Source organism: Phascolarctos cinereus, unplaced genomic scaffold (genome assembly GCF_003287225.1).
Source record: "Phascolarctos cinereus isolate Bilbo 61053 unplaced genomic scaffold, phaCin_HiC Scaffold_1;HRSCAF=81, whole genome shotgun sequence".
Taxonomy (NCBI): domain Eukaryota; kingdom Metazoa; phylum Chordata; class Mammalia; order Diprotodontia; family Phascolarctidae; genus Phascolarctos; species Phascolarctos cinereus.
The window spans coordinates 271313716-271385804 of record NW_027555514.1 but is presented as its reverse complement, the minus strand read 5'-3'; the positions used below and the strand labels follow the sequence as shown (position 1 = coordinate 271385804).

The following is a 72089-nucleotide window of genomic DNA, read 5'->3' as shown; positions in this document are numbered from 1 at the left end:
GGGGGGAAGCCTAGACATCATCTTTCAAGAAATTATCAACGAAAACTGCCCTGATATCCTAGAACCAAACCCCCTAGAACTCGGAGGTAAAATAGTCATTGAAAGAATCCACTGATCACCTCCTGGAAGAGTTCCCAAACTGAAAACTCCAAGGAATATTGTAGCCAAATTACAGAATTATCAGGTCAAGGAGAAAATACTACTAGCAGCCAGGAAAAAAAAATTCAAATATCAAGGAACCACAGTCAGGATTACATAGGACTTAGCAGCTTCTGCATTAAAGGATCAGAGGGCTTGGAATATAATATTCTGGAAGGGAAAGAGCTTGGATTACAACCAAGAATCAACTACCCAGCAAAATTGAGCATAATCTTCCAGGGCAAAAGATGGAAATTCAATGAAATAGGGGATTTTCAAACTCTCCTGATGAAAAGACCAGAGCTGAACAGAAAATTGGATCTTCAAGTACAAGACTCAAGAGAAGCATAAAAAGGTAAATAAGGATAGAAAAAAACATGGTATGCAATAAGGTTAAACTGTTTACATCCCTACATTCCCTACATGGGAAGATGAGACTTGTAACTTTTAAGAACTATATTTCTATTGGGACAGTTAGAGGGAGTATACTTAGATGGAGGGTGTGGGTATAAGTTGACTTTGATGTGATGATTAAAAAAAAATAATTAAGGAGTGAAAAAAAGAATTGTACTATGAGAAGAGGAAAGGGGAAAGTAGAATGAGGGTAAATTATATCACATGAAGGGCATGAAAGACCTATTATAGTAGAGGGAAAGAAAGAAGGGAGTGAGCACTGTTTGAACCTTACTCTCATCAGATTTGGTTCAAAGAGGGGATAACATACACAGTCAGAGGGGTAAAGAAATCTATCTTACCCTATGGGGAAGCAGGAGGAGAAGGGGAAAAGAAAAGAGAGGGGTGATAGAAGGGAGGGCAGATTGAGAGAGGTGGTGGCCAGAAGCAAAACAATGGTGAGGAGGAACAGGGTGAAAGGAGAAAGAAAATTATAAATGGGGGAAATAAGATGGAGGGAAATACACAGTTAGTAATCATCACTGTGAATGTGAATGGGGTGAACTCTCCCATAAAACAGAAGCAGATAGCAGAATGGATTTAAAAAATAGCACCCTACCACATGTTTACAAGAAACACATTTGAAGCAGAGAGAGACATAGAGTAAAGGTAAAAGGCTGGGATAGAGTACATTATACTTCAGCTAAAGTAAAAAAAGCAGGGGTAACAATGCTGATCTCAGACAAAGCAAAAGCAAAAATAAATCTAATTAATAGAGACAAGGAAGGAAACTACATCTTGCTAAAACAAAAAAAAGTACCATAGACAATGAAGCAATATCAATCCTAAACACATATGCACTAAGTGGTATAGTATCCAAATTCTTAGAGGAGAAATTAAGTTACAGGAAGAAATAGACAGCAAAACTATGCTAGTACAGGACATCAACCTTCCCCTGTCAGAACTAGATAAATCTAACCACAAAATAAACAAGAAAGAAGTTAAGGAGGTGAATAGAATTTTAGCAAAGTTAGATATGATAGACCTCTGGAGAAAACTGAATGGGGATAGAAAGGAATATACCTTTTCCTCAGTTGTACATGACACCTACACAAAAACTAACCGTGTATTAGTGCATAAAAACCTCACAATCAAATGCAGAAAGGCAGAAATATTAAATACATCCTTTTCAGATCATGATGTAATAAAAATCACATGTAATAAAGGGTCATGGAAAGATAGATTAAAAATGAGTTGGAAACTAAATGATCTAATCCTAAAGAATGCATGGGTCAAACAACAAATCATAGAAACAATCAAAAATTTCATCCAGGAGAATTACAGTAGTGAGACAACATACCAAAATTTGTGGGATGCAGCCAAAGCAGTACTTGGGGGAAATTTTATATCTCTAAATGCTTACATGAATGAAATAGAGAAAAAGCAGATCAATAAATTGGGCATGCAATTTAAAAAGCTGGAAAAAGAACAAATTAAAAATCCCCAATTAAACACCAAATTAGAAATTCTGAAAATCAAAGGAGAGATTAATAAAATTGAAAGTAAGAAAACTGTTGAACTAATAAATAAAACTAAGAGCTGGTTTTATGAAAAAGCCAATAAAATAGATAAACCTTTGGTTAATTTGATTTAAAAAAAAGAAAGAAGTAAACCAAACTACCAATATCAAAAATGAAAAAAGGAATTCACCACCAATAAAGAGGAATTTGAAGTAATAATTAGGAGCTATTTTGAACACCTGTTTGCCAATAAATCTGACAATCTAAGTGAAATGTATGAATATTTACAAAAAATAAAAATTGCCTAGATTAACAGAAGAAGAAATAAAATATTTGAATAACTCCATTTTAGAAAAAGAAATTCATCAAGCCATCAGTGAACTCCCTAAGTGAAAATTTCCAGGGCCAGATGGATTTACAAACATTTAGAGAACAATTAATTCTAATACTACATAAACTATTTGGAAAAATAGGCATAGAAGAAGTCCTACCAAATTCCTTTTATGACACAAATATGGTGGTGATACCTAAGTTAAGAAGGGCCAAAACACAGAAAGAAAACTATAGATCAATTTCCCTAATGAATAGTGATGCAAAATTTTAAATAAAATGTTAGCAAAGAGATTACAGCAATTTATCACCATGATAATACCCTAAGACCAGGTAGGATTTATACCAGGAATGCAGGGCTGGTTCAATATTAGGAAAACTATTAGCATAATTGGCCATATTAATAACAAAACCAACAGAAATCTTATGATTATCTCAATAGATGCAGAAAAAGCTTTTGTTTAAATTTATTTATTTTTAGTTTTCAACATTCACTTCCATAAGATTTTGAGTTTTAAATTGTCTCTCCCTCCTTCCCCTCCTCCCTACCCAAGATGGTGTGCAATCTGATATAGACTATACATATACAATCATATTAAATATATATTTATTATTTTTTTGAGGCAATGGGGGTTTTAAGTAACTTGCCCAGGGTCACACAGCTAGTGTTAAGTGTCTGAGGTCAGATTTGAACTCAGGTCCTCCTGACTCCAGGGCCGGTGCTCTTTCCACTGTGCCACCTAGCTGCCCCCCTATATTAAAGATTTTCACATTAGTCATGTTGTAAAGAAGAATTAGAACTAATGGGAGGAACCACAAGAAAAAACCAAAGAGAAACAAAACCAAGAGAAGAGAGAGAGAGAGAGTGCAAATAGCATGCTTTGATCTGCATTCATACTCCAAAGTTCTTTCTGTGGATGTGGATAATATTTTCCATCATGAGGCTTTTGGAGCTATCTTAGATCCTTGCATTGCTGAGAAGAGCTAAGTGTATCAGAGTTAGTCATTGCACAGTGTTGCTGCTGCTGTGTATGATGTTCTACTGGTTCTGCTCACTTCATTCAGCATTACTTCATTTAAGTCTTTCCAGGTTTTTCTGAAGTCTGCATGCTCATCATTTCTTATAGCACAATAGTATTCCATTACATTCATATACCACAACTTGTTCAGCTATTCCCCAATTGATGGGCATCCTTTCAATTTCCAGTTCTTGGCCACCACAAAAAGAGCTGCTATAAATATTTTTGTACATGTGGGTCCTTTTCCCATTTTTATGATCTCTTTAGGATACAGACCTAGAAGTGCTATTGCTGAACCAAAGGGTATGTACAGTTTTTACAGCACTTTGGACATAGTTCCAAATTGCTCTCCAGAATGGTTGGATCAGTTCACAATCTATTAGTGCTCCAGCTGTCCCACATCTTCTCCAACATTGACCATCTTCCTATTTTGTTATGTTAGTCCATCTGTTAGGTGTGATATGGTACCTCAGAATTGTTTTGATTTGTATTTCTCTAATCAGTAGTGATTTAGAGCATTTTTTCATGTGACTATAGATAAGTTTAATTTCTTCAGAAAAAGCTTTTAACAAAATACAGCACCTATTACTATTAAAAACACTAGAGAACATAGGAATAAATGGAACTTACCTTAAAATAGGTAGCATTTATCTAAAACCATCAGCAAGCATTATCTGTAATGGAGATAAACTTGAAGTCTTCTCAGTAAGATCAAGGGTGAAGCAAAGCTGTCCATCATCACCACTATTATTCAAGATTGTAATAGAAATGCTAGCTATAACAATAAGACAAGAAAAATAAATTGAAGGAAATAGGGTAGGCAATAAGGAAACAAAACTATCACTCTTTATAGATGATATGATGGTGTACTTACAGAACCCTGGAGAATCAACCAAAAAATTACTTGAAATAATTAACAACTTTATCAAAGTTACAGGATATAAAATAAACCCACATAAATCATTGGCATTTCTATATATTACTAAAAATGCCTAGGAGCAAGAGAACAGAAAGAAAAATTCCATTTAAAATAATTGTAGACATTGGGAGTCTACTTGCCAAGACAAACTCAGGAACTATATGAACACAATTAAAAAACAGTTTTGACACAAATAAAGTCAGATCTAATCAGGTGGAAAAATATCATTTGCTTATGGATAAGCCAAGCTAATATAATAAAAATGGCAATTCTATCTAAATTAATTTACTTATTCGGTGCCATATCAAACTACCAAAATTATTTTATAGAGCTAGAAAAAAATAACAAAATTCATGTGGAAGAACAAAAGTTCAAGATTATCAAGGGAATTCATGAAAAGTGATTCAAAGGAAAGTGGCCTGTATCAGATCTAAAACTATATTTGTAAGCAGCGACCATCAAAACTATTTGGTACTGGCTAAGAAATAGAGTGGCGCATGAAGGAATAGGCTGGGTACTCAAGATGCAGTAGTCAATGACCATTGTAATCTACTGTTCGATAACCCCAAATACTGAAGCTTCTGGGATTAGAACTCACTATGTGGCAAAAACTTCTGGGAAAACTAGAAAATAGTATGGCAGAAACTAGGCATAGACTAAACATCTCACACCATATACCAAGATATAGTCAAAATGAGTACATGATTTAGGTATAAAGGGTGATATCATAAGCAAATTACGAGAGCAAGGAATAGTTTTCCTGTCATATATATGGAGAAGGAAAGAATTTATGAACAAACAAGAGACAGAGAACATTATGAAATGCAAAATGGATAATTTTGATTACATTAAGATAGAACGTTTTTGCACAAACAAAACCAATGCAACCAAGATTAGAAGGAAAGCAGAAAGATGGGAAACAAGTTTGACAGCCAGTGTCTCTGATAAAGGCCTCATTTCTCAAATATGTAGAGAACTGAGTCAAATTTATAAGAATACAAGTCATTCCCCAACTGATACGTGGTCAAAGGATATGAACAGGCAGTTTTCAGAGGAAGAAATTAAAGCTATATATAGTCACATGAAAAAATGCTGTAGGGGCAACTAGGTGGAGCAGCAGCCCTGAAGTCAGCAGGACCTGAGTTCAAATCCGACCTCAGATCAAACACTTGACACTTACTAGCTGTGTGACCCTGGGCAAATCACTTAACCCCAATTACCTAAAAAAAAAAAATAATACTCTAAATCACTATTGATTAGAGAAATGCAAATTAAAACAACTCTGAGGTACTACCTCACACCTATCAGATTGGCTAATATGACAGAAAAGGAAAATGATAAATGATGGAGAAGATGTGGGAAAATTGGGACACTAACGCATTGTGTTGGAATTGTGAACTAATCCAGCCATTCTGGAACTATGCCAAAAGGCAATCAAATTGTGCATATCCTTTGATCCAGCAATACCACTACAAGGTCTGTATCCCAAAGAGATCATAGAGAAAAGAAAAGGACCTACATGTACAAAAATCTTTACAGCAGCTCGTTATGTGGTGGCAAAGAACTGGAAATTGAGGGGATGCCCATTGATTAGAGAATTGCTAAATAATTTGTGGTATATGAATGGAAGGGAATACTACTGTACTGTAAGAAATAATGACCAAGCGGATTTCAGAAAAACCTGGAATGACTGACATGAACTGATGCAGAGTGAAGTGAGCAGAACCAGGAGAGCATTGTACACAGTAACAGCCACATTGTGCGATGATCGACTATGATAGACTTAGCTCTTCTCAGCAATACAGCGATCCAAGACAATTTCAAAAGACTCATGATGGATAATGCTATCCATATCTGAAGAAAGAACTATGGAGTCTGAATGCAGATCAATGCATGCTATTCCCCCCCCTTTTTTTTTTCATGGCTTTTCCCTTTTGTTCTGTTTCTTCTTTTACAACATGACTAATGTGGAAATATGTTCACATGATTGCCCATGTATAACCTATATCAGACCACTTGCTGTCTTGGGGAGGGGAGATGGGAGGGAGGAGGGGAGAAAAAATTTGGAACTCAAAATTTCATAAAAAATAAATGTTGGAAACTATCTTTATATGTAATTGGGAAAAAAATAATATATTGTTTAAAAAGAACATAATTGGATTTTCCAAAGTGAAATGAGCCCACCCATTTTGAGGAACACACTCTGTCCCTGCTATCCATTGACAGCAGCATCCTCATGATGTCCTCCATGCTTTATAATTAGGAGATGGAAAATGCACATCTTGTGGATGGGTTCATTAAAAACAAAGCCTCAGATTAGCTGTTTCTTCACTCCCCAGATATGTCAAATTCCTTTTTTTTTTTTTGCCTTTTGGTGAGGCAATCAAGGTTAAGTGACTTGCCCAGGGTCACACAGCTAGTAAGTGTCATGTGTCTGAAGTCGGATTTGAACTCAAGTCCTCCTGACTACAAGGCTGGAGCTTTATTTACTCTGCCACTTAGTTGCCTCTATCAAATAAGTTTTTCTTTTTTTTTTTTTTTCCAGTAAGGCAGTTGGGGTTAAGTGACTTGCCCAGAGTCACACAGCTAGTGAGTGTTGTGTCTCAGACCAGATTTGAACTCAGGACCTCCTGACTCCAGGGCCAATGTTCTATCCACTGCACCACCTATCTTCCCTGACATGTCAAATTCTTGAGGGACCAAAGAAGGCAAATATCATATGATCAATCTCAGACAGACCAAGTTTCCATAGTTTTCTTCACTGGGGGGTTAAGATCTCTCTTCCAGGTTGTACAGCTTTTCAACATTAGGGCCAATTGTTTCTGGAGGAAAAACACAAACCATTTCACTGAATTTGCAAAGGGGTAACACGTCCAGGTTTTTTAAAAATTCCTGTCTTCTCGTCACTGACTCCTTCACTGTCTTTCCTCCCATGGCAACCTGCATTGTTGTTTTCCATTTTGTTCTTTGAGAATGTGTTGGCAGGAACCAAGATGGCAGAGTAAAAGCAGTGACTTGCTTGAGCTCTCCCTGAAACCTCTCCAAATACCTGTAAAAATGGCTCTAAACAAATTCTAGAGCAGCAAAATCCACAAAAAGACAGAGTGAAACAAATTTCCAGCCCAAGACAACCTGAAAGGTCGGCAGGAAAGGTCTGTTGTGCTGGGCTGGGAGAGGAGCACAGCTCAGCATTGGCCATGCAAGCAAAGACCAGGCCTCAGTGAACCTGGAGCAGTCCTCAGTGAACTGAATCTCGGGCAGCTGTGGAGGTTTCCAGACCTCTCAACCCACAAACGCCAAAGACAACTTAAAAGGTCAGTAGGAAAGGTCTGTCAGACCATGGTGAGAGAGGAGCTCTGTCCCAGCCCCAGTGTGGTGGCTGTTTCCAGAGCTGTTGGCCCACAGACAGAGGGGGGGATCGAGTGGCTGATCAGAGGGGGGTTGCAGGGATCTCTTTGCTGGCGCTGAGGCAGGATTCTCTTGCCTTGCCTGTGCTTGGATCTGGGTCACAGTTCTGGGTGGTGGTCCTGGGGTGAGGAAGAGTGCTAACATGGTGGAGCTTGTGGTGGCGGTAAAGAGGGAATCTTCCTCATAGTTCCAAGGCAGAAAAGAGTGCTTGTGGTCACTCATAGAGCAGTGCACAGGCCAGGAAAGGAGTAAATACCTCGCCTTTGATCATATCATCTTGGAAGAATTGAAAATTTACAGATCCCTAAAAGTATCTCTGAAAACAGCTGCACAAAACCCCTAAAGCTTGGGACAGTACATTTTCCACCCTGGAAGCAGACCCCTACCTTAACAAAGAGTTCAAAAGAGAATGTGTGGGCAGAGTCTGCCTCATTGAAAACACGTCAGTATACTTCTCTTTGTCGGGAGGATCTTTCTTGGTATTTAATTTGCTACGCTAAATGTCTTTAGTGTTGAATTAATGTGTTCTAGATTGGCTAGTCAAAGGAGATATATTGGTGAGAGCTTATGAGCCATGGTTTTTAGTGGAACTAACCTACAAGGTTTCTGAAACACAAGGTAGTTTAGTGGAGACCCACAGGTAAGGGGGGTACTGGGTGCTATAATTCAAGGGAGGGTACTATAAGCAGAGAGGTGGGTGTAATAGGAAATAGCTATCATCACATGGTGATAGGATAGGTAACACTATGGCTACAGCATTAGGCCTAGAGTCAGGAAGACTCATTTTCCTGAGTTCAAATCCAGCCTCAGACACTTATTAGCTGTGTGACTCTGGGCAAGTCACTTCACCTTGTTTGCCTCCGTTTCCTCATCTGTAAAATGAGTGAGAAAAGGAAATGACAAACCACTCCAGGATCTTTGCCAAGAAAACCCCAAAGGCGTCACAAAGAGTCAGGTGTGACTGAAAAACAACTGTAAGCAGAGGGGTCGGTGTAATAGGAAATGGCTATCATGTCACAGAGAGAAATGATGAAAAAAATCTGAAAAGCATCAATAAAACTTTAAAAAATGCATTTAACAAAGAACTATCTAAACAGTAATAAGGGAAATGCAAATCAAAACAATTCTGAGGTTTCATTTCATCAACATGAAGCCTTTCCTGAAGCCTGTTCATCTTCCCTAAGCTGTTGTTATTGTGACATTTTCAGTCATGCCTGGCTCTTCATGACCCCATTTGGGGTTTTCTTGAAAGATCTTAGAGCAATTTGCCATTTCCTTCTCCAGCTCATTTTACAGATGAGGAAACTGAGGCCAACAGGGTTAAGTGACTTGCCCAGGGTCACAGAGCTAGCAAGTGTCAGAGGCCAGATTTGAACTCATGAGGATGAGCCTACCTGACTGCGAGCCCAGTGCTTTGTGCACTATGGCGTCACCTAGCTGCCCTCCCCTAAGCTGCCTTGTATTTATTTCATTTCTGCAAATATTTATATATGTATATGCACCCTAGCGGCACATAAGCCCCTTGAGAGCAGGGAGCTTCATTTTTGTCTCTGTACCTACAGCACCAAAGTGTTTGGCACAGAGCTGGTGCTTAATAAATGCTTGTTGTTGGGTTGATTGAGGTAGGGAAACCATAGAAGTCAATACATGGTCCCTGCCTTTAAAGGCGCTCACTGTCCTGGCTACTGTCTTTATTCTGAAGAAGGTAATGAGATGAAGCCAAAGTTATCTGAGCAGCCGATCCCAGGAGTGGCCTCTGCACTTCTGGCCCAGGCGAGATGGGGAGAGCCAGTCTCCAAAGGGGTGGGGGAGCTATATTCTCATCTGCTTTGCCACTGTACCCTAAGAGCCACAAGACAGTCCATTGGACTTGCAACTGAAACCTGCTATATCTTGCCTTCCCAATTAGAATGTAAACTCCTTGAGGGCAGGGGAGTCTTGCTTTTCTATTTGAATCCACAGTGCTGTGCATGTAGCATGGTGTCTGATACCTAGTAGGGTTGAATATCGATTAAATGATTGGTCAATTGAATGATTGGATGGATGGATGCTGGCCTCTCTCCTCAAAGAAAGGGGGAAGAAGAAGAGATTGGAAACTCCAAGAACAGCTAAGAGCAAACATATCCCTGGGACCCTCTGTGTGTCAATCTGGAGAATGTTCACAAAGAGCAGAGAAGGGAACCAGAAAACATACCTGGAAAGAGCCTGGCGTGAGTGTGAGGAGGAGGTGGAGTGGAGAAAGGAGCAGGCAGAGAAGGCGGAGGAAGGGCGATGTGTGCCATGGAGCACTCCCGTTGGCATCCCCAGCTTGGGTCTAGGAAAGAGAAGGGCTTTATGCATGCCCACACAGCTGGCTTACTCCTTCAGGGCCCCTCGGGCATCCTTTTGATGTATCATCACATGACAGCATTTCACACATTTTGGGCGGGGTCCAGCTAGAACACCAGGCCCAAGATGAACAATGCCTCTTTTGAAGGCTCAGAAATGACCAGACGCCTCTTGACAGAACGGTTCTGTTTTCTGATCTGACAACGGTTTCCCTTCCCATGAGGGGCAGAAAACATCCCAGACATGGAGAGAATTTCACCAGCAAGACCACCTAACTTTGAGGCTAGCTAGACCCTCACTGGAGGCAGCTGGATGGCTTAGTGGGTAGAGCGCTGGGCCTGGAGTCAGGAAGACTTGAGTTCAAAACCAGCCTCAGAGGCTTCCTAGCTGTGTGACCCTGGGCAAGTCGCTTACCCTATGTGTGCCTTAATCCACTAAAGAAGGAAATGGTGAATCACTTCATGAAGCCCCCCATGGACAGCAATGGTATGCTACGGTCCACGGAGCTACCAAGAGTCAGATTACAACTGAACTACTACAGGCCCTCGCTAAGGCTCCGCCATCTTTCATAGGATCGTGGGTCTTAAAGTGGAAGAGATGTCAGAGGCCATCTAGACCAACCTCTTATCTTACAGAAAAGGAAACTGAGACCGGGGAGATGAAATGACTTATCTAAGGTCACACAGGTAGTGCAAGCATCAGAAGTGGGATATGAACCAAGGTTCTATGACTCTACAGTCAGGGTATTTTCCACTACCTCACCATGCTGTGCATCTCTCCATCCTTGCTGCAGCTATCATCCTCTCATTCATTCGGTTTCTCCCATTCCCACCAGCTCCTTCCCGTGGGATTACACACATGCTCCTTAATCCTCAAAGAAGTTTCTCTTCCAGCCTTCCACCCCATGCAGTTTTCAACACATCTCTCTCCTTCCCTTAATGATCAAACTTCTTGAAAAATGGTCTACACCTGATGCCATAACTATCTTACTACCTCACTCCTCCTCTCTTGAAATCTGGTCTCCACTTGGCTGAAACCACTATCATAACAATCGCTGGCTACCGGATCCAACCAATTTTCTTCTTTGAGGCCTTATCCTCCTTGACCTGGCGACATACTTTCCTCTGATCAGTTGGAAGGCCATCGCAACAGCTCAGACCAGAGATGATGGGCGCCTAAACTACAGTGAAGCTTGTGCAAGAAGAGACAAGGGAATGTCAGTCAGAGCTACTGGTGAGAAGTCTGCAAGATCTGACGGCTCCGTGTGGATGTAGGGTGAGGAAGCAAGCATGGAGAGCAATATTGAGGCTTCAGGCCTGGGGGACTGAAGGATGGTGGCACTCTCGATGCTATGATAGGGAAGTTCAGAAGGGGGGAAGGGTAACGAGTTCTGGTTTGGGACAATGTTGGGTTTTGTTTTGTTTTGTTTTGTTATGAGGCAATGGGGTTAAGTGACTTGCCCAGGGTCACACAGCAGACAATGTTGGTTTCGACATGCCTATAGGACATCCGGTCCAAAATATCCAGCAGGCAGTTGGTGGTTTAGAACTAGAGCTGAGGGGAGAAACTCGGGCTGGAGACAAAAATGTGAGGATCATCTACATGGAGATGATTGAACCTGAGGGGGCTGATAAGAACACCAAGTGAGAGAGTATAGAGAGAAAAGAGAAGAGGACCCAGGAAGGAAGGAAGGAAGGAAGAGAAAGAAAGGGAGGGAAGGAGGGATGAGAGGGAGGGAGGAAAAGGAGGCTAAGGAAGGCAAAGGAAAGGAAAAGAGGGTGGGAGGAAGGAGGAAGAAAGGCATAAAAGAAGAGAGGAAGGAAGGAAGGAAAGGAGGAAGGGAGGGAGGAAAGCAAAGCAAAGGAAAGGAAGGCAAAGGAAAGGAAAAGAGGGAGGAAAGAGGAAGGAAGAAGGAAGAAGGAGACAAAGGAAGAGAGGAATGAAGGGAGGAAGAAAAGAAGGGAGTGAGAAAGAGAGAGAGGAAGGAAAAGAGGAAGAAAGGGAGGAATGAATGAAAGGAGGGAGGAGGGGAGGGAGGAAGGAAAGGAGGAAAGAAGGAAGAAAGAAAAGGAGGGAGGAAGAGAGGGAGTTAGGAAAGAAAGGAAGGGGGAAGGAAGGAAGAAGGGAGAAAGAAAGGAAGAAAAAGAGGGAAGGAAAGAAGAAAGGGAGGGAAGGAGGAAGAATAAAAGGAGGAAGAAAGGGAGAGAGGGAGGAAAGGAGGAAGGAAGGCCCAGAAGCAGAAGATGGGTCAAAGAAAAGCAAATCGGCTAGTTAGGCTCAAACATAGAGTACATGAAGTGGGGGTGGGCCAGCAAAGATAGGCTGGGACCAGCCCTTTAAGACAAATACAGCACTTTTCTCACAACAGCCCTCTGAAATAAGTAAAGAAGATGCTATTGGCCCCATTTTACAGATGAGGAAACTAAGGCTCAAAATGGTTAAGTCACTTGCTTGTGGTCACACAGCTGGAAATACTAGAGAATGAATTTGGACCTGAATCTCCTGACCCCAAGTCAAGCACTCCTTCCTCTACAAAATGCTGGCCAATAAACAAGGGTACTTTTCCTATTACGAAAAATAATCCTCCCAGGAAACTCAATAAGAAGCTAGGCAGCTGATCTGTGGTCAGCTCAGCAGAGGTGATGGAGGGAGAGCCTTTCCTCCAGCCAAATGACAATCCACAGAACGGCCTGGTCTTTTTGTGACGTCCAGGACGAGGGGGAAAAGAACCCAGGAAGAGCTGATAGCCCCAGGATGGGAGGGCTTCCCAGTGGTAGCATGTGTTTTGAATCCACAATTCTTGTAACAGAAGCAGTTTGGAGTCAGAGCTGGGAGGTACTGGTGACTGCAGCGAGACAGCTGTTTTCCATGGTCCTTATGGGAGGGGTAATAGGCTATTAACTTCAGCTGGAGAGATTTAGGTTAGACATCAGGAGAACTTCCCAGCTCCAAAGCTTGTAAAACACATTGGATGCTGAAGCAGGCGGGGGACCTTAGAGGCTATCTGATCCGACCCCTTCACTTCATAGATGAGGAAACTGAGGCCCAGGAAAAGAGGCAGGGAAGGGAAGGAGAAGGGGAAATGGAATAAGCATTTATATGGTATTTACTACATGCCGAGCACTGTGCTTTCTACAAATACTACCTCATTTGATCCTCACCAACCCAGGGAGGTTGGTGCTATTATTATTTCCATTTTACAGTTGAGAAAACTGAGGTAAACTGGGTTAAGTGACTTGCCCAGGGTCACACAGCTATCACATGCACTATGGTGCCACCCAGCTGCCCTCTGAGATGACCTCTCATCTATACTGTATATATCTTGCATGTTGTCCTGCCCATTAGAATGTGAGCTCCTTGAGGGCAGGACTTTGTGCTTTTTTTTGTATCCCCAGGGCTTAGAGTGGAACTGGCACACAGTAGGCACTTAATGCTTCTTGACTGACTATCTAATTTTCTCCAACATGAGTGAGAGGAGTGGCTGGTGGAAGGAAAGCTGGTTTTAGGGAGCTGGCACCCAGGTAGTTTAGCTCCTCAAAGGATGAGAGAATCACAAGGAGGGTAGATTCTAATTCCAGCTCAGCCACTTGCTACTCATGGGGTCTTAAACAATTCACTTCACCTATCTGAGCCTCAGTTTCCTCACCTGTAAAATGAGAGGGGTGGAACTAGGTGATCTCAATGCTTCCTTCTGGCTCCTATAGACTTGGACCACTATCGGAAGTCAAAAGGAAGTACATTATGAGAGGCTGAGAAACTACAGCCTATTTTAGCACAGCAGGTGCTTAATAAATGCTTATTGATTGATTGATAGCACTGAACACGAAGTTAGGAGACCTGGGTTCAGATTCCAACTCTGTTCCCTACCTGTGTGACCACGATCAAGTCACTTCCCCAGTCTGGGCCTCAGTGTCCTCATCTGCAAAAAATGAGGGGCAGGTTCCCCTAGATGACCTGTCAGGTCCCTTCCAGCTCTGATGTCCTTTGGTTACCTGAGTTAAAGGGAGATCTCAGTAGCAGGGGAGGGATATGGACCCTGGCATCCACGGGGGTTTCTGTGCCAGTTGCCTAGACTAGGACCTATCCCCCAGGAAGGGAAGGAGAAAAATGCAGGGGAAATGCCTTCTTTCTTCAGGAAGGGGCTGAGTGAGTCTGCAGGGCACAGCTCTGGGAAGGGAGAGAGAGGACAAGAAAGTGGGAGGAGAGCTGTGTCTCAGTAGATTTCCATTCAGTTGTAAAAGAAATCCTCGGGACCTCTGTTACTAAGCGTTGAGCGGGCCCTTCTGACTTAGCCAGGAACAGTGACCAGGCTGCTGAACCCCAGCACAGTCCTTCAGTGCCCCCTAATGCACATTTCTGGAGAATGTTCATTATTATTTGAACAACAAATTCGTGTGACATAACAGAAAAGCTATTTACCAGTTCCAAGCTAGGCAGAGTAAGGTCTTTTCCTTGTTCTACCCCAAACGAAATGGTGAAAGACAGCAAAGTATGTCATTTGGGGAGGATCCGGAGCTGTGATTTCACACAATCACAGCCTTAGGTCAGGAAGGGACCTCAGGGGCCATAGCGTCTAACTCTCTCCTTTTACAGATGGAGAAACCAAGTCCCAGGGAAGATAAGTCACGCAGGTAGTGAGCATCAAAGGTGGAACTGGAACCCAGGTCCTCTCTCTCCAATGTCAGTGCTCTTTCCGCCATATCCCAGGGCCATGGGTGTAGGGAGCTCCCGGTGTGAAAACTGTCCTCCATTGATTCAACTCAGCCAATCATCGCGGAGTACCGTAGGGTGTTCAACAATTAAGGGACTGGGGCTGAAAGGAACTTCAGAAGCTGTGTAGTCCACACACAGTGGACTAGGAGTGGACAAGGAGAAGGGAGAGACGGTCAAAGAGATAGTGTCTGAGGCAGAATTTGAACTCGGGTCTTCCTGACTCCAGGTTCAGCACTCTACCTCTGCATTGCTCAGGGACCGGAAATGGCACCTTCTCTGTGAAGTCTTTCATTATTTCCTTCCTCCCCCACCGCTGCCAGTGCCTCACCCTATAAATTCCTCTGTCCATTGTACACTTTATTACCTCCCAGGGTAAATTATAAGCTCAAGCATAGGAATTGCTTCACCGTTTGTTTTTGCAGCTACAGTGCCTAGCACAATGCCTGGCACATAGCAGGCTTCTTGATGGATGGATGGATTGATTGACAGGAGGCAGTACAGCAGATTAGATAGGACACTGATACAGGCTGAGAACTCAAGATTGAATCTAAGCTCTGGGAAGGGGGAGGAAGCGCCTACGATGTGCCGGGCGCTGTGCTAAATAAACACTTTACAACCTGTGTGACCTTAGGTAAGTCCCTCACCTGGGCCTCAGAGAACTTGGGACCAAATCTCAGCTCTGCTATTTACTTGTATGACCTTGGGTAAGTCACTTCTCTTTGGGCCTCAGTGGTTTGGACTCGATGACCTCAGATGTCCTGTCTGGCTCTAAATCTGTGATCCTATTCCCCTCTCCTCAATCCCCTAACTCTTCCCCTCTCCCTTTTTCTCTTAGTAGGTGACCTTACTTCATACTTTAATGAAAAGAGTGAGGCCATCTTTTCTGAGCTCTTGGGGCTCAGGGTGAGAGCACCCAGAAAGTGGGGAAGAGAAGGAGGTTATTTTCCTGATAGCAATTGGGCAGCTGCATTAATAAATGCTTGCTGATTGAGTAGTGTGGGTGCCCAGGTCAAGGTTAGGTTATAACTGTCCTGGAGACAGTAGGAACTGTAACAGCTTCACAGGGGGGCAGAGCGGGTATTAGTACAGAAGGAAATGGGAGGGTGAAGAAGTGTGGTTGGGTTGAAAACAATCCCTGCGAACAGCCATCACATCTTTCAACCCTTTATCAGTGGACCACAACCTCCTGCCATTATGCCATGGCCCCCACTTTGGAGACCAGTGATCTAAGGTATCGTTAAAGTGGGGCCACTCTTTCAAATTGAGTAGCTTCAAAAATCCCTTACGGAGCTAGGAATTTTACCTTAATAATGCTATTCTAACCTTCTGCACTAAGGGGATCGAAAAACTCAATTCATTAGGGAGTTTGTTGTTGCCTTCTCCCCAAATTATCATCCTCCACCCCACTTGACTCTCCATTCCATTCCATGAAGATGTGATGTCACCATCATGAAGTGCATTGCACTTGGCCCAGCATGATCTGATTTGGTCATGAAGCCACTCACAATGACTGTCTCCACCATGTCAAGATGGGATTAATCCATCTGGAGGCACACAACCTTGGATTTTGTTGCCTTGATCCAGGAGTCAGAAGAACCACCCCAGTATCTTCTTACTCCTCTTCAGTCTCATGACCTAAGAACCTTGCTAACTTGCTATTCAATCCTGGCCAACCACCTCTAACTCCCTCTCTCTGCACCATGTCAACAACTCACTAATTATTTAATCAACCTCCAGACCTGTCCAGGTTTCCTTTTCTTGGCCAGAGAAGCCCGGGTTTTCTTGGCTAGTTCAAGGTGGCTCTTACCTGGAATCAAGTCTCCAAATGCAGTGAAGTGGAAGGATAAACCTTTGCAATAAAGCCTTTTGAGGGAACATTAAAAGAAAAAGGTGGCATTGACAAGTATTAATAGGAAATGACAGACTGGGCTAAGCTTTAAATTAATTCTAATACACAAGCTAAAGGTTACGTTAACATCTGTCAAAGCTTTGGCCAGCTCTAAACATATCATTCTTCATCCTAAATCAGATACCTCCTTTGGTATCAGTTACCTTCTAGGCAGGGCTGACCTTAAGCAATGGAATTGTTGAATTAATGCTCTTGGTTTCCCAAGCTCCCACTGGTCTATTGTCCCTACTCCTCTCCTTGCCTATTTCCTAGCGCCTAATCCCAAACCAGGCCTGTCCCACCATACTCCCCTGATCTTTCCCCCCATACTTTTCCTTATTAAAACTTAGCTGCCCTGAGACTCACTCCTTGGTGCTGCCATGGAGATGAAAAATACTGAGAGAGTTCAGAAGGAAATGGGTGGTAAAGTAGATGGTGTTGGATATGGGAGTTAGTAAGACCTGAGTTTGAAACTTGCCTTAGGGGCAGTTAGATGGCTCAGTGGATAGAGCTCTGACCTTGAAGTCAGGAGGACCTGAGTTCAAATGTGACCTCAGACACTTGACATTTACTAGCTGTGTGACCCTGAGCAAGTCACTTAACCCCAATTGCCTCACTAAAAATAAAAAAAAGAAACTTGCCTTAGACAGTTACTAGTTGTGTGACCTAGGCTTTAGTTTTCTGATCTGTAAAATGGGGATAATAATAGCTTCTATCTCAAGGGTAGTTAAGCAATTCAAATGAGATCACATATATAAAGTACTTGGCAAACTGAAAGCATTATATAAATAGGATCTATTATCAGAAGTAAGCAGCAAATTCCTTGTTGTAAGGCAAGGTCTTAACCCTCTTGCGTTCCATGAATTTGGATGAAAAAACATTTTGATAACTGTATTTCCATATGATGTTTTCCTTTCCAGTCTTAGCTATTTCATTCTGTGCATTTAAGACATCATTCTGAGAGCACCCACAGGCCTCCCCAGATCACCTAAAGGGTCTATCACACACACACACACACACACACACACACACACACACATAAATAATAATGATAATTCCTGTTGTGTAGCCATGTCTGACTGTTTGTGACACCATTTGGGGTTTTCTTGGCAGAGACCCTGGAGTGGTTTGCCATTTCCTTCTCCGGCTCATTTGACAGATGAGGAAACTAAGGCAAACAGAGTGAAGTGACTCAGCCAGGGTCACACAGCTAGTATGTGTCTGAGGTCAGATTTGAACCCAGAAAGGTAAGTCTTCCTGTTTCTGAGCTTACTTAGCTGCCCAGAAGGTGGTATAGTTAATGTAAAAACGTAAGGCATCAATAAACTTGATTTTTTTTAAAAAAGCAAATAGTGTCTAGCAACAGAAGGAGAACCAAAAGAGAACAACCAGAATCTAAGACTGCTCTCTCGTTGGTAGTGCGGGGACCAGCAGCCATCCCACGTCGTTTTCTCCGGAGTGCTATGGTTCACTAGGCACTGAGTTCTCTGTTACTGCACCAAGCTCTTCAACTGAAAGTTAGATGAACACGTGTCAAGTTAGAAGGGATTCACGTTTCCTGTCTGGACCGGACCAGGTGACTTCAGGGATCCCAGTCAAATCCGATTCTGGGGTTTCCACATTCTCATTTTATAGCTAAGAACACTCAGTCCCAGATGGGCTGTTTGGGTCCTGGATTCAAGTTATGCTCCCCCGCCTTCTGCTGTAACGACAGTGTTACGTGTCTTCACTTACTTTCCCTTACTCTTTTTTAAGGTGTCACTATTCCCTCCTGCTCTCTCTCCCTCACCTCTCACCCCTCCTCTCATTTGTTACCCTTTTCCCTTTGGGGTTTTACTTATTCCTTCCTCTTTCTCTCCTGATTTAACTGTTTTATAATTCTTCCCTGCCACTTATTTCCTCAATTAGATTCTCCCTCATCTCCCCTTCAACTAATCCTGTTCATTAGTTTTCTTTAAATTTCATTTTTTGTACCCCATTCCAAAAAAGGGTCTCTCTCATTTTCTTCATTATCCATCTTCTCTTTCTGTCCACGCTAGACCCTCATTCTCTGATTCATGACCCCTCTGATGACTGGCTCTCTCTCTTTTCTCTGCATTCCTCATACAATGAAAGCTTCCAAGGTGCATCCATTCTAGGCTCTCCCCTCTACATGGTTTCTGCCACCGTCTCATACAGGTTCCTTGGGTTCCCCTTTTTCCGCTGTGGCTCAATCCCAATACAGTTCCAGTTATTGTAGGACACTGCCCCATGGTAGGGCCCCTTTTCCACCACATCTCTGATAATGGAACCCAACACTGATCTATACCCTCCGCTGGTTATCTTTTTTTCCCCCATATTTGCCTCAAAGACTCCTCCCTGGGTCCACAATCTTCCAACTCCCCTGGGTACCAGTTGCCCCAAGGGGTCCCAACTCCTCCACTCCCAATGCAGGATGGGTATAGTTTTCAGGCAGCAAATCTTCCAGGCCACACCTGGTATAAGGTCAACTCATAATTGGTTTGCTTGAATAAGCTTTACTGTAGTGTACATGGAAATAGAGATTAGCAGGCCTTAGATAGTAGCCCTGAGCATTCAAGGGCTCTTTCTCATTGTGTGATTGCCCTCCTCAGGCCTGAAACCCAAGAAGGTGCCAGCCAGGGCTGACATACTGCTCTATACAGATGGGACTTCTTTAATAGCTGAGGGTCCTGCCCTCTTAAGGGAAATGTACTCAAATAAAGTCTCTAGCAAAGGATTATGTGCAAGGGGATTTGTCCCAAGGTCAACTTGGCCTACCTAGGTGACATTTATCTTTAAGACATAAGCCTGTCTGGGTCAAAGCCCACCCAACTACTTCCTGGTCAACTCCATGCCAAGCCAACCATACATATCCTCCCTTCACTAACTCCCTTTTTTCTAATTTATCTCCAAGAAGAATAATCAAATCAACATGACCATTCCCAGAAAAGACAAGGTGTCCTATGACCACTTCCTTGACCACCATTTCCCTGCACATACCAGCTTCCCCATTAGAATGCAGACTCCTTGAAGGCAGGTGGGTTTTTTTTATATTTATATTCCCACCATTTAGCACAGTGCCTGTCACACAGGCACTAAATAAGTGACTTTCCATACATTCATTCATTCAAGAGCAGCTTTGCCCATCCTGGGCCCAAGCACCCACAATATCTCCAGGGTTGAGATGACAAGTGTGCCTCAAGAAACAGTAACGAAGAATTCTAGGACTGACCTACTCCATAACAGTGTTAAAGGGACTTTCCTAAGGTCACATAGCTAGGCAGTGATAGAATGGAAATCCAGCTGTCCTGACTCCCAGACTAGGGGTATGTCAATACAACAGTGGTTTGGTGGATAGAGCCCAAGACTTGGGAATCAGGAAGACGTGGGTTTGAATTCCACCCCAGACTTACTAGGTATATGTCCCTGGACGAGTCATCTCTTTGGCCCTCAGTTTCCTCATAGGTAAAATAAGGAGGCTGGACTCATTATCCTCTGAGGTCATTTCCAACTTTAAATCTGTAATCAATCCTACAATCCTAATCCATATTTCTTTTGACTACACTGCCTCTTAACTCTCTCCAGGGAGATGATACCTATTTTATATTCCTCACAAGGCGTTATGAAGATTAAATGAGAATGCAGACACCACCACTTTGAAACAACATAAAAATATTATCTAAACATATTTATTTACTATGGACCAGTTTTCTCATCTGTGAAATGAGGGGGTTGGATAAGATGGCCCCTGAGGTCTTTTCAGCTCCAGAATTATGAGCCTGCGACTAAAGCATTTTTTATTATCTGAATCACGACTCCAGATGCTCATCTAAAAAGAGGTGGACTCAAGGTGAGGAATGAGTCATACGTTTTTAGAAAAGGTCACTTAAAAACAAATGCTTCACTTGGCTCAACTACTTTCATACAAGGGAAGGTCCTATTGAGGGGTGGCCTGGGAAGGGGAATCACTGGGATGTGGCCAAGATGTGAAAAAAAAAATTGATTACGCATTTTTTAATTGACAGGTTCTCAGAATATACATTTTGTCTCTCATGAAATTAATTTTAAAATTTCAGTTCTCTAAAAATAAGCTCATAAGGACAGGTCGATGTATATGGACTTAGGAAATGTGTTGGTTTTACTTCATGACCCCAGGGACCATACTGTCCATGGAATTTTCTTGAAATAGATACTGGAGTAGTTTGCCATTTCCTTCTCCAGTGGACTAAGGCAAACAGAGGTTATGTGACTTGCCCAGGGTCACACAGCTAGGAAATGTCTGAGGCTGTATTTGAACTCTGGTCTTCCTGATCCCAGGCCCAACATTCTATTCACTGAGCCATCTAGCTGCCTCCTAGACAAATAGTGGTTAAGTGACTTACCCAAGGCCATATAGCTAGTGTCTAAGGCTGGATTTAAATTCAGGTCTTCCTGACTCCAGGCCCAGCGCTTTGAGCCATCTAGCTGTCCCAACTCAGAAAATACCATGATTCAAATTATAGCCATCCTTAGTATCCAATGACAGGCAGCATAGCATAGTATATGAGACGACCTCAAAGCCAGGAAGACTTGGTTTCGAGTCTTGCCTCTGACACATAACTGGCTGTGTGACCCGGGCAAGTCATTTAACCTTTCTGTACTTTAGGCAACTTTCTAAAGTGATCAACTGAAGAGAAGGTACTGATCTGCACTGGTAAAGTTTGCTTACCCAAGAGTTCTGTATACCAAAGACGTCCCAGGGTCCAGTCCCCATCACTATAATTAGACTGTGAGCTCCTCAAGAGCAGAGACTGAGTTTCTCTTTTTAACTTCTTGTATTCCCAGTGTTTAGCACAGTGCCTGACACATAGCAGGCATTTAATAAATATACACTGACTGACTGACCTAATATCCAATTAGATCTTCTACCATCCTTTAGGGAGTGCTGTTTCCAACAGATCTGTTTACTTCACATAGGCAGCCTTTGCACAGACACAAATGATGGACACTCACAGAGGAATATTCCCTTTATTTAAATGCTTTAGGCCATGAGGTATAAAAAAAGAAACATAACTTCATGAGCATTGAAAACGATACAGATGTGTGGACAAGGCCAGCTTTGGGTTACACATTCAGCAGAAATGCCCAGTCTGGAAGTAGTGACATGTGGCCTTGCCTGTTTTCCAAGCCAAGAGGTGCCATTTTGTCTAGCCCATATAACACACAGAAGTTCAGGCTCTGCCGTAACTTCCCACATTGGAGAGAGTTGCCACAAAATGGTGAAACCCACACAAAACTGAAATGTTTACAGTACCCAAAGTAAAACATACAGTACACACTCCAGTCAGTTATCAAAACTAACTAATAGACAATGAAAATGAATTAAGAGTTAAACCCCATTATAAAGTATCTCAGTATTTCACAATTAGCTTTAGTGTAGGTCCCATACAAATACAGTATATATTGTTCATCTTTCTCATCATAATAAGAAAAACTTGACCTAGGAGTTCATCCCATACTTCAATGACACTTGGACATCCTACCATGGTATTGCCCATTGTAATAGCTGCTGAAATGGCTATAGTTCCCATCTGGAGGGAGACAAAGGCAGCCATTTAAGATTTACAGGAATGCCTCACCTGGATCTAATGAGTCTCCTTAGCTGAGTGATATCAAACAATCAATCATACAATCTCAGAGTAAGAAAGGACCTCAGAGGTCATTTCGCCCAACCCATCAATCAACAAAATATTTATTGAGCATCTATTCCGTACTCACCATTTTCCTGATTCCCACCAAGATTAAAAAAAACAAAAACGGATTGAGTCGCCCTTGGTGTATGTCATGAGAGTTCAGCTAACTGGCAAAAAACCAGAAGTTTGGTTTTCTTTCCTCAAGTTTGGGTGTCCAAGGATGCTAAATGGGGCTCATCCTTTTCATGATGGTCTCCTGACGAACCTTAGAGGCAAGTCCCCCCACCCCTTTGTGATTTGTGTCTGTTACTTCACTAATGAAATTTCCTTTGGGTTGGAGGAAGTCAAGAAAATATAGAACTGGTAAAGGAATGTATAAGAGTGTGTGTGTGTGTGTGTGTGTGTGTGTGTGTGTGTGTGTGTGTGTGAGCCAGCTGGATTTGTGTAGATCTTTGTTTAGCCTTTTTTCTACAGCATTCTTCCTGGGCATCACACAAACAAGGGAGACCAATGACTACATAAATGCGTCCTTGGAAAAAACTTCTGCCTCTTTCTCTATCCTGTCCCTCATCTAAGAGCATGGACATATAATGCTAGTGTAAAATAAAAGTACTGATTGAATCTCTGGCCACACTGCAAATAATGAATTGTTTTTAAGCTTTAAATGCTTTTCCCATATAAGTTTTTTCCCAGAGTTTTATGGTTACTAGAAATCCCACCCTTTTCTTCCTATATTCATTTCAAAAGATGCTAGATATAAAATCCAAAGAAAAGTTTCATTTTGTTCTTTTTCCTCATTCCCCCTCACACCTTAACTGAGCTCTGTTGCTTATTTAAGAATTAGATTTTAAATTTCTAATTTGTCATACAGTCATTTTTGTCCTGGACGAGGAGGATTCTTGGGATATTGAGATCTACCTCATGGCAACCCCCACTGTTAGCAGGGAGAAAGGCTAACATCTCCTGCTAAATGCATAGGATTTCAGAACTACAGTCTTGGGAGAACACTTAAAGTTAACATCCTCACATGGAACTAGGACCTCTCACTGAAGCATTTTACTCTGTTATCTAAAAATATGAAGAGTCCCTTAGTCCAGAGCTGTCCAGACTCAGCCTCAAAACTTCTGATGGAACAAATTGAAATGAAGTTGGGAAATGTTTAGCAAAATAAGTAAAAATAAAATACAAAATAGACAATGTTAATTTGTGGTCTTCTAAGTCAACATGCAGACTGCAGGCATCCATTTCTATTTGAGTTAGAGACCACTGACCTATAAATATGACATATTTGGAAATATTACAATGATTAACTGGATTTTATAAATGCCCTCACTATAAAATTGGGCAAGCCATTCTTTAAAAACAAAATTTTAGCAAAAACAATGGAACATTTGCCCTGTTATAAAGACGTAAAAGCAAACAACCACCTAGGATTGGTACAAAAATAAAGCATTCTCACTTTTTGAAATATGGAATCTTTTCCGTGCACCAACTTTATGTTAGTATATACACTTTTAAGTGTCCTCTTAGAAAACTACAAAATATTTCTACAACTTCCTAAAGCCTGTTTGGAAACGTGCCTTTGGGACGAGTACAAATATGGGGGTTTTTGGAGAGGAATTCAAGTCACAAACTTGCTGCAGAGTCCTAAGGTCAGGTCAACGTTGAAACCCGATTTCTCTGCATCACTGACTGGTATCCAAGTCCACAAGATGCACTGACTAAAAGAGAACTCTTCTTTCTTCAGAAGTCGTTTATTTCTGTAGATATCTTTAGAGTGACATTCTACAATAAAAGAGAATGAAAGATGTCAGAGATCCTAGGGCTGGCCAACTGAAAAATAGTCATACATCCTATTCCCACTCCCTGGTCCACTCCCATCATCTATTGAACCCCACTCTCTTCAGAGCCAAGCTCAGTGTAGTCTTGTATAGCATCTATCGGGGGGGTAAGTAAATATTGATATTCATGCCCTTGAGGAGCTTGCTTGCAATTCAATGAGCACCTATCTCACTATCCATCCATCCATTTATCTATCTAGCCATCTATCTATCTATCTATCTATCTATCTATCTATCTATCTATCTATCTATCTGTCTGTCTGTCTGTCTGTCTGTCTGTCTGTCTGTCTGTCTGTCTGTCTGTCTATCTGTCTGTCTGTCTATCTAGGTATCCAAGTATCTACCCATCCATCTATATAGCCATCTATATTTCCTCCCATCTACCTTTCTATCATCTATCCTATCCATGTATCAATTCTTCTATCCTGTCATCATTCTTTATATTCTTCTATTCATTCATCTATATATCTGTCTTCTATCCTATCTATTCATCCTTTTATTGATTCATCTATTTATCCATATATTTATTCTATTCAATTATCTATCTTTCCTTCTAGCTACCTATCCATTCATCCATATATTTATTACTCTATCCAGTAATCTGTCTTTCCATCCATTTATCTATCCACCCATCCTTCCTTCCATCCATCCATCTATCTAGTATACCTGGAATCCTGATATAATTGGTTTAGGGAACTCCTGGTGAGGAAAACCCCTCCACCAATCATCATCCACTCTGTAACTCAAAGTTTTAGGGAACTGCTGGGGGCACTGAAAGTGCCTGGGGTCACAGAACCAGTACATATTTGAGGTAGTTGGGGAATCTAGGTCTTTTTGATTCCAAAGCCAGCTCTCTATACAACCCCTCACACTGATTCTCATGAGCATTCATTTAGGTGCCTACTACGTGCAAGCTAGGGGCTGGTTAGACAAAGGCAAAACAAAAATTAGTTCCTGCCCTCAAGGAACTTACTAACTACTAGAGGAAACACAACATTTACAAAGAGAAATTAAAAACAATATAATTTGAATAGGGAAAGAACAAGGTTGAGGAATCAGGAAAGGCTCCAGAGGCAGCATCATGATTGAGATTCTGAAGGAGGCCAAGAACTCTAAGAGGTGAGAGTGAATGCCTGCATCACAAGCACACAGAATAGCTTCTGCAAAGGTGTGGAGAAGAGATGGAATGCCAAGTTGGCACAAAAGCAAGGTGCTTGGTCCAGCAGTGGATACAGAATTTGTACAGAAGAATAATGTGAAATAAGTTAGAAAGACAAGCAGGAGTCAGACTATGCATCATAGGATCTTAGACCTAGAGTGGTAGGACCTGAGGAGTCAACTAGTCTGACCCCTTCATCTTACAGGTAAGGAAATGGAAGACCAGAGACTTTACGTGACTTGCCCAAGGTCACAGAGGCAGTTAACATCAGATGCAGGATCTGAACCCTGGTATGTTGATTCCTGAGCAGTTCTCTTTCCATAGTGTCATACCGAAGCATCTAGCAAAGTATAAGACCCCAAGGGAATGGGACAGAGGACAGGTAAATTTTGATAGGAAAAATTACAGAGAAAAGGGCCTACAGAATAGGATCCCAGTGGCAAGCCCAGGTAGGAAGCTAGTCAACAGAATGTTACAAAGCAAATACTATGTGGAAGAACCTTACTGGTAGGGTAGATCAGAGGCTTCCTGGAAGGATGTAACTTTTGAGTTGAGCTTTAAAGGATAGACAGGAATTCAAAAGGTAAAGAAAAAGAAGAAGGACATAGTACGTATAGGTCACAGGGTAATCAAAGACATAGAAACATGAAAACATCATTTGTGCCCTTCGAGAAGGCAATAAACATTAAGTGCCTACTATGTGCTAAGCTCTGGGGATACAAAAAGAGGCAAAAGACAGTCCCTGTCCTCGAGAAGCTTACAATCTAATGAGGGAGATAATCAATAAACCTCTGTTAAACACCTACTATGTGCCAGGCACTGTGTTAAGCCCTGGGGATACAAAAAGAAGCAAAAGACAGCCCCTGCCCTCAAGGAACTTTCAATCTAATGAGGGAAACAGTAAGCGGACATACATATATATATATATATATAAACAAGCTATAAAGGAGAAAGAGGAGATAATTAACGAATGAAGGCCCTAGATGGGTAGAAGAAAGCTTCCTGTAGAAGGTAGGACTGAAGCTGGGACTGCAGTGTGGCCACAACTGGTTTGCCTGCATTATGGTGGTAGGGGAGGAGATAAGATTGGAAAGGTAGAGTAGTACCAGTTTGTGGCAGAAATGTGAATTTTAATTGGTAAGTAATAAGAAGCCACTGAAGATTTTTGAACAGAGTAGTATGTCCTGGCTGATTTTAACTAAAGACTACTCAGACAGGATGATTTAGAGAGGGGAGAGAGGCAAGGAAGACCTATGGGGAAGCTAATGGTAATTAGCACCTACTCTGGGGAGGTGGGCCTGGGAGGAGTGGGAAGCTGGAATTGATGCTGCAAAGGGGAGATCAGTTGGTTGATGGGATACAGGAATACAGTGTGGCACAATGGACAGAGCCACACCTGGAGTCAGGAAGACCTGAGTTCAAATCTGAACCTGTTTGCCTCAGTTTCCTCATCTGTAAAAATGAGCTGGAGAAGGAAATGGCAAACCATTCCAGTGTCTCTGCCAAGGAAACCCCAAATGGGGTCACGGAGAGTTGGACACAACTGAACAGCAACGACAAAAAGATGACACAAAGAAAGTCATGAGAAGAGGCAGAAAATATCCCATACTTTAAAAATTCACGGGGCAGCTAGGTGGCCCTGAAGTCAGAAGGACCTGAGTTCAAATCTGGCCTTAGACCAACACTTGACACTTACTAGCTGTGTGACTCTGGGCAAGTCACTTAACCGCAATTGCCTAAAAAAAAAAAATTCACAAAAATTCTACTAGTCAGCTTACAGTTTCTGGCGTGCGACAAATACCCACCTGAAAATCTTGGATGAAAGTGAGGAAGTAGAAAATGAAGCCAAAAGCCACTGTCCACTCGCAGATTGCACTCACTACATGATACATGTAATCCTGGTAGGAATGAGAAAGAGACAAAACGGTTCACTGCAGGGTGAGTCCTAAACCATCGCTGGTGGGCCAGAGCACTCATTATGAACACACACAAGACACTTGGGGAGATGGCCAAAGGGAACAAGGACCGAAAGACTGTGGACTCAGAGAAGGGACCACTGAAGAAATCTAGGCCGACTCTGTCTTTTATAAATGAGAAAACAGAGTTTAGGTTTGCTCTAGAATCTGACTCTTCATCAGAGGTTCTTAATCCAGGATCTGTGATCTTTAAGAAAACACATTTTTTTGGATGGTTGTATTTCAATCTAATTGGTTTTCTTTTTAATCCTATTTTATGCATTTAAAAACATTATTCTAAGAAGGGGTTCAAAGGCTTCACCAGATACTTTCCCAAGGGGTCCAGAACTGCTGGTCTAAGTGGTTCTAAGATTCCTTCCCCTTAAGATTCCATGATTCTAGGACTCTCCAATTATTTTTTCAAGATGTCTGTTTGAACTTCCCCAAAGTCCTGGGATGAGGGGAAGGATGAAAGGGGGAGAAGAATCCTAGCTCTAGAGCTGGAAGGGACCTCAGAATGCACTGAATCCTATCTCCCCATTTTACAGATGAGGAAACTGAGTCCCCAATGAGGGACTTCACCCAATGGGGTGAAGTACCTTTCCTAAGGTTACCCCTAGCAAATGTTACAGGCAGGATTTGATTTGAACCCAGGTCCTCTGGCTTCTATGTCAGTACTCTTTGGAGTACTGAAATGCTCTAAAGTTTCCGAGAAGGGATCAATTAGTGGTATTCTGACATGGGGAGGCAGTCTATGGTTTTATCTGCAACTCCATCCATCAACAGACTTGAGCTTTACACAACAATTTCCAAACTGTCAAGCGTCCTTCCACCAAATATTTTGGTCTACCAGCAAATCTAATTTTCAGTTGTTCCCCTGGTGGACAGAAAAACTTTTTGCATCTTTCACAATGTTCATAGGATTTCGATTCAGAGCCAAAAGAAATTTTAGAGATCATGTAGTGCAACTTCCCCATTTTACAGATGAGAAAACTGAGTCTCAGACTAATTAAGTGACTTACCCAATGTCACAAAGGCATGTCATACTATGATAAAACTACAATTGCAAGGGACTTTGAAGGCCATCTAATCCAACTCTTTTGTTTTATAAATGAGGAAACCGAGGCTCAGAAAGGGGAAGGGACTTGTCATGCAGTAAGTACAATGATTTGAACTGAGCTTGCTGCTGCCTTTCAGCTTCAATGGAGTATTTGCTACCACTAGCTGGGCTACCTTGGGCTGATGACATCACCTTCCTGGGCCCATTTCCTCTTCTGTAAAAGGAGTGGGTTGGACCCCAGCCCTGGCTCCCTGATTCTACGACCCTATATGGCTGAAATCTCTCAAACAGCCAACGATTTTTAAAAAGAGGTTGAAGTTAAGCAATGAGCCACTAACCAGACCATGGGTGGGGAGCCTGTGACCTCAAGGCCACATGTGGCCCTCTAGGTCCTCAAGTGTTGCCCTTTGAATCTAAACTTCACAGAACAAATCCCCTTAGTAAAAGGATTTGTTCTGTAAAACAGACTCAGTCAAAAGGCCGTACCCGAGGACCTAGAAGGACACAGGTGGCCTCAAGGCTGCAGGTTCCCCGCCCCTGAACTAGACCCTTTGTTTCTTATCAACAGAGGTAACTGGTGTGAAGAAAAAGACTTCTCCCTAAGCCTCCTGCTGTCTATTTATTGCTAATTAGATACCTCTGGCAGCATAGAGATCTCTCATTTGTGGTGAAAGGCTGCTCCCTAGTGTCCATTGTGATAAAAACAACTTGGAGTGGCAGGACTACACCAGCTGGAAGTTTTCATCAATGAACCTAGAAGGAACTGTATTCCTCAGAATTTAGGTCAGACCCTCCCACCCCAAAACTAAGCGGCTTTCCTTTTGGTTCAGCCTTAATTTCTCAATTTAGAGGACAGAAAGAGTACTTCTCAAAGAAACGCTTCTTTGGCCATCTTTCCTTCTCCACCATCTATCCTCTTCTGGAATGGTCTCCAGCACCCTCGCAACCCAGATGGCCAACACTATGGCATTTGATGGTGACCTTCCTAGAATGTGGCACCCAAAACTCAATGCAACATTCCCAAAGTGTTCTAACCAGGGTAGAGTACAGTGAGACTCTCACTTCTTCATTCTGCCCATGATAGCTTTCTTAAAACAGTCCAAGACTGCATTATCTGATAACTCCTCACTTTCGGGGGAGCTGATTCATCATCTGTTTTCCACACAGACCCTCTACTCTTGGCAATTTCATTAGTCTATATGTATTCAGTTGTCATCTCTACGCAAATTACTCTTCCATCTTTATGCCTAACCTTAACAAGTCCTATTACCTGGATTCAGAAAACCTGGCTTCAGATCCTACCTGTGATGCTTATTACATGCATGAACCTGGATAAGTGACTTAGCTTCTCTGGGCCTGTTTCCTCACCAGTCAAATGAGGGGTTTTGGACTAGATGGTTTCTGTGGCTTCTTCCCATTTTAGAACAATCCTCTGGGATCCACTGTGTTCTCTAATAAATGTTTTTCTTTATTATTATATATTATAATTCCTTATCTATTATATAAAATATAAGAATATAAATATAATTATATATGCATATTAACTTATAAATTTATAAGTTATTGACCATTATAAATTCTATTATATATTTATATGACGTATACATATATTATACATATAGTACATATATATGTATTATGTTTTATAATTATGCATTATTATATATTTATTATCATGTTTCTCTAATAAATGACCCAGCATCTTTGTAGATTCTACCCCAATTTCTCCCCCACTACCACCACCAAAAGGGAGGTCAGTCTCCCCTCAACTCAAGGCCACACACCTAGGAAAATCTTACCTTTTCATTTGGATTCCATTCCAGTTTTGTTATAGAAATTAGTGAGGCACAGGCAATCACTGAGGAAAGAAATAGTAAAGGAAACAATGGTCTAGTAGAAAATAACTCCTCAGACACCAAAGTTGGGTGGTCTTCTAATAAGAATGTGGATTTTTCAGGTTAAATATACACCATAAGAAACATAAGCAGCTAAGTCAGTCTCCAGACAGTCCTGGGAGAGGTCAGGCTGGGAAGGCAGCATTTGAGTTCTATTGATTTGGTATAGCTTTAATAAACGAATGATGGTAGCTGGCCACAAAGAGCATGGGAATACATCTCTCAGTAACTATATTTTCTGATTATTTACAGAAAACTTTTAAAATGCCGAATGCTTTTATTTGTCCAGCTCCTGACACATGATGGAAAATATGCTAGACTTGAAGTGAGAAGTGAGTTTGAATCCTGAATCCACTGCATACTAGATAGTAATAATAATAATTATGTCATCATCATCATCATCATCATCATTACCCTCTCACAGCTTCAATATCTTCCTTTGGCAAGTAGATACTAAAGATGGCTTTAGGAAGTTATCAGTGACTATTTCTTTTCTTAAATGTTTTATCTTTTTCTTTTCTTTCTTAACATCACTGTCACTGGTATTGTATGGACAGTACTATTTACTTCCACAAGCCCATGCAGCATGGGAGACCCTTCCTCCTCCCCAGTGGGACTTTCCCTTGTAGAGGGTAGAATAAAATATCACAAACCAATATGGCAGCCACGTCTGGAAACACATGCATGCCTCATGTGACACCACAAGTCCACCACCTCCCAAATCAATAGGGTAGTAAAAAGACTGGGACTTAATTAAGAACCAGTGATAATTCCGATAGAGGTTGCATTGTTTTTGGAAAGTTGTGAATAACTGAAATAAATTGTTTCACATCCAGTTTTTTGTTGTTTTGTTGAAAAGGTTCTCGCAGTTATTTTTTAATCTTTGCTTTCCTAGTATTTATTACTTTTCTGATTTTAAAATATTTTTAAAATAAATGAATTATTTTTGTTATAAGAGAAAACTCAGTGGGGGAGGGAAAAGTGGAAGGATGGCACATACCACGAAAGACTTACGGTGCTTAAAAAAAAAGGCATATATCATAATCCTAATTGTGCAACTTTTAGAATGTTTCTCTGCTTCTCTATATCTCAGCTTCCTGATTAGTGGAATGGGGATCAGAATACCTTTACTTTATAGACATGCTGGGAGGAGAAAGGAGAGAATTTGGAGCATTTAATTCTCTGGAAACAAAGCCATCCTGGTTAGGTTTAGACAAGGTCACCATTTTTAACCAAACGCATTGCTGGTGCAGAAAAGAAAAAATACTGTGTCAAGTAAGAAGACCTGGATTCCAATGTGCTACCTGGATTACCTTGGTTAAGTCATTTAAGCTCAAGAGGCAGGGGTTTAGTGATTAAATTGCTGGATTTGGTCAAGATTTTTGTTGTTAAGTCATTTTCAGCTGTGTCTGACTCTTCATGACCCCGTTTGGGGTTTTCTTGGCAAAGATATTGGAGTGGTTTGCTATTTCCTTCTCCAGCTCATTTTGCAGAGGAGGAAACTTGCCCGGGGTCACACAGCTAGTAAAGTGTGGGAGGGCACATTTGAACTCAGGTCTTCTTGACTCTAGACCCTAAGCTCTGCGCACTATGGCGCCACCTAACTGCCCCCAGAAGTCAAGACTATCTGAGTTCATATATCCTGCCTCTGCCTCGTAATGGTTGTGTGACCCTGGGCAAAGTATTTCACCCATTTGAGCCTCATTTTCCTTATCTACAAAAGGTGGGGGTTGCATTAAATGGTCCCTTTCATTTCTAAATCTATGATTCTTTGACTCATCTGGATCTCAGTTTCCTCTATAAAATAAGAGGGTTGGTCTAGACCAGTGCTTCTTAAACTGTGGGTCATAAAAAATTTGGCAACAGTAAAAGGTTTCCAAATGCTCAACGACCAAAAATTAATTCAAAATCAAACACGTAATAAATCCGAGGTGTTTCTGGCAGCGTTTGCCCCTGGTGTTGCATCGCAGGCGGCTTCACTGCAGCCTTGGTTCCGAACACACAACACGCACACTTTGCACTGCACATGCCATCATGCCACGTAACACCAACGAACGCTGCCAGAAACACCTCGGCTCAGATTCGAGATTACTGTGTGTTATGAGTTGCAGGGTTTTTACTGTAGGCACAAAATCATTCAATGAATTTTGGCTTGGGATTAGGACAGAATTTGCAACAATTTCTGAAATGGTCCTAAACATACTTCTGCCATTTTGTACTACATATTCACGCAAAGCCGTGTCCTCAGCACTGACAATCATAAAATCAAAATATCGATCAACTCGGAAAAAACGCTGAAGATGCTCTGCGTGCTGCAGCATCAAACATTCTGCCGAGACTTAATTCCTTATGTAAAAATAAACAAGTACATCCATCTCATTAGGACGCAAATTTGCTTTCTTCTTTAATAAATGGTAAAATTATATGTATGCCAAAGAATTGTTTTAAAATATATTTCTTTATGATTTATTATCAGCAAATGTTTGATTTGTATACCTATTTTATATATCTATATACCCGGGGTCTCAAGCAAAAAGGGGTCACCAGTGGAAAAAAGTTTAGATGGCCTCTGAGATCCCTTTTAGCTCTAAATGTGAGATCCTATGTGACTGACGGACAGCCTGGTGGCGCCACAGTGCGTAGAGTGCCAGGCTCTTAGAGTCAGAAAGACTCATCTTCCTGAGTTCAAATCCAGCCTCAGACACTTACCAGCTGTGTGACCTTGGGCAAGTCACTTAACCCTGCTTGCCTCAGTTTCCTCATCTGTAAAATGAGCTGGAGAAGGAAATGGCAAACCACTCCAGTATCTCTGCCGAGAAAACCCCAAATGGGGTCACGAAGAGTTGGACACAACTGAACAACCACGGATACGGCTGAATGCACTCAAACAGCCAATTACTTTCAAAATAAGTGGTTGAATTTAAAAGAATCAGGAACCCGACTAGTTGTTTCAAATCATCCTATTATTTATCAAAATCTCTAATCTAAGAATTATTGTGTTTTTAAAACTGTCCTTTTTTTTCTTATGATGAGGTATTCTAAAAGTCACCTCCACCCTTAGCAGCGAGCGTCACAGAAGTTCTCCCCAAACTTCTGCATGACCATAAATCGCCTCTGACGTCAACAGCCAGATCAGACACAGTCCGACACACTGAGACTTGACTCTGGCACGGTGATGTCACAGTGAGGTCCTCTTCGAGAGCAAAGGCAACCACCAGGCAATGTGCAATGTGCTAACGACAGAACCCTGCAAGTCTGAGTTAGGAAGATGCAGCAGTACATACATAGTCTCACCCACTTGGCTTGATAAATAATAATTATTATTATTACTTTTCAGGCATATCCAACTCTTTGTGACCCCATTTGGAGTCGTCTCGGCAGAGATACTAGAGTGGTTTGTCATTTCCTTCTCTAGCTCGTTTTACAGATGAGGAAACTGAGGCAAACAGGATGAAGTGACTTGCCCAGGGTCACACAACTAGTCTCTGAGGCTGGGTTTAAACTCAGGTGATCCTGTCTCCAGGACCGGAGCTTTCGCCACTGAGTCACCCAGCTGCCTCACTTTACAGGTGAGGAAACTGAGAGGCCTAGGATGGTTATAAAACTTTCCCAAGGTCAATGGGTATGCAAAAGAACCAGGTTTCAAACTCAAGCCATTAGAGCTGGAAGGGAGCTTAGAAAGCATCTAATCCACCCCTGGATTTTCTAAAAGAACAAAGCAAGTCCCACAAAAGTCAAGTGACTTGTTGAAGGTCACACAGGCAGTAAATAAGTGGCACAGTCAGGATCTGAACCCAAGTCCTGTGAATCCAAATCCAACACACTTTCTCAAAGTCCCACTGTGCTTCCAGGAAAATGGGTGGAATCTGTGGAGTCAGATTTAGGTTTGACATACTGAAAGTACTTTCTAACAATTACAGGAAAGGCAGTGGGTTCCTCTTTATTGAGGTCTTCCAGCAGAGGCTAGACGCTGGCTTTCTGAGGATCTCAAAGCAGGGATTCTCAGTGAGATACAAGGTAGACTACAAGCCTTCCAAGGTCCTTTCCGACTCTGAGTGCCTGTGACCCACAGTCTCTAAGTTTTATATCCAATACCAGCCAAAAATATTAAAAAGGAACATTCTGGGAGAAAAGTGGCATTAGCTTATCATTCCACAAACTGAAAGGACCAGGTAACTGAGACAGTAAGAGCTATGCTCTTAAACTAGCCTGTCTTCTCTCAAGGAAGCTTAAGCAGAGTCAGGCTCTCATCATGAGTCTTTCTTCTGCCCAAGAGAAAAAGGAACCAAAACCTTCTCTTATTTATTTGCAGTCTTCCCCATGCCTATTGCAGAGAGACTCCATCACCGGATGCCCAAGCACATGACCCATCATCTCCCTTGAATCTTACTCATTTGAAAACTGCAAACCACCACTTCAAGTAATTAACCAGCTTCTAGCAATCCAGCTGCCATTTTCCTCTGAGCTCTCCCCCAACTTCCTCCTTTCAGTGGAGATTCGGCAGCTTTCTAGGCAACAGCTGCAAGAGATGTTTTGAAAGATGGGAATTTTTTTGGTTCCTCACCTCTCAGGCATTAGAAAATTTTGCACAGACGGATGCAGAAGATTTCAGAAAACTCCCCTTCGCTACTTTCGTTTCCCCTATGGGAGGATTGCTGGGCATGAGGGGCAAATTTCTTTGCTATTTTTACATGTTACCTGTGAATAATCATCGTTAGACATACCAGCTGGAACATGCCTGACTTGTCTTATCTCAGAAACCAAACCAGATCAGGCTATGTTAATACTTGGATGGAAGACCATCTGGGATCAGAAGGTATGCTTTTCTGAAAAGCAGCATAGTATACTGGGGAGAGTGCTAGGCTTAGAATAAGGAACACCTAGGTTCAGATCCCACCACTGACATCATTTACTGTGCTGGATATGAGATAGCTTCACATCGGAGTAGCCTCGGCTTCAGAAAAAGGCAAAAGATTGGGAAAAAAGTATAAATCCCTATTGTGAGAATATCTCCATAGAATTCAGTTAGATGAAAACAATCTTTGGGGAAGAGAACTGGCTGAGGGATAGGGGTTTGGGGGTGGTGAAAGGCAGGGAAACCTGGAACCCTTAGTCTCCACTTTCATTCACTACACCTCTCTGCCTCAGCTTCTTTTTCTGTAAAATGAGGGAAGATGGCCTTGGAAGTACTTTCTAGTTCTAAAACCATGATCCTATGACTTGTGGTTATACATACAGATGTATTTTTAATTTTTAAAGGTTTTCTACCTGGGCCTGTGATCCCATTGCTATAGGGAACTCCCAGTATGGAAATTTCCTCTATCAATGAAGATCGGCCAACTGTCCTGCAACTTTTAGCCTTAAAGATTTGCTTGGGTCACTGATAAGTTAAAGCAACTTTCTCAGGAGCATACAGCCAGTCTGCATCAGAGGGAGGATTTGAACCCAGACTTCCCTTACTCCTATGCTTGCTTTCTATGTCTTATACCATTGCTACCTCTCTGTACACAGAGTTAAGATTGTCAAGTATTTAAACATAAAGGAAAAAATCAAAGGATTGTAGATTTAGAAGGGATCTTAGAAGTCATCTAGTCAGAGGACCTGGGTTCAAATCCACCTCTGATGCTGACTACACCTGAGTGACCTTGAACCCTTAAATGCTCTGTTTCCTCATCTGTAAAATAAAGAGGATGGAGGTGTCTGAGTTTCCTTACAGCTCTCCATCCTTGCTTAGCCCCCTCATTTTGCAGCAGAGAAAACAGACTTGCCCAAGTTTTCTAAAATAGAGCAAGGATTTGAAGGTAGGTCCTCTAGCCTCTAAATCTGACACTTTTTATCCCAAACCATGCTGCTCCCAAGATTTTAGGTCACCTTCATTCACTTATGTATAACTAATGTCCCAAAGCTTTACAAAAACACCTGATGAAAGAGCTTTAGGGTTGAGGGTTTAATTGAGCTAATGCCTTAAGTACAATACCAATATTTGGCGGCTCTCACCAGAGAGTGCTACAAAGAAAAATGACATGACTCATAAAACGGACCTTCATGAAGGAAAGTAGAAACTGAAGGGTTCCGGGTTTCCCTGCCTTCCTCCTTTCACCACCCCCAAATCCCCCACCCCTCAGCCAATTCTCTTCCCCAAAGATTATTTTTTTTTTCGGTTTTTGCTAGGCAATGGGGTTGTGACTTGCCGGGGGGGGGAGGGTTCCCACAGCTAAGTGTCAAGTGTCTGCAGCAGGATTTGAACTCAGGTCCTCCTGACTCCAAGGCCAGTGTTCTATACCCTGCACCACCTAGCTACCCTCCAAAGATTATTTTCATCTAACTGAATTCTATGGAGATATTCTCATAATAAGGATTTACACTTTTCTCCCAATCCTTTGTCTTTTTCTGAAGCCTGGGCTACTTTGAAGTGAAGCACTGATTTTTAGGATCACAGATCTAGAGCTGAAAAGGGGCCAAAGAGGATGTCTAGGGATACCCTCTCATTTTACAGATGAGCAGACCGAGGCCCATGGTAGTAAAGTGACTTGTCCAAGGTCACACAGATAGCAAGGGTCAAGGGTAGATCATGGAATAGGAGCTAGAACAGACCCTCAGAGGTTACCTAGACCAACCCTCTCATTTTACAGATGAGAACACCGAGGCCAGGGAGGGGAAGTGATATGCCCATGAGTACACTGGCAGCAAGCGTCACAGCTGGGATCAGGACCTGGGTCTTCCAATCCCAGAACCAGGGCTTTCTCTACATTCCAACACCTCCAACCCGCATTTTTCTCTCCTTTATAAAGTTAGAAGGGTTGACAGCGACCCAGTGATTCTGTTTTTGTTCTGTGTCAAGACAGACTGCTGTAAGCCAAAAGGATACTGGGAATGACAGCAGCACAGGACACGGCAGAGATAGCCATCCTTATGTGGCAGGTCAAGGGTCTGTTCCACTGCGGACATGACTTGTAAGAGATGACGGACTGAAGGAGTGTGTACATGACACCACACACAAAAGCCAACAGGGCCCCTCCATCATGGACCACAGGAACAGTCAACTCCTGGTGAGAGAAGAAAATCAGCACAGGGGTCACAGCCCAGGAGACAGCGAATGACCAGCTGCTGTGAGCAGACAGAGCTTTACCTTCCAAGAGAAAGGGAACTCACGAAAGGCTTGGACAATGGCTCTTTGCTAAAACAGTAACTTCCACAGGGCTCTCAGATTTTCAGTGTGCTTTTCATCCAATATGGTACCATGGGCTCACAGGCTGAGAGAAGGGATCTTAAAAGTACATGTAGTCTAATACCCATCCATTTTTCAAATGAGGAAACTGAGGCCCAGAGAGGTGAATTGACTTGCCCATCATAAATTGAGAACTGGAAGGAGCCTTAAAGACCTGGTAGACCTATGCTCTTCCCATTTTACAGTCAAGGAAACTGAGGCCCAGAGAACATAAGTGACTTATCGATGTGTACGTAGATATATGTATATGTCAATATGCATATATATGTGTGTATGTACACACGTGTATAAAAGCGTGTGTGTACTGCATGTATGTGTATACATATAGATGCCCCATGGGACATGGCCAATTCATGAACTTCGTTTTGCATGAGCAAACATATTATTTACAAGGGTTTTCTTTTTCTTTTTCAAAGGAGTGGGAAGAGGAATGAAGACAGTGGATTTTCATTCATTGAAAAAAGATTAAATAAGAAAATAATTATTTGTTATAAGAGATGTTTCTCTGAAAGGGGGAGTGGGATATAGGGAGAAACCTACACAACATAAAAACAAGATAAATCAATAAAATCTGTTTTAATGTTAAAAAACAAAGATTGCCCAGACATATACCTGAAAGAAATCAAAGCTAGAAGGGATGTTTTTCCACTATAAGAAATGATGAAGGTGGGCTTCAGAAAAACATGGACAGAAGTGTATGAACTCAGGTTAAAAAAGAAAAAGCAGAAACAGAGGACTTGGGTTCAAATGCTGCCTCTGAAACTGTGTGACCTTAGGCAAGTCCCCTGATTTCTGTGGGCCTCAGTTTCCTCTTCTGGGGAGGAGGGCGCTGGACTAGAAACCTCTGAGGTCCCTTCCAGCTCCAAATCTAAGTCTATGAAATGCCTGTTGAATCAAATCAAATCTGACCACCTCCCTTTCCAAATGAGGAAACTGAGGCCTACAGCAGTACATGACTTGTCCAGGGTCACAAGGGTAGAAAATGTCAAAGGTAGGATTTGACTTTATGAAGATTTGCCCGTAGCAACAAAACCACAGATTTAGAGCAGAAAGGTTTTTAGTCTAATCTAGTCTAATCCCTTTACGTTACAGATTTAGGAAACTGAGGTCCAGAGAAATTAAGTAATTTGCCCAGAGTCACACTGGTAATAAGTGGCAAGGCTGTCATTCAACACCCCCCAAAAATTTTTTTTGAGTGACTCTTTAAAGTAACTTCAATCAGATGTTGATAAATCAATGGCACCCGTACCAGTAGGAGCACCAGCACACAGAGTCCCATAGGATACAAACTATCTTCATCTCTAGGACCCTCATCTCTAACTGGATCCCCAGAGCCTAGGATGGTGCTAGGAGTCAGTTAACTCTGCCTCTGGCCAGGCATCGCTGTGAGATCTGGAACGCAGAGGCTGACACCTCAGGGCTGGTCACAACACTCCCCTGCTCTTTGTTTTCTTGGGGATGGAAATCTGGAAGGTGTAGATGCCCCGGGTTTACTGCCCCATTACTAAATCCCATAGAAGTGAGTCCAGAGCACCCCTGAGCCAGGCTGGACCTCTGCACCTCTCTGTGAAACTGCAGCTTTGGCTCTGGGATTGTTTTTCTGAAGTGGCCTGAGAGGGATTGAAGACACTTGACAAGAGTTTGGAAATGCGGCAGCCTGTGGGTTTCCTTTCAGCAAATGCACGGCCCCTTTCTTCCTCATTTCAGACCATGGGAGAGACCCTAATGTTCACTCTTAATGGTTTTCTGGGGTCACCCTCAGAAATGATATCCAGTAAATCAAGGTTGAGGGAATTAAAGTGAGTCAAAGAAAACCACAGATTGCTCTTGGAAAACCTCAAGGCACCACATAAAGGTTAGCTACAATGACAATGAGGAGGAGGAAGAGGAGGAAGAATGACAATCATATTCTAATTTCTAGAGAAGCAAATGAATAAGGAACATGAGAATTCATAGCAATCAATCAATCCTCTTGCATTTTGTTTTGATTGTGACCTGGGGTTTATTGGAACAGAATACTTAGGGCAGCTAGGTGGGGTACAGTAGATAGAGGACCAGCCCTGGAAGTCATGAGGAGCTGAGCTCAAATCCACCCTCAGACACTTAGTAGCTGTGTGACCCTAGGTGAGTCACTTAACCACAATTCCCTCCAAAAAGAGAAACAGAGGACTCCCAGATGAGGAAAGTTCCTCTACCATGCAAGGTGGGTCTATCATGCAGTCTTAGAGAGGTGCCTGGGACACTGAAGGGTTAAGTGACTTACCCTGGGTCACACAGCCAGCATGGGTCAGATGGGGGCTTGAACTCTGATCTTCCTAACTCTGAAGGCAGCCCCTGCTGCCTCTCATCCTCTTATATATTCTTATCTATCTCTTTAAAATATTTCATATTAAAACAATATATGGTACCAAATACAAACATAGTAATAAGGCTGCATGTTTAATGCCAATTTAATTTCATTTGATCTAACAAATATTTAGCAAGCAGTTGGTGCTATGCATGATAAGAAGCAAGAATAAAAGAAGGGAGCCCTTCCTCCAAGTTATATACATGTTTTGTTATACAAGAAGCAAAAGGTTATGATAACAGTAGCTAGCATTTCATAGCGCTTTAAAGTGTGTAAAGCACTTACAAATATGATTTCATTTTATCCTCACAACAGCCCTAAGAAGTAGGTACTATTATTATCCCCACTTTACAGATGGAGAAACTGAGGCATGCAAAGATTAAGTTACTTGCCCAGGTTCACATGACTGATAAATGTCTGAATCCAAATTTGAACTCGGGACTTCCAGCCTCCAAGCCCAGCACTCTATCCTTGGTCCCACCTGCCTGCGACACATTTAGTGTAGCAGCTAAAGCGCTGGCCCTCAAACAGGAAGACCCACCTGTGACACTTACTGGCACCTCCTCTCAGTGCCCCAGGAAACTTTCTAAGACTTATTAATGACCGAGCAGTTGCTGACCTGCATTGGTGAAGAGAGTTCCCTGACACGGGAGGACCCTATCCCAGGAAGTGGCAGGTATGGACCAATGATGACAGAGGGGATGATAATAATGCTAGCATTTATGCATTGCCTCAGAATTTATAAAGCACTTTCCATGTAATCTCATTTGATCAAAATCTTACATTTTATCTAGTTAACATGTATCATTTAGATCTTTGAAATTAAGAATTAAATTAACCCTAATATCTAAAAAAAAAAAATTCATTGTCTGCCCCTTTGTGGTAAGAATCAGATGCTATAAGAAGCACTATGCAAACCTTAAAGTGCTATTTAAATAATAGTTATTATTGGCAGTCGAAAGATCACTAATAAAAATTTACTTAATACATTACTTTCCCCCACCAAGAGTAAACAGGAAAATTCCTTTTCAGACTCGTACAGCTTACCACTAGGAAATTTAAGATACCCTAAATTGGGATGGGAGTGGGGAACCTGCAACCTTGAGGACACATGTGACCCTCTAGGTCCTCAAGTGCGGCTCTTTGACTGAATCCAAACTTCACAGAACAAATCCCCTTAATAAAAAGATTTGTTCTGTAAAACTTCATCACAAGGCTGCACCCAAGGACCTAGAGGCCCGGCAGGTTCCCCACCCCTGGCCTAAACCCGAAACTGCCTGTATGTGCAGGCAGGTGTTGCCATAGTGCACAGAGCGCCAGCCTGGAGTCAGGAAGACTCATCTCCCTGAGTTCAAGTCTGGCCTCAGACACTTCCTAACTGTGTGACCCTGGGCAACTCACTTAACCCCTGCTTGTCTCAGTTTCCTCATTTGTAAAATGAGCTGAAAAGGGAAACAGCAAACCATTATAGCATCTTTGCCAGGAAAACCCCAAATGGGGTCACGAAGAGAGATAGGTAAAACAACTAAATAACAAACTGCCTCTCTTCACACAATCCTTTCTAACTTTTCTCACTCCATTTTTTGTTCTGGTAGTTAAGTGAGAAGGTAATTTTGGGGTGATCAGTGAAATTAGCACGTCATCTTTTCTTTCTTTTTTTTGGCTAGGCAATGGGGGTTAAGTGACTTGCCCAGGGTCACACAGCTAGTGTTATGTGTCTGAGGCTGGATTTGAACTCAGGTCCTCCTGAATCCAAGGCTGATGCTCTATCCACTGTGCCACCTAGCTGCCCCTAATGAAGATTATATTTCAAAATAAATTCATTAAAAGAGTGTTCCAAGCGAATTGACCTTTAAGGTCACACCTAGCTGCACTTCAAGGAAAACCTAACACCAGAAATGCAAGAGACATAATTTATTATCAAAAAGCAAAACTTTGCCATTTCCAGAAACTCACGCAGCAAATGTGTTCAGAGTGGAAAAGAGCACTGGCCTTGAAGAAAGAGGGCTTGGGTTCAGATTCAACCTCTGATGCTTATTACTGGAGCAAGTCACTTAACCAACCTGAGCCTCTGTTTCCTCATCTGTAAAATGAGAGGGTTGAACTAGATGACCAGATGACCAGGCAGGTCCCTCCCAGCTCCAATTACTACGGCTTTCTGTTCATTTCTCTGGGAAAGGTAACTATAATTGGCATGACCAAACTTCCCTCACTGTTATCTTTTCAGGCCTTTGTTGGACTTTTAACCAAGCCTTCTTTTGTCCACCTGTCTCTTACAGAGAAACACTGAACCAAATATAGATATTTATGTTGTATTATACTACATTATATTATATTATGTCAATGGATTGTTGTTCTTTTCTAACTTATCCCTACCTGAAAATTGGCTACAATGCCCATTCCAATACAGCCCACCAGTCCAAGGACTAATGACACCAGGTTAAAAATCGGACTACTGAAATAAGAAGTTTGATTTTGCTTCTCCACAATTTTATATCTTGTGTACATAGTGGCTGCACCTGAAAAGGAAAAACATTTTTACCGTAAGATTCTTGTAAGAGGTCACTTTTTTAAATAAAAAGATACTCAAACAATTTGATGACAAACATTTTTGTGAATCTTGAAATCAATTTTTAAAAATACAGAGAAATATCTAAGGCTAGGTGGAAAGAGCAAATCTTCAGATTTCAGTACCTGATGAGTTTAAAATGATAATCAAAAAACAATTTTACTTACCAAGTGGTTTTTTTTTCTCTCCTTAATATCTAAGCAAGCATTCCTGCCTGCTTACTTAACCTGGTAGCATGGTAAGGCCCAATTCAAAGCCTTTCAAACCTAGTTCTGACGGGATATAGGATGTGGGAATCCCTCCCCAACAATTTGTCTTGGGTCTTCTCCTTTCCCGACATGGTCAAGTCTCTGGCGTTCACCAGAGGCAGATCTACCCATCCCAGTAATCCTCTCAACTGGCCTTTCATTGTGGGTAGGCCCAACCTCCCAATTCTGACCCACCCAACTTTCATTGTCAGTTACCCCTCTCTAGTCCCTGGCCACTTCCTACCCTTAATTCTATCTAGGTGGTCTAGGTCCCTGGCTTCTCTGTTAGCTCCCAGTCACCCCAGACTACTCAGCCACTCCCAGAACCTTCTCACAGTCTTTTTGTATATAAGATCCTTCTTGGCCTCCATTAAGGTGCTCAGATTCAATGTGGCCCACTTGCATTAGCCATACAAATGCTTAGATTCATTAAGAGTCTGGCCAATACGGTAGATTCTTAAAATCTTGCCTACCTCTTCTTGGTGTTCTAATAAACCTCGTCTTTGGCTGAAAGCAGGCTTGGCTTGAATTCATTCAGCCAGGAGGCCGGTGTCATGGATCAAAGAGCACATGTTGGGGAGTAGGTTGTGAAAAGACGAAAGAGGGGGCTAGGTTATGAAGCGCTTTGAACACCCAGCAGAGCATTTTGTCCTTGATCCTGGAGGGGACAGGAAGCCGCTGGAGTTTTTTTAAGTGGGGAAATATGATCAGACTCTAGCTTTAGGAAAATCACATTAGTGGCCGAATGGAGAATGGACTGCAGTAGAGAGAGACTTGAGGCAGGCACCGCCTCCCCCAAGTAGGCTATTACAATAGCCCATCCCCCACAAGAGGACCAATGACATCAGAGGGTGAAGGTTTTGACTTGCTAGTGAATTAAAGTGAGGCAGAGCTGTTAGAGTCAACAGCCTCAATTCTTTTTTCCAGAGTCCAAAGACAAAAGTCAATGACTGGTGAAGGCCAGGAATGCAGTGGGCTTTCCCAGGCCTCAGCTGAGACTAAGGGCTAGGTGAGAACTGAGATATAGATGGCTTAATTTACCATCACAAAAATATCAGTCCGGTAGAGGAAGACCCTCAAAGTTCCAGGCCAGAACAGAAAACAAAGGCTATTTATGCTCAGTCTAAGCCAACAAAATCTAAACAATGAGGGCCTTAGAGGCTTGGGCAGGGAGCTATTATTGGCCATCCAGTGAAAACCAGAGTGATTTGGATTTAAAAGCATAGTCAAATAGCTCTATTTGAAACACAATGGATTGGTCCAGAGAATCACAGTTCTCCTTTAAAAGCATTATCATCATAATTTTCAAAGCCTGTTTTTGTGAAGTGAGTAGTACCCACACCACGCAGGGCAGTGTCAGAGGAGAGAAGGGGGCAGATTCAGGAGATGTGAAACTGGCCTAGATTGGGGGGAGGGAGGGGAAGTGAGGAGTCAGGGACCTCTACCAAAAAAGGTTGAGGTCCAATGATGAGGCATAGGCTTATAGATCCAGAGCTGGAAGGGACCTCAAAGGCTACCTGAATGGGATATCCCAGTGAAGACTTCTCAGTGTAATTAAGGTAATGAGTTCAGAAGGTAGGATAGGGTTAAGAACAGATTACTGTAAGATCTTCTCTTTTTAGTGCCAGATGTTAGCAGTTAAAATTTGTCTAGTTGTTAAGCCCTGGCCTGCCTTCTGATCTTGTCCAGATGCGCCTTTTGTCCCAAGCCCGGAAAACCCTTAAATGTTCAAGTCCCCTTATCTCCCTTTGACACGGTCTTATTCAGATGTCTTTCTGTTCCCAGCATTATCTGTTCAATCCCTGAGACCTTCCAAAACAATTGTAAATTATCTTCCTAACTGCACATTTTTTCTTTTTTATTGCTTCTTTGACATTATCTCAACAAACAAAGAAATACAGAGATGTATGTCCTTTGTTCCATGTCAGAGTCTGGTGCGTGAGATTGTGAGCCGAGTTAATGGACAGCTGTGAGGGAGGGGGAATTGAACCTTCAGGGTTATATAAACTAACTTCTACCTCTGTGGGTTGTCTCCCTTCATCAGAGCCCATGGATGTAGGGACACCCAAATCTCGAGATTTAAATAATAATAATAATAATCGATAATAAATTAACTCTCTGTTTCTCCTTGGACACCTCTGTGTTTTGTTTTATTTTTAATTTGAGTGGCATCCCACACACTACCTAAAATCCAACCCCCTCATTTTACAGATCAGAAAATCTCAGAACTAGAAGGGATCTTGGTGGCCGTACAATCCAATTCTCTCATCTACCAGTAAGAAACAGAGGTCCAGCTATGGTGCAGTGACCTACACAAGGTAGCTAAATGACAGAACAAGGATTTGAACTCAGGTCCTCTTGATGAGGTTTAGAGGTTTAGGGGTGCTGGAACCCCAAGATCGCGACTCAGGCCCTGCCCGAATGAATTCAACCCAAATCTTCTTCCAGCCAGAGAAAAAGTTTATTAAAGATAAACCATACAGGCCAGACTGTTAAAGAATCTGAAAATTTTAACACCCGTAGGGATGGGCATGAGAATGTCAGCCTTTTGGGCATGAGAGAGTCTCAGCATTTGAATGGGGGTCAGGCTGGATCTTAAATACACTAAAGTAACTTTAGATAGACAGAGGAGGGGGCTGGGAAAAGGGTCTAGGTGAGAATTCAGATTAGAAGGTCTGAGGGATTGAACAGACAATGGGAATAGATAATGAAGGGAGCTGGAAGGAAGAAGTTTGAAAGGCATCTGCATAAGATCAAAAAATGGGGCTAGGGCTTCCAAAGGGAAATAAGGGAGACAAGGAAAAGTTTAAGGGTTTTCTGAGGCCCATAGACAAATGGAAGCCAAATTCCTTTTGCAGCGAAGGGCAAAGGTCTCAGCTTCGGCCCATACCCCATCACTCTGACTCCAAGATTGGCCCTCTTTCCACTGTGCCATCATGCTGCCTCTACACATTTCTGTTCTTTCTTTACACATCCTTAAAAAACCATGGATCTAGATCTGGAAGAAACCTCAGATTAGCTCAACTCCATTATTTTACAAATAAGGAAACTGAAGGATCCCGGACCTAGAAATGAAGCTTTCAGCTGGTCTTTTTTTTTTTTAAGGCAATTGAGGTTAAGTGACTTGCCCAGGGTCACACAGCTAATAAGTGTCAAGTGTTTGGTCTGAGGCCAGATTTGAACTCAGGTCCTCCTGACTTCAGGGCCGGTGCTCTATCTACTGCAGCACCTAGCTGCCCACCAGTTGGTCTTTTTTAGAGATAATGAAACTGAGTCCCAGAGATAGTAAGTGACTTGCCCAAAGCCACACAGGTAGTAAGTTTCAGAAATGAGATTAGAACCAGGTTCTTGATTCTAGTTAGGTCTTTTTTTTTTCCACTGTAAAACATTGCCTCTAGGAACCCAATCTTTATAAGTCCTCCTTAGCAAAGACTGTTGTATATAATAATGCCTGAGTGCTCTAACCTTAGAAGGGCTGAGCTTGGGAAAGAAATATTTTCCTTCTTCAAGGAAGGCGTGTGGGAAAGAAGAAATAAGCCACAACCAGGCAACAGTTATGGTAACCATTCTAGAACCAAAATGAATTGTCAACACATAGTTAATCTGGTTAATGGATGAACAAGTGAAGAGGAAGACTGCCTGGTCAGCTACTTGGGATACATGCTTTAAGAATGACAAAATGCAGTCTTCCCATCCAGTGACCACACGTTATGTTCCTGTTTATCCAGCAGAGGGCAGGAATTGTGACCAACAACCAAGAGCCGGAAAAAGCGTTGAAATTCATTGAATCAGAAGCCCAGGTGAACAATGTGTAGATTGGCTTTGAGTTAATAATAGCAATAATTATTACTATTAATTGCATTTATATAGTGCTTTAAGATTTGCAAAGCACTTCACTAACATCATCTCATTTTATTCGCACAACAATCCTGGGAGGTAGGAGCTATTATTATCCCTATTTTATTGATAAGGAAACTGAGGCTGAGAGAAATTTGCCCAGGGTTACACAGCTAGTAAGGGTCTGAGGCATGATTCAAATGCAGGTCTTCCTGACTCCAAGTTTAATGCCTTACTTAACATGACTTCATATTTCTTACAAGGGATTTGTCTTTTTTCTCAATTGGTGGGAATTTTGGAGAGGAGAGGGGTTTAGTGATAAGAAAGAAAGAAAAGGAAGGAAGGAAGGAAGGAAGGAAGGAAGGAAGGAAGGAAGGAAGGAAGGAAGGAAGGAAGGAAGGAAGGAAGGTGGAAGAAAGGAAGGTGGAAGAAAGGAAAAAAGAAAAAGAGAGGAAATAAAGGAAAAAGATAAAGAGAAGAAAAAAGGGAGAATGAATAAAAGGAAGGAGGAAATAAAGAGAAAAAAAGGAAGGAAGGAGCTTTGAAATATTAAAATATACCAGAAGCAACAGGAGAACATTCAAAAGGAAACACAGATGAGTAGTATGGTTGAAAATAACATGTTGAATTTATTATATGCCTTAAAAAAAGGAAAGCTGTACATAACAGACCTTCAGGGATATATATACAGTCATCTGTTTTCTGTTTTGATGTGAACATAAAGCTCTGCTCCTTGTTCTTTTTCTGTTTACAAAACAAATCAGAGGCTCTCATGGCTCTGGAGCCCAATCAGTCCAAGCCCCTCATTTTGGAGATGAGGCCACTGAAGCCCAGGGAGGTTGTAACTTTCCTAAGGTCACACCGATAGTAAACATGAGAGGCAAGATCTTGCCCCATCCAGTGCTTTTCCCACTCATCCCACACCAGTATTTTAAAAGCGAAGAAGCTGAGACCTGGGAAAGTTGAGTGACTTGCCCACAGCAACAAAGTAGTAGGGAAGGCAGAGTCAGAATCCAGACCAAGACTTGTGATGCTGAACCAGTGATCCGAGCCTCCTGGATGTTGGTGGCAAGTTCCTTAAGTGTCACTGACCATGCCTTCAGATGTGTGATAAGTGTTTCTATTTTTCAGGAAGTTGAGGGGCATGACACCATCAGGTGGGAGAGCCCACCTTCACACGTCTCACTCCCTCTGGGTTCTATGAGTTACTTTCACCAAAAAAAAATCATCCCCTTGGTGACGACATTCTGCAAAATTTGCAGGGCTGTCCTCCGACAGCATGTACAATCAATCTCATTTGATACCGTTCCAGTTGGAGAGAATGTGTCATGGTTTGTGTTTATTTGAGAACCCAGCCTTTGAGAAGCCAGGGCCACTTCTACACTACCAGCAGCTTCCTTTGGTGGAAAAGGGGATACAGTACAATAGAAAGACCCCTGGCTCTGGAGGCCAGAAGACCTGGGTTCAAATCCTACCTCTTTCAGTTAATACTTGTATGACATTGGCCAAGCCATTTGACCGCTCATCTGTAAAATTTAGAAAAAAAGGAAGGGGGACTCTTTGATGCTCTTGGGGAAGACACTTCCCCCCTCTGGGCCTCAGTTTCCTCCTCTGTAAAATGAGACACTTGGACTAGTTAGCCTCCAAGGTCCCTTCTGGCTCTAAACCTATGATCCTAAGTTCTGCTTTTGCCAGAACTTATGAGGAAGCTCCCCTTCCCAATGCAGACTTAATGGTCCAGTTGGCTGGGATTCTGAAGGGTTAAATTAATAAGTCAGTAAATCAACGAGCATTTATTAAGCACCAACTATATGCCACGCACAGTGCTAAGTGCTGGGGATACAAAGAAAGGCAAAAGACGGTCCCTGTTCACGGTCTAATGGGGGAGACGATATGTGTAGAAGAAAAACTCAAGAGTAGTATCTAGAGAAAAGTCTTTAAGACCAAGGAAGCCTGGGAAAGGTTTCTTGTAGAAGGTGAGATTTTAGCTAGGACGTGAAGGAAGCGAGGGAAGACAGGAGGTGGAGATGAAGAAGGGAGAGCACTGGATCCAGGCCAGTGATGATGCCCAGCTCAGGGAGATGGAAAGTCATGTGTGAGAACCCAGGACCTTCTGAAACTAAGGCCAGGTTATAATCCACCTCCTCCCACTACCTCTCTCTATGCTAAATACTAATCAGAAAAAAAAAATAAGCCTAATATCAATTTTCCAAAGACATTTAGAGGTGTTTCGAATTAATTATAAACCTTTGCAAACTTTAAATCATTAGACAAGTGTGAGTTATTCTTCTTAAAGGAACCCAGTGGCAAACTTCTATAAAGTCAGGAATATTTTTTATTAATTATTTACCAGTCTTTGTAAAATACGTTTCCTTATTTTTGTAAAGTATAACAAACCTCTATTTGCAAGTGCTTTTCTCATTTTGGTATTTTTTACAATTTGGCCATGACCTACAATTGATAGGTCCCTTCAACTGGGCTTGTTAATTCTTCCCCAAAAAATGTTTCAACTAGTTGTACCAACAAAACAGCCGTGTGTTTGTTTGACTGTGAATATTGGTCAAGGTTGTGTTTTACTTTCTTCTTCCCAGTGAGGGTAGGGTAGGAAGTTAAAAGAAAGGAACTGCTTGTTAACTGACAAAAATAAAATTAATTGGGGGCAGCTAGGTGGTGCAGTGGATAGAGCACTGGCCCTGAAGTCAGGAGGACCTGAGTTCAAATCCGGCCTCAGACACGTGACACTTACTAGCTGTGTGACTCTGGGCAAGTCACTTAACCCCAATTTCCTCATATAAAATAAAATTAAACTAATTGGTTATACTGAACTTACCAAGAAATGCAGAAAAGTTGATCATGAATCCAAAGACACCACTCTCAGGAGGGGTTGTACCTGTGTCACTACAAAAAGAAAAGAATTATCACTTTTTTTTTTAAACGGATCTTCCCAAGGAGAAGGGCCTGGGTTCTGTTACAAAACGCTGTTTAGTTTATTCAGAGACTTGATTCATTGGCCAGCTCTGTTTCTTCCAGGGTCAGAGATACTCAAGGAATCTAAAATTTGGCTGCATTTCATCTAAACACATTTCCTTTTTGGTCTGAGCACAGATTCACTTTTTCTCTTTTTTCCCAAGTGGCTTTGAAAAGAATCAACACGTAAGAAGTCCAAGTTCCCGGACGTCATATTGATCATCATTGTTATCCTCCATAACATAAAAGTGATCATCATCATCGCTGTCAATCACAACACTAACCATGATACCCCTTTTATGCCGTTCATTTCAAGACTACTAGTCTAATTAAAAGTATTTTTAAGTACCTGAGGCAGCTAGGTGGTAGAGCGGATAGAGTACCAGGCTTGGAGTCAGGAAGACTCATCTTCCAGAGTTCAAATCTGGCCTCAGACACTTCCCAGGTGTGTAACCCTGGGGAAGTCACTCAACCCTGTCTGCCTCTGCTTCCTCATCTGTTAAATGAGCTGAGAAGGAAACGGAAAACCACTCCATTACCTCTTCCAAGAAAACCCCAAATGGGGTCACGAAGAGTTGAATATGACTAACAGAACAGCCACAATTCACTGTCCTCAAGGTCAGCTCTCCAACCTTTGCACCAAAAGCAAAGGAGAATGGACCAAAAAATCCCACTGGAGACCTAGAGGGAAGGTCTGAAAAATTGTTAGGCTATTTTATGCACTGAAATGCATTAAGTCAAATCTAAGCAGTTACACGGCACATTTAATTAACTGCCTTGATGCTCTGTATTGAGTTTTCAATAAACCATTTATCAAATGGAAGCTCAGTCTGTTCTTTTCTTGAAAATACATTACTACTCTGAAACGGATGACAAAAGGGGGGAGGGGGGGCGGCCATCAGAGTGAAACCCTTGGACCAGCTGGGAGTGTTTCTACATTTAGAAACAGTTTTGAAATACTTGAGTAACGAAAACCTGGTAACTTCTAAAAGTCACACTTGAAAACCTTTGAAGATTTCACCTGAAGCTTTCTCTTTAGTAAGGGTCTAGAAGGCAAGAATTAAAGTCTTTTGAATCCTTTGAACCCTTCATATTTGAAGTGCAATCCAAATAATTTCAAGTTCTTACTCACAGCACACACCTCAATTGTGTGCTGGCCTTCTAAAGCCTCTGCAAAAGACCAGAAGAAGAATCTAATGATTTAAATTCCTAGCTTGCTTTCTTTTCTAAAAAGGATCCCTCTTCTAGAAATGTGAAAAAACACGACATGGCTAATTTAATGAGGCAAGTGCCCATATTTCATAGATATTCATTGATGTGGAAGCTGAGTTGACTTGTCTAGCCATCTTGTTTTTTTGGAGGGGGGGAACAATATTTCATTTTTTTCTTCCTTTTTTTTTTAAGGCAATTGGGGTTAAGTGACTTGCCCAAGGTCACACAGCTAATAAGAGTCAAGTATTTGGTCTGAGGCCACATTTGAACTCAGATCCTCCTGACTTCAGGGCCAGTGGTCTATCCACTGCACCATCTAGCTGCCCCTGTTTAGCCATCTTTTAAGGACCAATTCAAAAACCGCCTTCTTTAAGAAGCCTTCCTTAACAGCTGCCTAGGGGGTGAGGGGCCAGGGCCATTCTGCTAGTATTTGGCAGGACTTGAATCCAAGATGTCCTGGTACCAAAAAGTTGTTGTCATTCAGTCATTCCATTGTGTTGCTCTTCATGACCCCGTGGACTGTAGCACGCCAATACTGTCCATGGGGTTTTCTTTCTTTTTTTAAAATATTTTATTTTCCCCTAATAACACATAAAAACCCTCTGCTTCCCCCTCTCCAAGACGGTAAGCAATCGGATATAGGTTATACATGTGCATCATATAAGACATTTTCAAATTAGTCATTTTGTGCAAGGAGACTCTAACAAAAAGGAAGAAAGAGAGAGAGACAGAGGAAGGAAGGGAGGGAGGGAAGGAAAAGAAAAGAAAAGAAAAGAAGAGAAAAGAAAAGAAAAGAAAAGAAAAGAAAAGAAAAGAAAAGAAAAGAAAAGAAAAGAAAAGAAAAGAAAAGAAAAGAAAAGAAAAGAAAAGAAAAGAAAAGAAAAGAAAAGAAAAGAAAAGAAAAGAAAAGAAAAGAAGAAAAGAAAATGAAATATAGCATGCTTCCATATGTAAACAACGTCAGTTCTCTCTCTGGAGGTGGATGGCATCTTTCATCATGACTCCCTTAGGACTGTCTCCGATCATTGTGTTGCTGAGAAGAGCTAAGTCATTCATAGTCGTTCATCATACACTATTGCTATCACTGTGTACAATGTTCTCCTGGTCCTGCTCACTTCACTTTGCATCAGTTCATATTAGTCTTTCCAGGTTTTTCTGAAACCATCCTGCTCATTATTTCTTATGGTACAATAGTACTCCATCACAATCATATACCACAACTAATGTTCAGTCATTCCCCAACTTATGGGAATCCCCTCAATTTCCCATTCTTAGCCACCACAAAAGAGCTGCTATAAATATTTCTGTACAAATTAAGTTCTTTCCCTCCCTTTTTTTAAAAAGTCTCTTTGGGATACAGACCTATTATTGGTATTACTGGATCAAAGGGTATGCACAGTTTTATAGCCCTTTGTGTAGAGCTTCCATTGAGTTTTCTTGGCAAAGATACTGAAGTGGTTTGCCATTTCCTTCTCCAAAGAATAACGACCATTAAATATGAGGTAGTCTACCTGATTCACTGTTTGCTATACCCTGAGGATTATAGGACCTTTCTGACTTGCAGTTGAAACCTTCTCTCCCATTAGCATGCAAGCTTCTTGAGAGCAGGGACTGTCTTTCTTTCTCTATTTGTATCCCCAGCAATAAGCAAAGTGTTTTGTATCTAGCAAGCAATTAATAAATGCTTTATTCGCTCACTCACTCAGAAGAGGCTACCTCTGTCTGTGAATTCTTTTAAAAATTTTCCCTATAGCCAATCCAAATTTCGTTTTTGTTTGGGTAACTCATGACCATCATATGTGTTGTTTCTGTTCTGTAAATATTATGTACTCATATTTACAAATGGAGGAGAAAAGGTTAGATAAGTTTTATCTAAACCTTGTCCTTCACCCAAGCACCTAGCACTGAGCTCTGACCACATGAAGGGCTGCTAAATGTTTCCTATTGTTGTGAATGAGGAAAGGAGTAGGTATCGTGACTGAGAAGGAAGCAGCAGCTAGTAGCTCTGAGCCCCCCTCCCCTTTGGCTAGGACTATTAGGATCAGTCTGGAGGCAGCCAAAGGCATTACTCACTCAGCTTCAAGGTAGTAAAAAGTCAGTGATGAGTGACATCAGCTAGGGCAGCCAGTGCCACCTGTCCATCCATTAGAAGGAGCATACTTCACTATGTTAATGGGGGTGAGGGGAGAGGGAAGAGAAGAGCAGATGGAACATTAAGTATCTGTAGAAAAAGAAGGGAAGGGAAGCAGGGAGGCCAGGAGGGAAGGGTTTCATTTGTGGCTGAGAGGCTGCTGGTAAGAAATTGTGGAGATGGAAAGTAGACAAAGACTGGATTTTTCTACAGGTGTGGGTTCTTATGTCCATTGAACACAAACCAAGAACGCCATAGCCTCAAAATGGAATTACTGGGAAAATTTAGATTTTTAATTTCTTTTTTTTTCCAGTTTTCACAGGGATGGAGGCTGGATGGTAGAGATAGCTGGCCTTGAAGCCACAAAGACTGGGTTCAAGTGCCATCTCTCACACACCAGCTTGTGTAGCCCTGGCCAAGTCACTTAACTTTTCAGCAATTCTTGAAGATTAAAATATGCACAGCAGGCTGCCCATCACCATTGGTAGATGGAATCTCCTCACTGGGCATTCCCTACATCAGTGAAATCACAGGTCCCAGTCCCTACCCCTATGACTAATGATATCAATAAACAGCTAATATTTACATAGCACTTCCTACGTGCCAGCCACAGCATTAAGTAAGTTACAATTATTCTCATTTGATCCTCACAAGTCTAGGAAAGAAGGCTTATTATTATTATCCCCATTTTGCAGATGAGGAAACTGAAGCAAGCTGATTAAGTGACTTGTCCAAGGTCACCTAACTTTTAAGTGTCAAGAGATCTAGCACTCTATCCACTTCACCACCTAGCTGCCCCAGAAAGGAGGCACATAATATCTAACTAGAGGGAGAGGCAATTCAAAATGAAATCTAAGGCTTTTCTGTTTGGTCCACATCAATGTACTCAGGGGCCTTTGCCCCTGTCGGTACAAGGTACTGTTCGTGTCAATCTTGGTGACTTGGTAGAAAGATCGCTGGACTTGGAATTAGGAAAATCTGAATTCAAATTCTGCCCCAGAAACTTACTAGCTTGTGACCCTGTTGCCATGTGCTTGATACTAGATGATAAAAAGATAAAAAAATGTCCTTGGGAGAACCATGGCGCTCAGAAAAGGACTCCTGCATTTGGCGAGAAGGGACAGCATGCCAGTCATGGAGGGACCACCTATGCCAGTATAGGAAAGGCAGGAGGAAGGAGATGGAATGCTGACTGCTTTAGTAAGTGCAGAGCAGCAAGACGACCCATTTGCCTGGACTTTTTAAAGGATCCTATTTTCCAGTGATATAACTAAGAACACTTTGTGTGATGTGGCTGCTCTAAATGTGTGACCCTGCACAATTCCCTTGCCCTCTGAGACTCAGTTTCCTCACCTAAAAATGGTTTGGCCAAGGTAATTCCCAGGGTCCCTTCCAGGTCTACCATCTAATACTTCCTCTACACAGTTACTTCCCAAAACAGAGATCTGACCCATCACTCCCTGCTCAATAATTTCTAGTGGCTTTCTTTTTCCTCAAGGATCAAACAGAAATTCCTTTGTTTTACATTTGAATCTCTTTCACGACCTGGCCCTTCCTACCTTTCTGGTCTTCTCATACTTTACACCTCAACCTCTTCAGCACTGATTCTGCCAGGATGGCCTGTTTTTCTGTTTTGAACACTATTTCCTGCCTTCATACCCTTCCTTGCCCTCACTATCCCCTGTGTATAAAATACATTTGCTTTGGGGCAGCTAAGTGGCACAGTGGATAGAGTACTGGTCCTGGAGTCAGGAAGACCTGAGTTTAAATCTGCCTCAGACACGTACTAGCTGTGTGACCCAGGGCAAGTCACTTAACCCCATTACCTCAAAAAAACAAAAAAGAAGAAGAGAATACATTCCCTCCTCATCTAAGCCCCTTAGTATCTGATTTCTTTCAATATTCAGCAGCTGAATCACAACCCTCCACATGAAGGCCTTCCTGTTTATCCCCAGCTACTAGTGCCCTCCCACCAAAACTGTCTTGCATTCATTTTACATGTATTTTGATGGACTTGTTGTCTTGGGTTAAAATGTAACTTCTTGAGGGGAGGAACTGTTTCATTTTTATATTTATATTCTCAGGCTTTGCTGTGCCAGGCTCACAGTAAAGGTATGACAAATACTTATTAACTTGATCGACTCTATGAACAGCCTAGAAACAGGGTTGAGGAACCTGGAAGCAGGTGGGAAGGGGGTGGGGATGGAAATTGATTCCTCTCCCAGCAGCCACTAAGGAGGGTCCTTTGATAGACTTTGTACTGTGACTCAGGCACTACCCTCCCAGCCTCCCACCACCTGTTCCTCCCCACCTGGCTCTGTCACCTGCAGGAGACTCAGAAAAGCAAATTCTCTCTGCCAAAGTCCATGAGTCAACACCAAAAAGAAATACGGTTTGATCAGTGGAAATGACATTAGAGATGCTTTACCACTGAAGGCCAAGGACGGTGGATCTTTTCCCTCGGTCATGCAACTAAAACCTTCTACTCTATGTGTTGTCTCCCCCATTAGAATGTGAGCTCCTTGAGAGCAGGGACTGTCTGGCTTTTCTATTCGTATGTCTAGCGCTCGGTATTTGTTCAATCATTTTGTTGTCTCTGCCTCTTCATGAGCCCATGTGGGATTTTTCTTTGGCAAAGATACTGGAGTGGTTTGTCATTTCCTTCTCCAGCCCATTTTAAAGATGAGGAAACTGAGGCAAACGGTGAAGTGAATTGTCCAGGGTAACATAGCTAGTAAGCGTCTAACGCTGGATTTCAACTCAGGTCTTCCTGACTCTAGGTCCAGCACTTTATCCACTGCACCACCCAGCTGCCCACCTGGCACATAATTATCACTTAATAAATGTCTTTTTTTTTTCCATTCATTCATTATCTGTATAGGGAAGTTGTTGGAGCTTACTCTGGATTCAAGAGTAGCTGGGTAACACGTACAACCTATATGAAATGGCTTACTCTCTCAGAGAGGGGGAAGAGAAGGGAAGAAAGGACAGAATCTGGAACTCGAAACTTTAAAATCATTTTTACCAGTAATTGGGGGAAATAAAATATTATTTCTTTAAAAAGAATAGCTAGGTAGACGGTGGAATCAGGAGTAAATTATGAAATAAAGCCTCCTTTTTAAGACTTTGAGGAAGGTAGGGACAAACCGATATGAATCCAGCCCTATAAGTTTCATAAAGGAGTTTACATATTTTAACTCATTTCATCCTCATAACAACCATAAGAGGTAGGTGCTATAAGCATCCCCATTTTACAGATGAAGAAGTTGAGACTGAAATATGAAATGACCTGTCCAGGATCACACAGCCAGTAAATGTTAAGAGGCCAGGTGTGAACTCAGGTCTTCCTGTCTTCAGGTCCAATACTCCAGGACTTATCTCAGATAACTGTGCATGTTTGCATAGTGAGTGAGTGAGAAGTAATGTGACATTAGCCTAGAAAGACTGATTGGAACCAGATTATGAAAGGCCGTGATTGGAAAACCCGTGTTAGTTAGCCTCTTAAGCGTGAAGTAACATGGTCAGATCTACTTAGGGATCTGTTTTGTTTGGAGGATGAAAGGCAGCATGACTGAGAAGCCAGAAAGACCTGGGTCCATGTTCCACCATGGCCACATGACCCTGGGCAAGTCCCTTCACTTCTCAGGGGTCCAGATAACTCTCTAAGACTGATGTGCAGAGGAGGTGCCAGTGTGCATCAGCAGAGGGAGTTTCCTCTCCAAGGAGTTCCTTATATAAATGAATTCAAAGGTCTATTTCCTCTCGCCTTTCTCTTGGAAGATGGATTAGAGCCAGAAGAGACAGGATGCAAGCAGATCAATTTAGACATCATTGCAATAATCCGGGCCAGAGCCATGTATGGCCTCTGTGCAAGCAGATTTCTTTCTTGTGCCCATGGGATCTCAAACATTCAATTCTTTGGAAAATGTGGGGTATCTGACTCTTGTTTCAGTTTTATATGGATATTTAAAATCATATAGGTACAATCAAAAAGATTAAAAGGCAGGTAGAAGTGATGATGATGATGATGATGATGATGATGATGATGATGACGACAATAATGGATGAAAAGAAAAGTGAAACTGTATTCCATCCTAAACCAAAGCTGGTTCAAGAGTACTCCTTGCTCCTTTTTTTCAGAGACAGGCAAGGAAGGATTGGATCATAGATGTGAAACACCTCAGATTTTTTCCCCCATGCGTTGACTGGTTTTGCTGAGGGGGTTTCTCTTCTTCCTCTTGAAGAAGAATCCTTTGTTATAGTGAATGGTTCTCCAAGAGGTGGGAGAGGGGAGATACTGAGGCAATGTGAAAACAAAAGATATCAATGAAATCTGGCTCTGTTTTTTTTAAAGAATGGGTTAGTGATGCCAAGGAACTCAGCTAATTTGTACATTTCCTGTATTTACATTAGTTTAGCTGGGCCTGAAAAGTTCCAAGTAGTTCTTGCAACATCCTCCCCCTTCTTTTAAATGAACAAATCTGTGAGGCTAAGCCAGTGTACACTTCATGTTATCTCATACACACAGGAATGAAGCAAATTTGAAACAGTATGATTAAAACACATCTGGCCAGAAAAGAGCACCATGTCTCCGGACTGTGAGAGTTTCAGGATGTTGGTCAAAATTTCACTGACTCGTAGGATCTTCAAACTGGAATGGACCTTTGAGGTCATCTAGTCAAACTCTCCCATTTTACGGATGAGGAAATCAAGACCTAGTGGTCAGCCCCATGGTTCATCCAACTGTTCATACCTTCCCATAATGACCTACTATTTATTGATCTACCTTCCAAGAATTTATCTCATCTTTCCTGATTCTGTTCACTTTTTAATGACTATATTAATGGTCATTAAATTACATTTGAATTACATAAATTTAAATTTAAATAACATTAAATTACATTACAAGAGGCAGCATGGCTTAGGAGATATAACATTAAATTACATTACAAGAGGCAGCATGGCTTAGGAGATACAGAGCTGGCTTCCAGTAAGAAAAACCCATAGGTTCAAGTCCTGGCTGAGTGATCCTCAGCAAATCATTTAACCTCTCACTGAATGACCCAGGCAACCATATACCGTACAGAGCTGTTGTCAATCTGCATACGCATGGAAGGAAGTTTCTTAAACAGACTAAAATTAGAGAACTAGACAAAAAAAAAATTGCTCACGGCACTCTTCTAAGTAGAAAACTTCGGGGTCCTTTCCCGATGTAAGATCTATATAATTCTATGAGTTTAATGCCAATTTATGCCTAACATGAGACTACACAAGACAGAAGAAAGCTCAACATGGAGAAGCAAGAGTTCCCATAACCACAGGTGCTAAGGAACAACGTCACTTCCTAGCTACATTTTGCAAACTGTTCTGCCTTTCTTTTGGTTAATGGGTTTCATGATTCAGACATACAACAGTTGGAGGTACCCTTCTTCCATTTTCACCCCTTCCCCTAGATTCCTATTGGTTGAGCTAGCAGTGACGATGCATGTTCTTATACTGGAGTATGGGGTTGTGCTGGAAGGACTATGGCATGCTTTTGACCAACTCCATCAGGTGTTTGAGACATGAGGCTCACACCAGCATATCGTTACGGTTTTTAACAATAAGTGTAGAGTTAGGAACATCAGAGACAATCTAATTAGTCTGATTTAATCAGAACCCTGGCTCTCATCCCAGACACAGCAATCAGCTATATAAAGATCTCTGTAATCACGTCTCAAGAAAACACTCAAAAAATGCAAGTTTTCAATTAAAGGAATTAAAGGCAAAAGGAACCCAATTTGCAGAAATTTATGTTTCTCCAAACAGGAAGCTATCATCAAGGGAATTCCTATCGAGGTACTGATTAGATGAGATGAGCGCCAAGATCCTTTCCACCTTGGAGATTCTAAGATTTCAAAATTCTTGAGGAATTTAGGGTTGGTTGGGTTTTTTGTTAGTTTGGTTTTTTTTAAGCAGTCAGGAGAGAAAATGAAAAGATATAAAAGGATGCTCCATTTGCAAGAGGTCAGATTGAAAGTTAGGTTGACTAAAATTATGGAAATACTCATTAAATTAGACTCTTGGGAATGGAGTGTTAGACCATACTTTATACCCCATCCAGACATCCACTAAGATACCAACCATCCCCAGTTTCCCATCTCTCCCTCCAGCTCTGGAAACAATAGTCACATCCTTGTTCCTGACAAGGAGCAATGAAAACCAAAGAGTTGACAAGTATTTACTAAGCAATTTGACTTCCCTGTGGCTCCACTCACAATCCTTTTGACTGCCTAGACCCAAATCCTTTTCCCTAGCTCCCAGATACGGTGGTATAATGCCACTAGAATTTAAGCCTCTTAAGTAAGGGCAGGCATGATTTCCTTGTCATCTTTGTATCCTTGGTGACTCGGCACATAGTAGGTGCTTAATAAATGCTTTTGTAGTTGTTGAGTCATTTCAGTTGTGTGCAAATCTTATATGACCCCTTTGGGGTTTTCTGGGCAAAGATACTGAAGGGTTTACCATGTCCTTCTCCAGCTCATTTTACAGATGAGGAAACTGAGGCAACCAAGGTGAAGTGACTTGCCCAAGGTCACACAGCTAGGAAGTGTCTAAGGCCAGATTTGAACTCAGATCCTCTTGACTCCAGTTGGTTCTCTATCCACTGCGCCACCCAGCTGCCCCAAAATAAACCTCTTAATAAAATCACTTTAAAAAGAGTCTTTTATATTGTATAATAATTACCATCACTATGGTTCCTCCTATTGGTTTTAATTTTTACTTATAACTTCACTAATGTGAAAATATGTTTAACGGGGATGTAAATGTAAAGCCTGTGTCAGATTATGCGCCGTCTTGGGGAGGGTGGGGGGAGGAAAAGGGAGAAAAATTTTCAACTCAAAAGCATATGGAAAATAAATAAATAAATAAAAAATAAATGAATGAATGAATGAATGAATGAATGAATAAATAAAACAAAAAAATTACCATCACTATTATTATCATAAAGAGATACACAGACAAGTAGAGAGAACATGTGCGAGTGAGAAGGTTGCTTGTCTCTCCCAATTAAGAAACAATACTTCTTACTGATTTTAGTATTAGATAAGATAGCATTACTATTTAGATATCAGTAAGTTTGTTCCTGGGGGTTTCTTCTCTCTCTTTTTTTTTGGTTTTCATTTCCAGGACTCAATGACCTCTTAAAATTCCTTCTGTACTTCTAAATCTTATGATCTTCTGGCTTAGCCTCTCTTTGCTCTAGATGACTCTCTAAGATTTCCTAAGTTTCAGAGAAGATACAACCTGCATTGGTAGCTAGAGCTTCCTCCCTTGGGAGGTGCCTGTACCCATGAAATCAAGGGTCCTATTTCTGTTTTTTCAAGCTACGATGATGGTTTGGCATTCTCTTGCTAATGTATTCTCAACACAGATGTTGCATTCGATCCAATGCCAATATTTTAGGCTTAAAGGTAAAAAATCAGAGGTAGTGCCATGTTGTGAAGTATTGAAAGATAATAAACATACAAAAGGTATTGGGCTCCATAGAGCCAAGAGCTCCCTGGACTGCACAGTAAGGAAAGACTTGGTTCAAATCCTGACTCATGATTCTTACTGGTTATGTGATCCTGGGAAAATCACATCACCTCTCTGAGGCTCAGTTTCCTCATCTATAAAATAGGGATATTAAATATTAATACCTGTAACATCTACTTCAGAGGGTCCTTGTAGAAGCTTAAGTGAAATGGAATCTAGTCAGGAACACAGTAAGTGCTTATTGAGTATTGGCTCACTCACAACCAATCACGTGAGTATTTACGAAGTGCCTACTTGAGACAGTCCCAGAGAACTATCCGAGCTAAGTTTGGAAAGGTTCTGTCACCAGCTCAGGCAAAGAGCAATGAATTATTCTTGTACACATCAGAGGAGTTAGGAGCTGAGATTGGCTCTAGGAGACAGAGTCCCCAAAATGGTGAAATCATAGGACCATAGGTTTGGTGCTGGAAGGAAACTTAGAAGTTATTCACCAAAACAACCTCCCTAGCCATCACTCTCCTATATATGTTATCTCCTTCTAATAGAACACACATTCCTTACTACCAGCCAAGGCGGAAGCTGGCTACCTAAATGGAGGTACCAAGATGGATAGCTCCTGGAATGGAGTTTGACTGTCCAGTTTCCCCACACCTACTCCAGCAAAAGAAAGAAATACTTATCAGACCAAATATCAGTCAAGAACGAAAAACTACAGAAAGTGATTTATTCCACCCCAGAACTGTATAGAAAGTTAATCAGCAGCCCATTGGCAATAGAAATAGGGACCACAAGAAAAGCCATCAAGAACACAGGCTCAAGAAGCCTGTAGCCTCCCAGTATGACCAGAGAAGGGCTAAAAATACCCATTGCCTGCAGGGTTCTCTGTCCTGAGACAATAAGAAGAAATAGTTCTCCTCAGACAGCCCCCCTGGTGCATGTAAAGCACGCAGGGTGGGAGTGGGGGTGGAAACAGGATCTTGAAGAGCAGGCACAATCAGTGTGGACACAACAGCACTCAGACTGGGTTGGCCTCCAACACTCTGTCCTGAGATGCTAGAGAGGGCCCTGAAGATCCAGCATCCTGAGCCTCCAAGGCAGGAAGGAGGTGCTGTGGAAGGCTGAAGTCAAGAAACAAGGAGACTCAGAGTGAGACCAAGCAGGGTAGACCAACCTACCCAAAAGTGAAGCAGGAAATGCATTCCAGTTCTGGCACCAAGCCCTAATTCAAGAACTAAAGTTAGAGAGATGAATCAAAGGAAAAGGAAAGTAACTACATAACAACTACCATTTCAAAAGGAAAAAACATGAAAATTTTCTGCAAGGACGACACAAATGCCTAGGAGAAATAAAGCAAGAGACAAAACAAATGAATAAATAAATAAAATCTCTAGAGGAAAGAATTTGAAAGAGAATAGCTTAAAAGGCAAAGTGGAAAATCTTACCCAAGAAATTGTCTCCTTTGAAAACTAGAATAGGTGAAATAGAAATCAAAGACTTCATAAAACAGTAAGAAATATTAGCTCAAAACCAAGGGATTGAAAAACTAGAAAATGTAAGATATAACAGTCCTGGAAAATAAGTCAAGGAAAAAGCACTTAAAATCACTGAAACCCTGAAAACCAGGGCTTAGAAGAAGTCTGGACACTCAGGAAATCATAAATCAAAACTGCCCAAAACTATTAGGTCCAAAGAGCAGAGTGAAGACAGAAAGAATCTACTAATAACCTCCTGAAAGAAACCTCCAAAGGAAACAAAAATCCCAGAAACTATATAGCCAAAATTCAGAGGTCTCCATGTCAAAGAAAAAAAAATACTGCAAGCATCCAGAAAGAAACAGTTCAAGTACCAAAGAATTACAATGAAGACCACACAAGACATGGCAGCTTCCACCATAAACAAGAGGAGATCCTGAAATGAAGGAAGAGGTAGGAGGCAGAAAGCACCACACAAACGTCACTCTTATCTGAAATGAACAAAGGAAGGTTAGACACACAAACACAAATATACACACTCAGAGTTTTATGTGTAAATACATGAATACTAACAGGTTATCAAGTGAGGATGGGGGAGGGAGTATTAAAAGGAAAGGTACCAGGCAAGCAATAGTAACAAGAGAAACACATTTCCTGTGCCTGAGAGGATTAAAAAAGGAAAAAAATAAAAATAAAAGAGCTAGTATCTAAAAGGGCAGGATGCCCATCAATTAAGGAATGAAACATGGCATATGAATGTTATGTAATAATACTGTATTTGTAAGAAATAATGGAAGAGATGACTGCAGAGAATGCTGGGTGGCATGAACTGATGCAGAGCGAACTGAGCAGAACCAAAGTAACATGACACAAGGACAACAGCATTGTGAAGAAAAATAACTCTGAAAAACTTTAGAATTCTGATCAATGCAATGATCAGCTACATCTCCAGAGAACTTATAACGAACTGTGTTATCGACATCCTGACAGAGATGGTGTCAGAAGTGCTTGGGTTAAAATTCTATTTCTTTCACTTACTACAAAGGCCTCATTTTCCTCTTCCATAAAATGAGGGGGTTGCACTAGATTAACTGGAAGGGTCCTGCCTCTTGGGGTCAAGAGCATGTGGTGTTTAAGGATGGAGAGGAAAGACCCAGCTGGTACTTGAATCAAACAGGTAGTGATAGGGGCAGGGGCAGAAGATTTGGGATCAGGGGATCAACAAGCAGAAGGCAGGAAGTTTTAGAAATTCAGAAAGGTGAAAGCCTTAGGACCAAATGCAAATGTCACTTGGACCAGATCCCAGGATAAATTGAGTCCTCTTCAGGAAGGCCTAAGGCTAGATCTGACCAGCTCTTTAACATCACTCACCCCTAAGTGCATTCCAAAGGGTCCAGGTCCATTCACCAGCGGACACCTCAAACCAAAACCTCTTCCCTGGTCCCCAGTCTCCCCTATCAATTAGAAGTGCTTTAATTCAGATAAACAAATTTGTTATTAACCTATTAAATTTAATATGCACTTAAAAAATCTGTATAACAGAAGTTCACAGTTTTATATACAATTCTCTGTTTCCATTGTTTGTATGTTGAAATGCTCATATTTCTGAATGTTTTTAAGTTCATCACTAAAATAAAAGAAACAAAGATTTAAGTTTTCTGAATGTAGAAATGGCCTATCTTGTGTATTTGTATCCCAGTCCATGCAGGCTAAGCATTTAATAAAATGCATTTTCATTCAATCTTTCTTTCATGTATTCATTCATATGATGGCTTTGAAAATGAGTATCAGTAACTACCTTCCCCGGCCTTGGAGTCAGGAGGACCTGAGTTCAAATCCAGCCTCAGACACTTGACACTTATTAGCTGTGTGACCCTGGGCAAGTCAAAATCTCAAGAAGACTGAGGCTGAAAAAAATCTTACAAGCCACCTAGTCCGGCTCCCTTTACAGATGAGGAAACCAAAGCCCAAGAAGATGAGGTGACTTGGGGTTATAGATATGAAGCCAAAAGGGACCCCAGAAGCCATCTAGTCCAACCCACTTTATAAATAAAGAAACTGAGGCCCAGAGAGGTGAAATCATTAAGAGTCATAGATCTGGAAGCAAAAAGGACCTCAGAGGTCATCTATTCCAACTCTGTACAGATGAGAAAACTGAGACCCAGAGAGGTAAAGTCACTTAAGGTCATACAGCAGGAATCAAAATGGAACCTCCCTTAGGAGCCACCTAGTCTAGCCCACTTTACAGATGAGGAAACTGCGGCCCAAGGAGATGAGGTGACTTAGGGTCATAGATCTGGAGCCAAAAGGAACTGCAGAAGCCATCTATTCCAATCCCTTTGAAAGATGAGGAATCCAAGTCTTGGGGAGGTGCTTTGATATGCTCAAGGTCATACAGGTAGTAAGTATCAGAGGAAGGATTTGAACCCAGGGCATAGGGTCATAGATCTAGAGTAGGAAGACAACTCAGAGGCCATCTAAAAACCCTCCTTTTACACATGAGGATACATAAGTCCAGAGAGATCTGGTTTATTTTCCCACAAAACAGTAGAGATCACTTATCCTAAGGTCAATTGGCGGCCATAGTATTTATTGTGCCTTTACCTACATACAGACAACACAGGGTCACAGTAAACCCTAAAATAAAGCATTATATAAATATGAACTATTATTCACCTCGCTTAGCCTCAGTTTCTCTATCTGTCAAGTGAGGAAGTTGTACATGACGTTTCTAAGGTCCCTGCTGGCTCTAGCTCTCTGATCCTTTTATTTTTTGACACTATCACTATGAGTTTTCTCACTGAACTATATATGGCCTCTGAAGTTTCCTTCCAGCCCTAAATCTATGATCAGATAACTTCTCCAAGTTTCGCTTTATTTCTACAGTTTCAAGACTGAAATATACTGCCCTCCCCCTCCCTTAATTCAATGATTATTATATACCAACTGCTGTGATAGTAAGTGAGCGGTGAACAAAAAAAGAATAAAACCCCGTCCCTGTCCTCAAGGAGCTTGCACTCTAGTTAGGGAGAAGATAACAAAAGGTATCCCAACAAAATGTCGTTTTGTTTTCAATCTAGCCATAGAAAACATAAATTGCTACAAATTCAGAAGTAGAACAGATTATTGTCAACTCAACCCACACTTACTGTGTGTGCAGGGCACCTACTGCGTGTGCTGGGGACTAAGACAAAAACAAAACAATCTGGCTCCCCAGAAGCCTACATCCTAACACAGATAAGCAACACAAGGCAAAGCTATTTCAAAGGGGAGAGATAGCTCACAGCTGGGGGCTTTTGTACTTGAGCTGGACTTTGAAGAGAGCCAGGGATTCCAGGAGCTGGAAATAAGGAGAGAAGACATTTCAGTCTTGGGGAGCCATCAGTGAAAAAGCACTAGGAAATCATGTACTGGAAACTTACAAAGGGCAATTTCTTTCTAGCTTCCCAAGGCTCACCTCAAATCCCATGTTGTTAAGAAGGCATTTACTACCCACAATCCAGCCCACCCCCAACCTTCCCAGTGCCTTTCCCTAAAGACATTACCTTGGTCTGCTCCAGGTATCTGGAGATAACCCATCCATTCGAATATGAGCTACTTGTGGGCAGGGACAATTTGGTTGGGTTTTTTTGCCTTTGTTAGTACCCTTACACTTAGCACATAATTAATAAACACTTAATAAATACTTGTTGACTATATGAAATTGCTGTAAACAGAAGAAGTCAGGCTGATTTTGCACTTTATTCTTGAGGCAACTGGGAACCATTGAAGGTTTTTGAGGCAAAGAGGGTAAAAGGATGATATAAAGGAACTCAAGCCAATTCTCATTTTTACAGATGAAGAAATAGGGGCCCAAGGAAATTCAGTAGTGGCCCTCAAGGTCACACAGGGAGTAAGAATCAGAAGGAGAATTTGAGCCGAGGACTTCTGTCTTCAAAAGCAACTCTCCACTCCTACGGTGAGAGGAGAGAGAAAACCCTGAAAGCAGGAGCATGAGCAGTAAGTAACTGGTCATTGCAAGAAGTTATGAGGCTTTAGTTGAAAATCCAGGGGACAGGAGAATGAAGGTGGTGCCCCAACAGAACAGGAAAGTTTAGGGCAGAGATGGTTGGGGGGAGTGGGACATTAATAATGAGCTCTCTTCTGGATAGCCTGAGTTTGGGAGGGACATGAGTCTGGGCTTCAAGGATATGGACAGGTGGAGTATCTACCTTTTTCTTTAAAAGTTCCAGAGAAGAACTGCAAAGTCCAATAACACTCATCAGACAGTTCTGACCAGTCAAAAATATGATCATTCCTGCTATTTAATCCCACTTTATTCCACTCCTCTTCTCTTTTCAAAAATAAACAAAACTCTTCAGTCCCCTCAGTATTTTACTAGGATTTCTCCAGTTTAAGTGTAATTCTGGGGTTCTGGAGGAAATCCAGGAGACTTTTACATCACCTAGCCCAAATATTCCATTTTGCAGATGAAGAAAATGAGATCTAGAAAGGTGAAGAGACTTGCCCAAGGTCACACAGACTTTCTGAACCACTGTCATTGACTTAGAGCAGTTAGGAACCTTGGAGGTCACCTAGCCCAGTCCCTACATTTTACAGATGAAGAAACTGAGACCCCAAACTGAGATTTGTGCAAAACACTTTTGAACCACTCTCCTCACATCAGACTTGGAGCTAGAAGGGTCCTTGGAGGTCACCTAGTCCAATGTCCACATTTTACAGAAGAGGAAACTGAGGCTCAGGGAGATTAAAGTGACTTGCTTCACAGATAGTGAGCGAAGTTGAGACAAGGTTTGAAACCAATTCTTCCTTGTCCCCAAGACCAGCACTCTCTTCGGATTTGGTCTTTTTTTTTTTTTACTTGCCCTACCTTGTACAAATGGATATGTTCCCCGAAATAGACTGGGACCTTCGTTACCTGATGTATGGAAGGAAGGGGTTGACGTGTCCAAAGAGCACGGCGATCACATAGGAGATGATGAAGGCAGCAGAGGACCAGGTTACCAGGAGAAAAGGGACAAAAGCCATCCCTTTCAGGAAGCACAGCATCCTGCCGTCGAGAGCGGGCTACGGGGCAGCAGGGCCTGGTACCAGAGGTGGTGCTGTGGTGCCCGTGGCTCCCGCGGAGACTGGACATGTGCTGGGGCACGGCGGGTGACAGCGGCGGCAGCAGAGGCAGCACCTGGGCGCAGGCGGGGGCAGGCGGACCGAAGGGCTGACCGGAGGAGGAGGCGGAGGAGCAGGGCTCTAGCCCCGGGGGCAGTCCTAGCGCTGGCGGGAGGGGAAGAGAAGAAAGTCGGCGAGCTAGGTGGCGGTGGCGGTGGCGGGCGCAGAGGGGCACACAGGATAGCACGCTGGGCAGGGTCGAGGCCGAATGGCCCGGGACGGGGTGGGTAGGGACTGGTTGCGAAACGGGGTGAAGTCACAAAGCAGTCGCCCCCGGGTGGGGGCGGGCCGACTTTGCACCACGTCCTCCCAAGTTCCTGGCCCCAGGACTAGCCCGGTTGGAAAACGGTTCCTTTCACTTTTGTTTCTCGCACTTGCTCGGGCTCCCTAGGACAGGGTGGGGTCGGTGATTTCCACCCCCCAGGGGGCGGAGTCAGGGTTGCTGGCCCCTTCCCCTAAGTCGGTTGCCCTAGCGTCCCCCGCCCAGCCCCTGAAATTTCGTACCTGGCGTCCGTCCGGCTGGTCTTGCTACGTGGATGCAGATAACCTGAACTTTGACCTCCAGGGGTACTCATGCCCCGATGTGACCCCAGGCTCTGTTTGGTTCCCTCTCAAATCTCTTGTGAATTCAGGGGGCCTACCCTAGCCTTTGACTCTCGGGGTACCCCCACTCCACGCACACACCCAGACGAGCGCGTCTTGGGGCCCCGGGCTCTGCTGCCCCGCCCCCCTTGAGGTCCCCCGTGGGTCCCATGCTCTTAGCCTTTGATGCCCACGGGTGCCCCCTCCCCATGCGCACACTTCGGTGTCAGCAACTTGAGGCCCCACATTCTGATGCTCCCCCTCCTTGGATCTTCTCTGAGATCTCTTCTAGAGCCTGAGGACCTGGCCTTTGACCCCCAAGGGCAGCCACGTGGTTACCTGAGGTCCTGTTGCCCCTTCACCTTGGCTCTCTCCTAAGGTCTCCTGTGCATCCTGAGGGTCTGGCCTTTGACCCTCAAGAGTACACTCCACCCGTACCCCCGGCCTACTCTGGGCGCTGCCCACCAGGGAAATACAGGCTGTATGAGGCTAGTGGGGAATGGACCAGGTTAGTCTCCACACAGCCTGGGAATCCTTCATTGGGAGTCAGAATAGGGAGGGAATCTTGTTGCTGTACGACTCTGGGCCACTCAATTGACCTTTCAGTCAATGCTTTCTCTGTAAATTGCAGAATAGTTGCTGATGTCCATTGTTGCTTTGGGGTTTTCTTTTTTATTTTAACGGTAAATTTGGTAAATAGTATTTTTTTTCCAATCACATGTAAATACAGCTTTTAACATTCATTTTTATAAGATTTTGAGTTTCAAATTTTTTCTCCCTCCCTCCCCTCCCCCCTCCCCAAGACAACAAGCAATCTGATATAGGTTATACATGTACAATCATGTAAACATATTTCTACATTAGTCACGTTGTGAAATAAGAAACAGAGCAAAGGGAAAAGCCACCAAAAAAAAAAGAAAGAAAATAGTCTGCATAGATCTGTATTCAGACTCCATAGTTCTTTCTCTGGATATGGAGAGCATTTTTCAGCTGCTGTCCATCGTTAGAAGACATTCTTCACACTTCTGAAATCACAGGTCAGAATCACACTCAAAATAAAATTAATAGGTTAATAGATTTGGATTTAGAAGGGACCTTAGAGGTCATCTCCAAAACCCTCACTGTCAAAGATAAGAAATTTGATATTTTTTTAATGTACTTCTAATCACTGATTTTTTTTCCTAGTGGAGAAAAGATTTCATTGTTTTCGTGAATCCCACATAGAAGGCTGAGCCCCAGAGTCTCAGATAGAGTCTTCTGAAAATTGGCTTTGGAGTTGGTGTGGTGTAGTGGGGAAAATCCTGCTTTTCCCACTGTGTGATCTTGGATAAGTCACTGATACTCTCTCTGCCTCATTTTGGACCTTTAATGTCCTTTCCAGCTCTGTGTTTCTGTGCTTCAACTTCCTCATTTGTAAAATGAAGGGTTTGGTCTAGGCTCTTCTAAAGCCCTTCCCTTCCAGCTCTAAATAAATAGTCCTATGAACCCTGAACTGAAATCATATTTTTTATTTGTCACATTAATTTGTAGTCCCTTAATGACATATTCACTACTAACAAAAACATTGACTGTATCTCTAGAGAAATTATTGCATACTCTGAACCTCATCTATGCTTCCAGGGAAGTTGTTAAAAATCATCGTTTGAGATTTACAAAATCCAACCAATGGCCACATGATGTCTTGGGTCCATTAAATATAGAAGTGCAACTTCCCCAGTGAACTCAAGAGGAGCAATTGGAAATTGAAAAGACTTTAAAAGAATATACATTTAATTTATTCAATAAGCATTTGTTAAATACGTATTATATGCTAGAAGCTGGGGAGACAAAGATAATTTTTTTTAAATCTACTTTATGAGAAGCTGTTAAGTAAAGGAATTCTGGGACATTAAAAAAAAAAGTTAGCTAGTGATTTCAAGGAGCCCGTTTCTTGCAATCTGATTGGGTAAAATTGGTCCAAAACCAAGAAGGCTAGAGGTGGGTAGTGGAGAAAGCTTTGGACTTGGAGTTGAGAAGACCTAAGATCAAATCCCAGGGCAGATAGTTGATGAAGTAGATACTGTGTGGGGTTGAAGTCAGGAAGAGCCACCTTCCTGTGTTCAAATCTGGCCTCAGATACTTACTAGCTATGTGACCCTTGGCAAGTCATTTAACCCTGTTTGCCTCAGTTTCCTTATCTGTAAAAGGAGCTGGAGAAGGACATGACAAACCATTCCAGTATCTTTGCCAAGAAAATCCCTAATGGAGTGACAGAGTATCTGAAACAACTGAACAAGTTCAAATACCACCGGAGACACTTAGCTGTGTGACACATTGTGGGCAAGCCTCAGTTTCCCTCTGAGCCTGTTTCCTTTTTTTTTTATTGGTGAGGCAGTTGGGGTTAAGTGACTTCCCCAGAGTCACACAGCTAGGAAGTGTTATGTGTCTGAGGTCACATTTGAACTCAGGTCCTCCTGACTCCAGGGCTGGCGCTGTATCTACTGTACCACCTAGCTGCCCCGTTTCCTATTCTTTCAATGAAGTTAATAATAACACCTATCTTATAGGGTTGTTGCAAGGATTAAAATGTAGATTTAGGATGTCCATTCAGATAGATAAGACCGGGGTGGAGAACCTGCAGCCTCGAGGCCACGTGTGGCCTTCTAGGTCCTCAGGTGCAGCCTTTTGACTGAGTCCAAGTTTTACAGAACAAATCCGTTTATTAAGGGGATTTATTCTGTGAAGTTTGGATTCAGTCAAAGGCCCACACTTGAGGACCTAGAGGGCCACCTGTGGCCTCAAAGCCACAGGTTCCCCACTCCTGGAAAAGACCAAGTTGATAAAGAATGTCTTTTGCCCAGATTTCAACATAAATTTTAAGTTCAATTTTTTTTAATAACAAAAATCAATTTTCCCTCTTTCATACCTTCTACCATTGCAAAAACAAATAACCAACACCATTGTAGCTACTATGCACACTCAAGAAAAATAATTCTCACATTGACCATGTCCAAAAAATGTCTCATTTTTCATCCTGAATCTATCACCTCTCTGACAGGAGGTGGATAGCATGCTTCCTCATTGGTTCTCTGGAATTATTATTGGTCATTGTGTTGATCAGAGTTTTTCAAAGTTGTTTGTCTCTATAATATTGTTGTTATTATATAAATGACTCTCTTGGTTCTGCTCATTTCATTGTGTCAGTTCATACAAGTCTGCTCAAATTTTGCTAAAACCATCCCTTTTTTCATTTCTTATGGCACAATAGTATTTCATCCTCTTTGTATACCATAATTTATTTGCTGATCTCCCAAAATATGGGCATCCCACCTTAACTTCCATTTCTTTCCTACTACAAAAAGAACTGCTATAAATATATCTGTTCGTGTGGGTCCTTTTCCTCTGTCTTTGATCTCTTTGGGTTATAGGCCTAGCTGTGGTGTTGCTAGGTCAAAGGGCATGGCACAGTTTAATAACTTTGGGGGCACAGTTCCAAATTGCTTCCCAGAATGGCTGACCCAATTTACAACTCACCCAACTGTGCATTAATGTGCCTGTCTTCCCACAGTCCCTCCAGTATTTGTCATTTTCCATTTTTGCCAACTTGGCTAATCCGATAGGTGTAAAGTGGTCTCTTGGTTGTTTTAATTTGCAATTCTTTTACTATTAGTGATTTAAATAAAAGCAATAGAGAGCCACTGGAATTTATTGAGGAAAATAGCACCATCAGAACTGTGCTTAAGGGAAATCACTTTGTTAGCTCCATGGAGGATAACTAAGAGAGGGGAAAGGCTTCAGTCAGGGAGACTGATGGGAGGTCATTGAAGTCATTCAGGCAGCAGCTGATGAGGGCTTGAACTAAGGTGGTAACTGTGTGAGAGGGGAGGAGGCTCCAGATGTGGGAGATGTTTTAAAAGTAAAAACAAATGGCAAGATTTGGCAACTGATTGCATATGTGGGGTCAGGCTAAGAGGAACTGAAGATAAAACAGAGGTTACAAAACTAAGAGAATGAAAGAAGGGTGGAGCTCTTGACAGAAGAAAAGAAGTTTGGTAAAGGAGTAGGCTTTGGGGGAAAGAAAATGAGTTCTGTTTTGAACGTGTTGAATTTGAGGTGCCTATGGGATATTCAGTTTGAAATGTCTATTAGGCTATTGGTAATGTAGGACTGAGGCTCGGGAGAGAGATTCTGGCTTGTTACATTAAAAATAGCATGAGTAATTCCATTTTGCCTTTATCCACCATTTTGTGAGATTAACTTCCAACTTCTTGAAAGTTTCCTGATCACAGGAAACTTACAAGACAAGAAAATCACAAGACTACTCCCCCTCACCTTAGTGTCTTCCAATCCCCTTCACCAATAATAAACCAGGTGTCTCCAACGTGACTAATGTAGAAATATGTTTACATATCTATATCAGATTGCTTGCCATCTTGGGGAGGGGGGGAAGGGAGGGAGGAAGAAAAAATTTGAAATTCAAACTCTTATAAAAAAATGAATGTTGAAAACTATTTTTACATGTAATTAGAAAAAGTAAAATGTTATTTACCAAAAACAAAATGGTGGGGTGAGAAACCAGGTGTCTCAATCCTTAT

The 72089-nt window shown here is 42.0% G+C and overlaps 1 protein-coding gene across 2 annotated transcripts; it reads right to left on the bottom strand.

Annotated features, from left to right (window-relative positions):
- Nucleotides 1-21649: 21649 nt before the first annotated feature.
- DRAM1 (DNA damage regulated autophagy modulator 1) lies at nucleotides 21650-67658 on the bottom strand. 2 transcript variants are annotated; one of them, XM_020982348.2, is made up of 8 exons: nucleotides 67438-67658; nucleotides 66686-67038; nucleotides 49298-49365; nucleotides 42190-42332; nucleotides 37107-37284; nucleotides 30143-30201; nucleotides 27134-27226; nucleotides 21650-24113 (listed from the first exon to the last, which is right to left on the bottom strand). In XM_020982348.2, the coding sequence occupies exons 2-8, from the start codon at nucleotides 66814-66816 to the stop codon at nucleotides 24072-24074; spliced, it is 714 nt and encodes a 237-aa protein (XP_020838007.1). In that variant the 5' UTR covers nucleotides 66817-67038; nucleotides 67438-67658; the 3' UTR covers nucleotides 21650-24071. The 2 variants fall into 2 exon arrangements, with proteins under 2 accessions (XP_020838007.1, XP_020838006.1); XM_020982347.2 differs by lacking the exon at nucleotides 67438-67658 and having other exon boundaries at nucleotides 66686-67309.
- Between the last annotated feature and the right edge of the window lie 4431 nt (nucleotides 67659-72089).

Excerpts from the sequence above, each read along its gene's own strand:
- DRAM1 (XM_020982348.2), bottom strand. The coding sequence starts at position 66,816 with ATGCTGTGCTTCCTGAAAGGGATGGCTTTTGTCCCTTTTCTCCTGGTA. Across the intron at positions 49,366-66,685 it reads CCCTTCCTTCCATACATCAG|TGACACAGGTACAACCCCTC; the intron begins GTAACGAAGGTC and ends TTCTTTTTGTAG. Across the intron at positions 42,333-49,297 it reads CAACTTTTCTGCATTTCTTG|GTGCAGCCACTATGTACACA; the intron begins GTAAGTTCAGTA and ends TTTCCTTTTCAG.